We start from the raw sequence: 68,903 nt of genomic DNA, 5'->3' as shown, positions 1-68,903 counted from the left end.
ATTTAGTTGATCTTGAAGCTGCTCTTTGCCTTTGCACAGCCATTAAACTTGATCTGGGTATAATCAACCTGAACGTCCCCATTGATTTGAGCTTGGTACTCAATGACTGTGGAAAGCAGCTTCCCTCTGGCTTCCAATGCCCATAAACAACCACTCTCCATTATCGATCTTGTCCAATTTTTCGTTAGGAGTGTGTGTTGCAGGTTTCTAACCAGCTACCATTAACATTCCAGCTGAATAATTTCTTTGTTGTTTCTTTGTATTTGTTTTGCAATATTGTAACTAGAGAAGGCTAGCTCCTCACCTTCTCTAATTATTATCCTTTGTATTATTTGCTCCAATATGGGCATTTGAGATGCAGTTATAATAAAATGAGATGTTCCAAAGAAGAAGAATATATTACTTGTAGCGCATGCAACATGTATAGGAATGGGTGAACTTGTTGACGCCAACCATAATAACCATAATTCAGAAGCTCTCACTAGGAGCAAATACTTTTTTGGCGCCGTTTATCATATTGTCAAGTGGGAAACTTATATGCACGCGAGTTTGACAACTCAAATTTACACTCATATCGTATCCCCAAAGTAATATTTAAATTATAAATACGGTATTTTCTCCCTCAGAAAAGAGTCTTTTATTAAATATTGGAGATATAGTTCTCTTCAAATTAATTAAGATAACACATTGAAATTCATTTATTTCATATATGTGTTTGTGTGGAAAAGAAAATAAGAGAATTTTATGGTGACACTAATGAACTCTCAATACATAAATCATGAGAGAATTATGTAAATCATAAATGTCTAACATGTGAAAAATATTCTATTAAGTAAAAATTATTAAGTTGAAGAGAATCCTCTCAAGTTTTTTAATGGTTTTAAGTACTTGTAATGCTACACGTTCTATTTTTTACAATTTTATTTTACTTTTTTTTAATACAATGTTATTTTAATAAGAAAAACATGTGCCTAGGATTACAATAGTAAAAGGCACTTCCTTGTGCAATGATAATAATAATAAAAGTATATGTAAAAGACACCAAGAGGATTAGAATTAAAAATTACATCTAAGAAAACTAAATCGAATATGATTTGTTGTTTGTATTGAAGGATTTGATGTTGTTATTATGCACACAAAAAAGCTGATGTCTGTATTTTATACACTTTAAATGATAAATTATCATGAACATTTGTCATATAATTTGGGCGTAAAGTGATTATTACACAATTAAAAGTACAAATGTCATTTTTTTTAATCACTTTATATTTATTTCTATATTTTTAGGCCCAAAAACATATAACTCATATTTCAGGTCAGGCTTTATTCCATAAACAATCTTAGTTTTGTTTGACTTTGTATTCTGTTATATATATAAGTCGTAAAGTGCATAGTAACATTACTATTCATGAATAGTAATACATAAAAGTCGCAGAATGTATAGTAATATTTACTATTCATGAACAGTAATATATGTAAAGTCGCATGATGAATAGTAATTATATTATTTCTTCGTCGTTTTTTTTCTTCTATAAATAGAGACGGAAAACATTGATGAAAGACATCACAAAAACCAGAGAAGAAATTAGAGAGGAAAGAGGAGAAGAAATCAAGGAGGAAGAGGAGAAAGAAATCAAGGAGTGAGTTCTTGAGTTTTATTTTCTCTTTTACAGCAATTTGCTCACATATTCTTTCTAGAATTTTGTGAGATCAATTGTTGGTGATGTAAACCTAGTATGAGGAACTAATCCTCTTACTAGGGTGATGATGGATCCACTCTATTGTATCTAAATAAATTTGGTTTGATTATTAGTTTATCTATGCTATGTCAAGTGTTAATTAGCTATTCTTTATTGATAATTAAATCTTGATGCTTAGCTACCATCTAGGTTCGATTACCATGATGCAAATTGAGACAAATGCCCATGTCCAATTTGAGACAAGCTTCTTGCAATTAATACCGGAGTTACCTAGACATAAATGCCATATGCTAGGATCTTTGTGATCGCTACATAAGTTACCATAAATCCTAATGCATTCTTGATTGTCCTAGCCAATCCAAATGCCCATGGATGGTTGCAATTGAGAATAGACGTGGTAAGTCAGATGCCCATGACTATTACATAAATTAGGGGACTTGATCTTTGACATGCATGAATGAAATGATAATTGTCGGCTAAATAATTTAAATACAATAGAGTTGGTGAAATCGGATCCCTAGTGTTTGTTTATTTGTATTAATCCTTGTTTATTTTGTTTCCATTGAAAATTACAAGAGTTTGAATTGCAGATATTTAATATTCAGTCCCTGTGGGTACGACACTCGTATTTGCCACTTCTATACTACAATTGATTCGTGCACTTGCTAGTATAATTTGGGTTTATAATCGCTATACTTTTAGCGGGTACTAAACCCCACATCAAGTTTTTGGCGCCGTTGCCGGGGACTGATTTAATATATTGTTATCTAACTCTTGTATATATGTATATATGTATATATTAATATTAGTATACTACACCTCCTTAATGGAAGGTTTTTCATTTTTCATTTCATTTTATTTATTTATTTATTTTTATTTTTTTTGTGGATGGCTTTACCGCCCCATCTAACTATATATTATTGGCTGGTTCTACTGCTACCGCCTATATCTGTTTATAATAACTGTCACAAACATTTACTAACTTACTAACATTTATTCATTTATTCATTTATTTATTTATATAGTATTATTTATATTTGTGGTTGGCTTTACACTGCCCCACCTGTACATATATACTTATATGGTCGGCTAAGCCGCCTACTATAACTTTTTATTTCTGTTAATACTTATGGTTGGCCTTTATGCCCCATTTTACTGTCTTTTATATTAATTTTTTTTATTTTATTTTGTGTATATTAACTCTTTTAATTTTGTTGAAAAAAAAAAAAACTACAAGTTCACCTTGCATAAAAAGTAAAAATAAAAAAAAATTTTAAAAAAAAAAATTTCATTTTGGCCTTTCCACCATCATTCTCTAATGGTTGACTCGACAATCTGCCCAGTTGATATTCCTCATGGTGAAATTAAACGAATTTTGGAGAAGACTGTGAATATCAAAAGAACTGACTGGAGTATAAAATTGAATGATGCTCTTTGGGCATATCGCACTGCATACAAAACTCCAATTGGCATGTCTCCATATCGTTTGATTTTTAGCAAGGGTAGCCATCTTCTTATGGAGCTCGAGCATAAAGCATTCTGGGTAATAAAAAAGTTGAATTTTCATTACAATGCAGCTGGTGAGAACACTTTGTCTTGCCCAGACATTACTCTCCAAGATCCAGGTAATTGAGTGTTGGGAACACTCCGTCTTGCCCAGACGATAAATACAGCGCTTATGGGAGGCAACCCATATTTCTTTTTCATCTATTTTTTTTCTTTCTTTATTTTATTTTATTTTATTTTATTTTTTATATATTATCTGATTTAAAAAAAAAAAAAAAAACAAAAGAGAAAAAAAAAGTCATCCTCGAGTGTGATAATGAGCCGCAAAGCGTGACAGTAAAGTGAGTACTGATGTGACAAGCACCACGAATTTCTTTCTTTATTGTCTCGATCAGTTTTCATCTTCATCTCACTCATTTTCTGGCAAGAGTGTGTTTTCTCTTTAACAGAGATCAGAAGCCATGCCGAGGCGACCACGCACCATCGTATCACAATTGCAGTCCAGGCTTGCGTTGTTCAATACAGCTGAAATAATTCCGGAGTGTCAAATTGACAAAACGATACAACGAGAAGCCATCAACAGATGGGCGATGAACTACTTGAGGGAGCATTCTTTGTTGTTTCTCGTAGATCCAGATCCAGAAAATAACTTACTGGTGTATCCTCAGATCATTCGCTCTTTCTATCACACTCTCATCGAGTTACCACGAAGCGAGCGGACTAGGGATCAACTGGTTTATCAGGTTATCATTGCTGGTGTGAAAGTTCAATTCACAACAGCAGATCTGTGTTGCTGCTTAGGGTATCCACCAACAGATGATGAGCCCACTGGATCTCGACAACCAATCTATGCATCAAAGCAAAAAATGATTGATGATATGTGCGGTGGAAAGATGAATAAACACAATAACGCTGCACGCCGCGCCTACTTGCCATCAAAGATGTGGTTGTTGGATGATGCTATTAGGAAAAATCTTTGTCCTATAGGCCATGAGCAAGAACGACGGGGAAAATTCCTCTCTGTTTTATACTATATGTATAAAGGGTGTTGGTTTGATATTGGAAAGATCTATCTGGCCATGATCTGCAAAGCCAAATATGTTGTTGAGAATAAGCCAAAAAAGGTGGGGAAGTTATTTTTCCCACGGCTTATCACAAGGTTGCTTTTGTTCAAAAGCATTCGACCTCCTCGGCCTCAAGCATCTTTGGGTTATCAGGTCACCATGCTGGAAAAATGGACATGGCGTCAGAGCATCAGCCATTTGAAAACAACTTCTGCTAGACAGAAGCAGACCAAAGAAGCTCCCTCAACATCACCACCTGGAGATTCCTCATCAGGAGTTGCAGTGTCTCCACAATCAGATCACATAAGTGCAGCAATAGCCCGGCTAGAGATGGGGCTACAAACACTAGAGGATGGACAACACAGACTGGAGCACATGATGGCCGCACTCATGGATATGATACGAAAGTGAAAACATAGCCATCCAGCGGTCAGAATTGTTTTTGTGTCAGGTTGTATTTTTCTGAACCATAGCTTTGCATATGTACCTTTCAAATTTTCTTTTTTTTTTTTTTATTTTTTTTTATTTTTTTTTTATTTTTATTTTTATTTTCTATTTTATTTTTCTTTTCCCATTGAGGACAATGTCAGATTTTAAGAGGGGGAGGAATTGGTTTGATATTTAAAAAAAAAAAAAAAAAAAAAAAATGGTAGCTAGAGGAGGCAAGTGCTGTGCTACCTTAGGTGCAAGCTTGAAACACTTGTAGTTGATCTCTTAGAGGGATGCCAACTCAACCAGCTAAGTAATTAGTAGTTTGTCCAGGAAACAACCACCGATAAGGTATTTGGGAGTCCTAAGCATGGACTGGACGAAATGTCCATAATTGTAAAGCCCCAAAGTGGAGATACAAAGGACTGTTGACCTTGGCTTGGGTTTTATTGAGCCGACCAGAAACTCTTAGAGAATGACAACCTATTGTAAGGCCTTGTTAGCCTTTTGCCCTTGCTACGGGGTACATCTCTTTAGTTAGGTTGATAGTAACCTAGCATCCAGTCTCAAGGATCCTGGTGTTGAGACAAATTCCGTTTGTTTACGGTGCTTTGGGAATATTGAGTCTTAGAACCGTTTGTTTGTTAAATATCTATTCTGTTTAATGATTGCTAAAAAAAATAAATAAATAATTGTGATTTGGAAGTCATGTTCTTATCATATTTCTAAATTGGTCTGAATATCTCTGAAGTGTGGATAACAATTTGAGTTGAATACCCATAATCACTTGTGGATTTTTTTTTTCTGACTTTAGTTTTGTCTCACCTATTCTATTTAATAATTGGATCAATTGCACAGAATTACATATTTGTGAGGTATGATATTTAAGATTAATTATGAATACTGTGATTTTCTTGAGTTGAATTAGAATTCTTTGAATATTAATATCTTGGGATACATGTATATATTCATATTTATATTAAAAAGAAAAAAAAAAAAAAAAAAAAAAGAGAGTACATTATGAATAAATGGGAGTGTTTGTAAGTTTTTCTGCTGAGTAACCGGGCCTCTTGCCTCAGTAAGCAGTGAGTGTTCGCGTAAAAAGGTAGAAAAATCAAGACATCAACCCATGTGACAAGCGAAGTTTTGTAGCCTTTTTGACTCGAGTTATTAAACCCGTTGGGGTGTCTTTACACCTAATGCCCTGAGCCAACTGGATTGGGAGTCATTGGTTGAACGCTTGTTACAAGGGTCATTTAGAAAGCTTAATGAGACTGAGCATTGCACAAGTCACATAATATTATATATATATAAAAAAAAAATGAAAAGTCAATAAATAAAATCCCTTGATATTAATTATTCATTGAGTCTGATGATTCTTGTGATATTGCAATATTTGTGTTAAGATTAAATTAAAGCCACGTATTTATGTTAAATTCGCTACGCACTACACATCACGCTAAGATAGAATGGGTGGTATGAGATTTAGTCAGAATGATTGCTTCTAGTGATGGTGGTTGGTAGATTCTTGCATATATTCATACTTATGAGATAATTGGATTATTTACATATATGACATGAATTGTTTGAGCGCTTCAATTACTAGGGACTAGCAATAAGCTGGTTGGGGGTTGTGATAAATGTTCAAATATACACTTTAAATGATAAATTATCATGAACATTTGTCATATAATTTGGGCGTAAAGTGATTATTACACAATTAAAAGTACAAATGTCATTTTTTTTAATCACTTTATATTTATTTCTATATTTTTAGGCCCAAAAACATATAACTCATATTTCAGGTCAGGCTTTATTCCATAAACAATCTTAGTTTTGTTTGACTTTGTATTCTGTTATATATATAAGTCGTAAAGTGCATAGTAACATTACTATTCATGAATAGTAATACATAAAAGTCGCAGAATGTATAGTAATATTTACTATTCATGAACAGTAATATATGTAAAGTCGCATGATGAATAGTAATTATATTATTTCTTCGTCGTTTTTTTTCTTCTATAAATAGAGACGGAAAACATTGATGAAAGACATCACAAAAACCAGAGAAGAAATTAGAGAGGAAAGAGGAGAAGAAATCAAGGAGGAAGAGGAGAAAGAAATCAAGGAGTGAGTTCTTGAGTTTTATTTTCTCTTTTACAGCAATTTGCTCACATATTCTTTCTAGAATTTTGTGAGATCAATTGTTGGTGATGTAAACCTAGTATGAGGAACTAATCCTCTTACTAGGGTGATGATGGATCCACTCTATTGTATCTAAATAAATTTGGTTTGATTATTAGTTTATCTATGCTATGTCAAGTGTTAATTAGCTATTCTTTATTGATAATTAAATCTTGATGCTTAGCTACCATCTAGGTTCGATTACCATGATGCAAATTGAGACAAATGCCCATGTCCAATTTGAGACAAGCTTCTTGCAATTAATACCGGAGTTACCTAGACATAAATGCCATATGCTAGGATCTTTGTGATCGCTACATAAGTTACCATAAATCCTAATGCATTCTTGATTGTCCTAGCCAATCCAAATGCCCATGGATGATCGCTACATAAGTACTTGTAATGCTACACGTTCTATTTTTTACAATTTTATTTTACTTTTTTTTAATACAATGTTATTTTAATAAGAAAAACATGTGCCTAGGATTACAATAGTAAAAGGCACTTCCTTGTGCAATGATAATAATAATAAAAGTATATGTAAAAGACACCAAGAGGATTAGAATTAAAAATTACATCTAAGAAAACTAAATCGAATATGATTTGTTGTTTGTATTGAAGGATTTGATGTTGTTATTATGCACACAAAAAAGCTGATGTCTGTATTTTATAAGTTACGAAGGTTTGCACTTGAGAAAAATTATATGTATAATTGTATAAAGACGAGATTTATTTGTGAATGTAGATGTTGTACGAGTATCTAAAGAATCTAAATTATCAACCGACTCACCATATATATCTGAACCAAAAATGTGAACCAATTTTGTGAATTTTATTTTCAACTATAGATGCGGTGGGTCTCACAGCAAATGTGTAGACTCCACTTTTGTTGTGGTTTATTACAACAATTGTATTATGTGTTCACAAAATTAGCTTACACTTTTGGTTCATACTATGGAAATTCCGTCACCCTAATTTTCCGTCGCATATATAATGTCTGCCGCAACTTCCACCGCTAAAGTTCCATTGCAAAAATCTGTCACTAATTTTTGCGACGAGGGTTTTGGCAACTGATTTTTTTTTTCCGTTACAGAATTTAATTGCAACGGAATATTCCGGACTGCTTTATTATAGTGCATCCCCTAAATATATCAAGACTTTTTCATGAGCCCAGTGAATTGGGCTTCGGTTTGTAGTAGTTGGATTTGTCCAGAGAGTTGGGCTTCGGACATTAGTAGCTGGGCTCATGAAGAACAAACTCGTGCGAGCTTGATGTATCCTCGAAAACCAGATAACTCAAGGAGGATAATATTGTTAGAATATATAGGGGTGTGGATTTCTGATAATTTCACTTCAGTCTACTGGTGATCATGGTAGGGTTTTTCCAAGCATTAAGGGCCATATGGTGCACTCAGGCCCGGCCTGATATGGGTTTTGGGCCTCACTTTGTTGCCCAAGTCTAGCAATTGAGAATCTCATGCCCATCCAATGGGCTTGTTGACCAGCCTCAAACTTGCCAAACAAAAACTCATTCGCATTTTTAAATTTTAAGAATGGGCAATTATCAGTAAGGACAAAATTGAAAACATATGTTCCAATGAAGACAACCAAAATTTTTTTATTAATAAGGACAAAACTCATTGAATCAGCTATAATGCCCCCTCTTCATTTCAAAAAATCACATAATCCTAAAGCTAAAGCATAAGCATCGCGCCTCTTCTCCCACATTTTCTCTATACTCATGACATCATCCGTTTTAAGTAGGCATGACAACATTTAACCCCCGTTCCCGCTACGTTACAACCCACGGATCCACGTGGATCCCTGACCCGCACGGAAATATCTGTCTATGAATTTTTTTTAAAATATTTTTATCAATAATAAAACTTAAGACTAGTACTCATACCAACTAAGCTACTTAATGTTTTTGTGATTGAAAAAACACAATAATTCAATATATTGTGTTAAAAAAATCATTACTATTAAAATGAAATCTAAAAATAAAACTATCTTACGCATGTAGAGTGTGAACGATATTATTAATATATATAGGGGCGTGAAGTTCTGAAATGTAGCTTCCATGAACACTAAATTACTTATTTATTGGCTCTCAAAAATTCTCTATAGCTGTCTTAGACAGCTAGCCTGTTTTGAGGTTCTTTTTTTTTTTTTTCAATTTTCTGGCTTTCTTTGACTTTGATATAGATATAAATACAAGCCAACGTGTACATGTTATGCTTTAAATCCAATAAACTCACGTGTTTTTTTAACCATTGATTAAAAATACATATATAGGATCCACTTCACATCCAACATTCCACATTAAATGAGAATCACTTTTTGAGTGTCTTCAGTATTATTCTTTTATTGATATTGAACATACCCATTTTTTTCTTTTTTTCTTCAAAATTACTTGAATACTTTTAAGGGCGACAAAGGGAAAAATAAAATAAAACACAAAATGATGACACATTGCTAAGATACTTTTGAAATGGATGTTGCTAGGGTCTTTATCATTTTCTGGATCCAAATGGTTAATTCAGTCCAAGCCCTTTTTGGGTCCCTAAAGAATGCAGTCTGTGAGCCAATATGACACACAGCCCGAATCAATACTGCAAAGAGCTTTTTACAAAAGACAAAATAAGTTAGTTGTTACATATAAAAATACACACAACAATAACATTGGACGAGTTGGGAGCTTGAGCGAGGAAGGTCAATCAAACAACTGGCAAACGACCAAAATAAGCGACAATAGCAGTTACACAAGTATCTCTACGTGTAAAGGAGAGTGGTCGACGTGGGATGCATGGTTCAATAGAAACAGTGCAATATTAGGACTTGGAGGACAAGTGTCGGGCAGAAAGGAAACAGTTATTCTACATTGCTAAGCGGTTGAGAAAACGTGGGACACTTGGCAATGAATCAATGTATCCGATTGTAGATATCATTGTTAATAGTTTTGTAGATAACATGTATATAAGCCTAGATTTTAGATTTTACAAGGTCTGATCAATCAAAGACTCAAACAGAGCATGTAATTTCTGTTTCGTTGTTTTTAATCGAATTAGTCATTTTTTTCCATATTTTCCCCTCATGTGCTTGCACCCCTTGGAGGCTATTCTCTGTCTTGTGTTTACACCCGTTTTTGGGACTTTGTTCCAAGAGGTTTGTTCCTGCACACATCTCTAATCTTATTTGTTCGTAACAGTCGAATTCCATCGTAAACAGTTGTATTCCAATAAGGACAAGTCAATAAGACGTATAGAAATAAGGATAAATGTTGTAAACTTACAAAAAATCCTTGTATTATAAAATAACACACGCTCTCTTCTTCTTTCTTCTTCCTCCTTATTTTCTCTCTTCTCTTCTCTTTTCTTCTTCCTTCACGCCGACCAACGGAAGTGCGAACTCTAAAACTAAAATTACTGGTACAGTATTAGTGTGAATTCATGTGTGAACTCCAAGCACTGATCCTCTGCTAATACCTTACAAATTGTTTTTTATCGTCTTCACCTCCCTACCTCCCATAAGGATTGCCATCACTAAACCCCATTCCACGGTCCGGACGGGTGGGAGCTCGGTCCAGCCGGGTGATAAGCTCTAAATTCCAGTCTATGGGACTTGCGCAACCCATCTAAACCACATTAGGGGCTGCCTAGCTAGCTAAAGGGTGCTTCTCCCAACTCCAAAAACAGTAAAAATCCTCATTAATAGTCTCAACTAGAAACTAAAAACCAGATAACTAACTTAATCTTTTTTTTAAACCGAGAATTTCTCATCTCAACATGTCTACAAGACAGTTGGATTGTCTTTAAACTCGAACCGCCAACCTAACTCGCTTCCACGCACACTAAATTACTTATTTATTGACTCTCAAAAATTCTCTAGCTTTCTTTGACTTTGATATAGATATAAATACAAGCCAACGTGTACATGTTATGCTTTAAATCCAATAAACTCACGTGTTTTTTTACTTCTTAATAATGGTACTCAATCTCCATCTATAAAACCCAACCCAAAGTTGGTCATTTACATCATTCACATACACGGTAATCTCCATACAAGAATTGTGATCTTTGAGAAATGGCTTCAAAGGCTGTAGCCTCAACTTCTCTTTTCCTCTTCCTTAACCTAATTGTTTCCTTCACTTTTGTCAACTCCACTTTCCCACCAGCACCAGCACCAGCGCCAGCACCAGACCAGAGCAGCCCACCACCAGCAGTGGCCACATGCCCAAAAGATACCCTAAAGTTGGGTGTATGTGCTAATGTTTTGAAAGGGTTGCTTGGGATTGTGATTGGAAAACCACCAGTTGAACCATGTTGCAGCCTCATTGGAGATTTAGTTGATCTTGAAGCTGCTCTTTGCCTTTGCACAGCCATTAAAGTTGATCTGGGTATCAATTAATTAACACAAGAGATGTCTAGTTCAAGATACAGAACTATGAAAGCAGGAATTACGTACGTACTTATGATGAAATTAAGTTTGACAGTTGATCAGTTATTTAATTAATTAGTTATTCTTAGGTGAATCATGGAACAACACTGGCCAAGCCTCCACCAAGTCACCCGCGGCCTCCTACCACCGTCTCCTCTTCCGACTACCGTGAAACACTGGCCAAACCACCATCCTGCAAACAACAGCCACCAAACCCAAAGATCCAACCCAATAAACCCAGCCAACAAACATCACTTGACCCAGAACACTCCTCATCAAACACAGGGCCAAAACACCAACCCACATAACTCTAGTCTTTATTATCAACAGCATATCCTCAGCCATCATTATGACCCTAACCAAAACAAGTTCGTATCGCCGCCAAAATTCTACTTTGAGAATTTTCCCCAAGACTGGGATGCATATGCCTTGAAGAGAGCTTTTTCCTACCACGGAAGTGTGGAAGACGTTTACGTACCGGCTAAGTTAAATAGGAAGGGTATCAGATTTGGCTTTGTCACATTCAGCAGGATGGAGAACGCGGAGGTGATTCTGAATAGCTTGCGAGGAATGTGGATAGGTACTTACAAGATACGGGCAAACAGGGTAAAGTTTGATCTCAAACAGGGTCTTACCCTTCGCAATCCCCAACAGAAGTCTATGACCAAGGTTGGAATGAAGTTGAACCAAGAATATAGAGCAACGCAACAGGTCCAAGGGAGACGCTATGCTGATGTTGTTAAAGAGGATTATAGTCAAAAAAAGAAAGGAGAGGTAGAGAAGATGGCTACGAAGAAAAACATTGAGGATAAAGGAGAAACCAGTAGAAAAGCTGAAGATCCGAAAACCAGCGAAGGTGAAGTGTATGTGGAATATTTTGCAGTTCCCAAGGACAAAGAATGGTTGGAGAGATCTGCTGTAGGAACCCTATGGCATTGTGATTCCATTCAACAAATCAAAAAGAGGTGCACGACAAATAGCAAGATCAATTGTGAGATTATACCAATGGGAGGGAAAATGGTGCTTCTGACTTTTCGTACAAGTGAAGAAATGTCTACAGCAGTTGCAACCAAAACGGATTGGATTGAAGACTATTTTGAACAAATAAATCCTTGGCAGGCCAAAGATGTCTACAAAGAAAGATATGTCTGGCTTAGGTGCAAGGGTATACCATTGCATGCTTGGAACAATGGTCTTTTCATGATGATTGGGGATACCATTGGGAATGCTGTTTCTATAGACCATGCAACTGCTCGCAAACAACGTTTGGATGTGGCTAAAGTCCTCATTTCCACACCAAGCAAGGATCCTATATGCCTAACCATAAACCTCTCAGTTGATGGAGATATTTACCCTGTCAAAATTGTGGAAGAACCCTCCGACGGTCCTTGGTGCAGTCGTATTTATGATGGGAGCGATCAGAAGAAAGGTGGGGAATGTAAAGATTGGAAGGAGTGGTTGGCGGAGATAGAGAGTTTCAAAAACTCCAACTCTGGAAGGTTTGATAGTCTGAAGGATGCCGAAGATGAAGATATGGACATGCAACAACTCTCCATCGGAAGCTCTTCCGGCATCAATAGGCCAAGGGTTGAAAAGAATGGTGACCGGAAAATGCAAATAGGAAAAAGAAACAACCCATATGCAGCTAAAGAAATTTTTTGTCTACAGAGTTCGTCGGTTGAAAGCGACACCGGCAGGACTGGCCGGAATACAACCCCAACGGGCAAAAGGCAGAATTCAAATTCAAAATTTAAAGGTACAGCTGCTATGACTGAGGGTGATAGACCTGATAATCTGACACAGAGGCATCATTTTTTGAACAAGGATAAGGTGGCAAAGGTGGAAGCAGACAAAGGCACTGAGCTCTCTCTTCAAATTGTGTACGAAGGTGACTCGTTCAACCCTATACAGACTGTCAAGAACGGCGGGACTAGGGCCTATGGGCTGGGCTACATTTTGGAAGAAGTGGGTGAGACAATTTCCTTGAATGGGCCAGTGATTTGCACTAGACCCAAAGAAACGTCTAAAGGGGTGGTAGATGTAATAAGGCCCAATGAAAGTGACCATGGAAGTGGTAGACTTAAAGGGAAAAAAAGACGAAAACAAATAGGAAAGAAATCCAAAATTGCTCACACGGAGGATAGGAGTCCTCTCTCGACTGATCTTGGCGAGACTGATTGCCTGCTAAGGCCGGAGACGATTAGTTATTCAAAGGAGGTGGAAGAGTCTTTGGGTCGAAAAAAAGGCGCTAAAAGGAGACTGGTGAGAAAAAAATCTAGGTGCCCTCAATCCTCTCTAAAATATGGTCTAATGCTTGCTCAGCGTCAGAAACCAACGAAGAGGAAGATCAGGCATTTGAGTAACATCATTCATGAGGTCGAGAATGATAAAATTGCTGGAATTTCCATCTCTGATGAAGGAATAGCCAATAGAAATAGGATTATATGCACTCCAAATGAAATCAGAAGTGGAGATCACATAAGCAATGGCAGTATGAACTCAGGCAATGGAGAAAGCACTTCAAGGAAAGAAGCTAGGAAAACTTGGGAACTGGCAAAGGCAATTGGTTTGAGTGGCCGTGGCAGTGATGATGTGATTGAGGGGGACATTCAGCAGATGGTGGAATGTGAAGATAGAGAATGGGGTGAAACTCAACAGAAACCCTAGGCATCTATCTCGTTTCCTTGAGTTTAGGTCCTTTTTATCTCAATGACCAACTTTATTTCTTGGAATATTAGAGGAGTGGGTAGTTCTATCAAGAGGAGGGCAGTCCAACGCTGGATTAGAGAAAAGAATATTGATGTCATTTGTCTGCTTGAAACAAAGATCTCTGATGTGGATTCCAATTTGGTAAGATCAATATGGGGCTCTGATGGTTTTGATTGGAAAGCTTGTGATGCAGTAGGCCTCTCCGGTGGAATTATTTGTATTTGGAGCTCTAATTATTTTGAGATGCATAATGCAATTATTGGGGACAGGTATATCATCTTGGAAGGAATTATTCAAAGCTTGAAGCTCAGATGTGTAATAGCTTCCATTTATGGTCATAACTCTGAGCGTCTGAGGCTAAAGCAGTGGGATGAGATCTCCTCTATTAAGTCCACAAGCATGGTTCCATGGCTAGTTTGGGGTGACTTCAATGAAGTGCTTTGCCCTGGTGATCATTTGGGAGGAGAGCACACCACAAGGGGAATGAGTCTCTTTGGTGATTTTCTTAACTCTTGCAACCTGGTGGAGCTTCCTCTTCACGGTAGAAGATACACTTGGAGAAATAAAAGAAGCATGAGTCGTATAGACAGGGCTTTCTTAGACACTGGATGGTTATAGATTTTTCCTAACATTGTTTTGCAGGGACTCAGCAGAGGTCTATCAGACCACTGCCCTCTTCTTCTATCTCTTACTGATCTCAATTGGGGACCTCGGCCCTTCAAGTTTTTAAACTGCTGGTGGGATCACCCTGGGTTCTGGAAGTTCATTTGCTCTTCTTGGATTGGCTTCAGTTCTTCTTACTTGGGGGACTACAGCATCGTCACCAAACTGAAGTTGCTGAAAGAGAAACTGAAGGTATGGAATTCTGATATTTTTGGGAACATCAATGAGAAAATGAAGCATATTGAAGCAGACTTAGACAATTTAGAAAGACTAAAAGAGTTGCGTTCGTTGGACAGCAATGAGGAAAGTAACCTTAGAGATCTCATAGCTAGTCTTTGGTCTGTTAGCAGACAACAAGAATCTTTGTGGAGGCAAAAATCTAGAGTCAAATGGATAAAAGAAGGAGATAGAAACACCAGCTATTTCCATACAGTAGCCAGTGTGCGTGGTAGGAGTAATAAAATTTTTAGCTTAGTTGGCCCAGTTGGCAGAACAACGGCTCCCTCTGAAATTAGGTCTGTGGTTTTTGATCATTTTCAAGCCTTGTATTCAGTTAATAACTGGAAGAAAATTGATATGGACGGTCTTCGTTTTAAGAGAATCAGCTCTCCTTTAGCAAACTCCCTTGAATCTCCTTTTTCTTGCGAGGAGATCAAACAAGTTGTTTGGAGCTGTGACAGTAACAAAGCTCCAGGGCCAGATGGTTTTAACCTGGGTTTCTATAAAAAAATGTGGGACACAATTGCTGCAGATATCTTGAATATGATGGGTAGATTCTTCAGAACAGGACAGCTTCCTAAAGGTATCAATTCTTCATTCATTACTCTTATTCCTAAACTTTGTGCTGCTGAGAGATTGAAGGACTTCAGGCCTATTAGCTTGATTAGTAGCCTTTATAAGATTATCTCTAAGACTTTATCCAGCAAACTCAAGCAAACGCTGAATATTGTGATAAGTGATGTTCAATCTGGGTTTATAAAAGGGAGACAATCCATGGATTCTGTATTGATGGCCAATGAAGTTGTAGACCACTTGAAAAAAAGAAAAAGCAAGGTTTTATCCTTAAGATTGATTTCGAAAAAGCCTTTGACACAGTCCAATGGGGATTCTTAGAAGCAGTTCTTGTCAAGATGGGGTTCGGTTCCAAGTGGATTGGTTGGGTCATGGAATGTTTATCTACAGCAAAAGTTGCTCTTCTTATTAATGGCTCCCGTACAAGAGAGATCAATTTAGGTAGAGGTATCAGACAAGGTGATCCATTGTCGCCTTTCCTTTTTATAATTGCTGCTGAAGGATTGCACCAGATGATTGAAAATGCCAAAGAATTGGGGCTGATAGAAGGGATTCCTGTTAAGGAGGGTGGAGTCCAAATTTCACATCTGCAATATGCAGATGATACAATCATTTTTTGCCCCAATAACAAAAAGGTTTTGAAAAATCTGAAAAGGGTACTTCGGTGCTTTGAGCTTCTCTCTGGTCTGAAGGTAAACTTTTTTAAGTCATCCTTAGTTAGCATTGGCATTCCAGATGTTAATGTTAGGAGTATGGCCACTGCTTTAAAATGCCAGACAGAGTCACTTCCTATGAAGTACCTTGGTATGCCTCTTGGTGGGAACAAGAAGAGATCAAGCATGTGGGATCCAGTGGTCAAAAAGGTAGAATCAAGACTGTCCATGTGGAAAGCCAAGCATCTCTCCATAGGAGGAAGGCTAACTTTGATCAAGTCAGTGCTGTCCAGTTTGCCAATTTACTATATGTCCCTCTTCAAAATGCCTAAGGGAGTGGCTCAGAAAATAGAGAAACTTCAGAGAAATTTTCTTTGGGGGGACACAGAAAACCAGAGGAGGATACATAATATCAGCTGGGATATTGTAACAAAGTCTAAGAAAAAAGGTGGTGCTGGTGTGGGTTCTATTTTGGAGAAGAACAAAGCTCTTATGTTCAAATGGATATGGAGATTTAATACAGTGGCCGATAATGACAAGGTGGGTTGGAAAATTTTGCTACAAGAGAAATATAGTCTCCCTGAGTTCATCATGCATGCCTCCAACTCCCATAACATCTCTGCTAATTGGAAGAATATCCAAAAACTTTTGTCACCCTCAGATGGAGCCACTGAAAAAGCTATAAAGGAGGGCCTTGCTTACAGTATAGGCAATGGTCATTTGGTGAAATTTTGGGAGGACACTTGGGTCGGTTCTAGTCCCTTGAAAGATTGCTTCCAAAGGTTGTATATGGTTTCTAGCTTGCACAACTTTCCAGTTGAAAGTTTTGGAGTGTGGGATGGAGTTAGATGGAATTGGTCAATCCCATGGAGAAGGCAACTATTTCAATGGGAGAAGGAGCAGGAAAATGAACTCTTGAACAAAATTGGCAACATAGTGATTTGCCCTTATAAGAATGATAGAATAATTTGGAGGCATGCTAGCAATGGGATTTTCACAGTTAAGTCCCTCACCCAAGCAGCAGCTACTTATGAGTTCCCAGCTCTGGAAGATTCTCTTACCAAGGTTTGGAATGGTTGGGCTCCCCACAAAGTTGAGTTCTTCTTGTGGTTAGTTCTTGGTGGGAAGATAAATACCAGGGAGAAGCTTTCAAGGCTTGGGATTGTGGAAGTCAATCAGTGTCCTTTCTGCCAACTTGTTCCAGAGACCCTCAACCACTTGCTTTTACACTGCCATGGTCCCTCCTCTTTATGGTATCATGTTACAAGTTTGTGGGGTTTCAGCTGGTGCCCTCCAAGTTCAATCTCAAATCTCTGCAAAGAGTGGCCTTCTTTTGCTCATGGTCAACATCAAAAAAGGGTTTGGTACATGATATTTGCTGCTGTGATTTGGACAATATGGACCGAAAGAAACAAGGTGGTTTTTGATGATGCTGAAGTAGAGTGGAGTAATGTGTTGTACTAAGTATTCATCAGATATGGACTATGACTTAAAGCAATTAACATTTCAATTCCTTACAGTGGTCCAGAATTAATGGCAGCAAGTGATGGGGTGAAATTCAAGATTCTCCTTAATAAAGCTCCAAGGCCGGTGTCCATTTGGGTTGCTCCCCCTACTAGCTACTTGAAATGGAATACTGATGGTTCCTCTAGGCTGGATAAGGCAGGAATTGGTGGGGTCTTAAGAGATAGTACTGGGAATTTCTTGTGTATCTTCTCAGGCCCAGTAGGAAATCTTGATGCAACTTCAGCTGAGATGAAGGCCATTAGGAAAGCCCTTGAGATCTCAGTAGCTCATGGCTCAAGTAATGGGGTGAAACTCATTGTAGAATCTGATTCTCGCAATTCTGTCTCCTGGCTCAAGAAGGGTTCCTCCAATCCATGGTCTATGGATCAGGATTGTAATGCAATCACTAATCTCACTAAGGTCTTTGCTGTAGTGAATTTTGTCCATATTTGGAGAGAGGCAAATGGTGTGGCAGATTTCTTAGCCAAGAAAGGGGTTGATAGACAAGATTTGATGGTGTCATGGCTTGTCTAATGTCCTTGAATCTTTCCCTTCTGTTGTGTCTTTCTTTTCTCCAGTGCTTTTTTTGTTAAGGTTATTCGTGGTTGTAAAAGGATATGTGATGCTGCCCTAATTTCTATTCTTTCTAATAAATTCTGATTTATCAAAAAAAAAAAAAATTGATCTGGGTATAACCAACCTGAACGTCCCCATTGATTTGAGCTTGGTACTCAATGACTGTGGAAAGCAGCTTCCCTCTGGCTTCCAATGCCCATAAACAACCACTCTAGCTATTGGGTATGTGTGTTAAGTTTATCAACTAACAGGAGTGTTTGGTTGGTCTCTAACCAGCTACCATTAACATTCCTTAAATAATTTCTTTTGCATTATAACTAGAGAAGGCTCCTGATCACCTTCTTTAATTACATATTATCCTTTGTATTATGTGTCCCAATTATATGGGTATTTGAGATGCGCTTCTTATAATAAAATAAGATGTTACAGAGAAGAAGATTGAATATTACTTGTAATTTCAGGCATGCCACATGTATATGAATGGGTATACTTCTTGATGATATAACCATAATTCAAAAGCTCCCACCAAGAGCAATACTCTTGTGGTCATGCATTGAGTTTTGATCCAACTAACTATGTTTAGGTGAGATATTTCTAGACACACACGTCTGACGGTCTGAGTTTAAACACATATCGGGTGTTCAAAGAACAGAAAAAAAAATTGTATTTAAATGCATAGTGTCGTTCTCGTTCATCAAAAAAATTGTCCAAATTAATATTTAAATTGAAAATACGGTATTTTTCCGCCCCGAATGTCGAATAAAGTCTTCTTAGATATTATATAGTTTTGTTTCAAAGAAAGCACATTGAAATTCAATTATTTGTATAAGGCCATGCTCGTATATGAAGCCCATGACTTATACTCCTTCCTTCCCACTTTGTCTGTCATTATTTGAAAATCCAACTTTTTAAAGAGACATGATTTAATACAATTTAACTACACAAAATGACCTTATTATTTCAAACCTTGTCCTTATTTATGATGATACTTTTTTTCTTGAAACAAGAGTAATTAAAGTAACAAAAGTAAATTTAGAGTATAACAATAAAATTATTAATTAATGAAGAAAAATGACACTAATTTTAAGACAGACCGAAATAGAAAGAATAACAATCAAAATGAGACAGAGGAAGTATAAGTTACGAGCGTCAATTTTCATGCATAGCAGTGGAGCCGGTCCCCACTACAAACTACAAAAACAAAAATCGAAGTCTCTGACTCAGAAGGGGAAAAAAAAAAAAAAAAACACTACAACTGTGACTGCCATTCTTATTGCAGATCTGTGTGCATAAGCCTAGGGCCGTCAAATTTTGTTCGACCCGATTTTAGACTTATATTATATCGAATATTTACAGGACGAACTTTTCCTAGATTGAGCGTTTATAGGAAAAACTTTTCTTAGATCGAGCGTTTAAAGAACAAATTTATATGACATCGTTCTCGATTATTAAAAAAAAAATTTATGAAAATTTGATTACATTGTCATATTAGACTGGAGATTCTGGTTTGTGTTACGATAAAGAATAATTTTATTTTTATATTGAACATACCCACCCATTTGTTTTCTAGACAAGTGAAGATACTTTTCAAGGCAACAAACGGAAAAATAAAGCACAAAATCAACTCTGAATTCGTCCCCTCCAATGGTTGGTTCAGTCCAAGCTTTTTTTCTGGGTCCCTAAAGAATCCAGTCCGCAAGCGAATATGACACGCACAGACAGCCTGAATCAATACTGCAAATCACTTGCTAAGAATCCAATCCATTGAGTATATCAACATACGTGCAGTTCACAAGAAAATTAACTATCAACAACATCAAATAGCCATTATCAAAACCTCTGTTACACATTCTTCTCATTGCTATCATCATCGAGAGAACCACCAAAAATGGTAAGAAAACAAAATTTCAGAGTCCAGTCGCTCAAGAAATTGCTGAACCCTAAAACTAAAATTACTCATACAGTACTAGTGTGGATTCATGTGTGAACTCCAAGCACTGATCCTGCTAATACCTTACAAATTGTCTTTTATCGTCTTCACCTCCCTGTCTCCCATAAGGATTGCCATCACTAAACCCATTACGGGTTCCTTCAACTTTGCGCGTTTTCTTTCTAAATTTGGACGCACTACTGTCCAAGTGCAAATTGATCTTAGGAGGGCCAGAAAAGCAAAAGGAAGCAGCAACTGCCTGAAAAGACCAGACAACAACCAAAACAAATTAAGAACGAAGTCATTTGTTAAGAAAAAATTATGGCCCCATGATTTCACGTATTCATGAAACATTCACATATAAGAAATTCACAACTTTCTCCATCCATATTAACTGAAGTCATTGAATAATAATTCATTTGATCGTGTCTCTTTAACTTACTTTTCTTCATCCAACTGTCAACTCATTACCTAATTACTTAATTTCGTAAAAAAGAAATTGCAGCTTAAACTTATGCCACTACGAGCTCAGGAGGAAAAACAGATCAGAACATAAAATATCTTCTTGGCAAATAAAAGTTGAACAATATTCTACCAGACTTTCTTACAATGACTCTCCTACTTGTTTTGTTTAGTGTGCTGCTCAACATGGCAGAATTCCACGCCGTTTTTTATCTTCGTCTCCAAAATATCCCCATTGTTATTTGTTAGAAAGGGATAGTACTTGCTATTAATATTGGTAATAACCATAATGACTATATACATAATATTTTCCTTATTAATTTACCAAAGAGGTATTCGAGCATTTAGGAAAGAATTCAGAACAAAACAGTAAAGCATACTGAGAAAGAATAAAGAAACGATGGAATAATAATTTGGCTTTTACATTGTCAAAGAAAATGTTGGTACCTGTAAATCAAGGTGATGAACATTAAAGATATCTTTCATGCTATGAGAATTATACGATAATATGTATGACCGATACGCATCTTTAGCCGACTTGTTCAAATAGTAGTTGTTAGCCACCAGCTTCTCCTACATCAATCCCAAAAGTAGTACATACTTAATATATCAGCAACTAGCTATCCAGACGAACCATCTACCCCAGTGAATGGAAGAACTTACCAGATGAGACTGCACATTTGCCAGCTTCTTTTGATCAAATTCGTACTCTTTCACAGGAACTTTTGCTGCCTGAGACAGAATTATGTAAATTGACAAATCGACTTCAAGGATTTTCATTTCTCATTCAGTGAAAATCCTCAAAATTTCATGTTGCTAAAACATACTACGAATCAAAATTAAAAAATGACTTTTGAGAAAGCCTCACTACAGTAATTATCTGGTTTTCATGTCACTACAGTAATTATCTGCTATCACGTCACTATAGAAAATATTTACTGCAATTTAGGAAGAATGTCCACGACATTAAACAAAACTTTCCAAAATCATCTTGGTTCCAGTTTTCTCTTTCACTGAATTCAAGGTACCTTTAGATAACGGAGAAATTGCAACTCTTCTGGAATCAAGAAGAGGAGGGCATTTCCCTTCCCACCTTCTCCACGGGCTGTTCTACCAACTCTATGAATATATTCCTGAAATATGATTGAAGGAGACATAAATCACCACCAACAAATAAGAATGGCAGGTGAAATCAGGCTAGAAGACATTTAATGAATATTAAAACCACACACCTTGGGTTCATCCGGAGGGTCATACTGCACAATCCAATCCTGTAATCAAAAGGTCAAGGAAGCCAATAAGTTAGCACAGTTCCATACATACTTTAATTCTGGAAAAATTCCAGGAAGGAAGCACAAATGCATGTCATGACAAAAAAAAAATATTGCTTCAAATATTTGACAACATTTGGCCTTTATGTAAGAGCAAAAGCCATGTCATGAAGGTATGGTCACTCTACTGTCTCTTTGGTGTCACAATCGTACTGGCAAAGTAAGGCTACTAATATCTACCTTCCTGACACCCCAGTGTGGGGAGCCGTTTACAATAAGGTCGGCTTTTCCCTTTTAACATTTTTCTTTTGGCCTTTTAAGTTTATTTTTTTTACAAAGTCTAATCCTTGATCACATTTCCACTCCTAACCAACTGATGATCAACCCTAATACACGACCATTGAGATTGGTAACCGCCATTCAGCATTCATTTTAAGTTTCCATATTAGTCAATGTGCATCTTGAGCTTAGGACGTTAACCCTGTCCATTTATACCAGTTTGACTTTGACACACATCTCCAACATTCCAATAAAATTAAGAAAACTAAAACTGGTTGAAGAAAACAATGACACACAACTAGTACTTGATAATATAAACAATGGCATGCCAAAACTACAAAAGATGAAGAAAGTGGGGAAAGAGCAACAAAATCATAACTGCATTGGCAATTCCTAAAAACTTAGCAAAACGAAAAAGTTTGATGAGATAGTACGCCTACCACAGCGGGAATGTCAAGTCCACGAGCAGCAACATCAGTACAAAGCAAGATACCCTTCTCTGCTTTGCAGAAGTCAAAAAAGGTAGAGGTACGTTTCTGCTGCTTTTGCTTTCCATGAATATCAAAGCAATCCACATGAATATATCTCAAAAGTTCTGAATGATATTTGACTGAGTTGCATGAAGAAAAGAAGACCATCACTTTTTTTGATGTATATCTCTTCAAGAATGAATATAGAAGAATAAATCTCTTCGCACTAGGCACAACACAATAGCCTTGTTGCAGACCTTCATTAGTGACCTACAACATATTGTTAGTTAGTTTGAAAGCTATGTCATGCACAAGGACCTATACAAGTGTGTATATGTGTGCGCGCGTGCATTTTTATCAACTAGATACCTACCTTAGTTCTCCCATCATCCACATCAATATAGATTGGAGTTGTTTGAAATGATATACGGGCAAGGTCTTCAACCTGTAAGTTTAATAAAAAAACAAGAAGAATAAAAACCTGATCAGCTCAAGATAAAAACAGAGAGAAAAAAATACAGGGATCAAACCAAAATCAATAGAAGAAGACAGAGAGAGAGAAAAATCGATTCTTATAAACTTTGAGCACTAACCTTCTTAGTTTGGGTTGCCGAAAATAAAGCAGTTTGCCTCTTCTGCAAACCAATTAGTAACTTAAATCAGCCAAAAAGCTTGGATGCAAATTTACTCATCTGAGATTAGAACTGGGAATTAAAAAATTCAAGAAATAGCTAAACTGTATCAACGAGTTTGAGTGACTAAACTTACATTGCCTCCAATTAAATAAATCATGGAAACAAAGACAACAGACTAGGTTCAAATTTTCACTCAGAAATCGACATTACATTGTAAGCAGCAAGGAGCAATCTTCTAACCAAATATAAGGAGCTACAATTTCTTTGCAGATGATGGAACCAGCTATTCAGCTGGCAAAACATACTCCCATTATTGCTTTTAGACCTGGGTTACACCTATCAAATCACCTACATGTAGGCGTCACATAATTGCAATATGGACGACTCGTGTTTCTCTTGGCAATATGGACAATATGCTTGCTCCAATTGGGGCGCTATAACGATTTCACTGATTTGGATGTTAAAGCTATTGATATTTTACTAATGAAAATAAAACTTTTGAAACACAGGCTACCAAACAATTTTCTGTTTCTTAATCTCGAAAATTCTATTGGAAGCACATAACATTTGCCAAACGTGTTTTGCATTTTCTCGTCCTTCAAAATTAGTTTTACTTGTGTTTTTAAAAAATTATTCTAAAAAATGCAAAATTGATAACATCTCCGAACAAGCATGCAGGATTTCAAAACATCGTTGAAAAAATGGGAACAAATTAGTTAATGAAATTATATGAATAAGTCACATGTAACTTCACCATCGAACTAATATTTCCCTTTAAAGACATCCCTTGCGACTACTATTCCCAATAATTAAAAAATAATAATAATAATAACATTTTGCTTATTCTTAATAATTACCTAAGGAATGTCTGAAACAATAAATCTACTTTAGCTGCTATAAATAGAGTTTCAGAAAAGATTCAAGCAAACTTGACAACATTAACGTTCCATAAATGTCAGCTACTCAGCTTCCCATGATTCTACCATAGGTCACCTCTCAACACCACCACCTAAAAACTTACCTTTGGTAAAATCTTGATAATTTGCTTCATTTCTTCCTCAAAATTTGTCTCCAATATCCTGTCAGCTTCATCGATCACGAGACACTACAAGAAATTTCAGCAATCAGAACTTACAGCTTGTGGAAAACAACAGTGGATGTAAAGGGTACAGAACAAACAGAAATGGGTCAAACAACTACTGCAACTAGATAAGACAAAAAAAGGGGCATTGAAGCAAAAATCCAAATGGACGTGGATATCTTCAAGGCTTACAAAAATCAAAAGTTGAAGAGTGGACACATAATGAAAACCCAATTTCAGCAGAACTAAATTTTAAGCTAAGCATATTTATTTTCACCTACATTTAGTTTTCACAAGATCAAAAGTGAAGAACAATCCAAATTCTTCTCTTCTTCAGAAAGGGGATGGGGCTGGGGATGGGCATTGAACTTGGGAAACAAAGGACAGTGCATGGGAACTAAACAAATTTTAAAATTGAATAAAAGTTACCTTCAAGTTCTTATACACAAATCCCTTCGTATTCTGAAGATGGTCCAGAAGCCGACCAGGGGTTGCTACTAATACATTCACACCTTTCACAATACGTTCTGCTTCACCTCTCCGGCCTGCACCACCAATAACCATGCCAAGGGTCTGCGAATGATACTTCAGAAGATCCTTTGCAACCGCATGAGTCTGAATTATATCCATTTCGAAATTTAACAACAACAAATGGGTGACAAATGGAAGAGTTAAACAATTTAAAGGAAAGTTTGACAAATATATTTAAATGAAAATACTATAAATGATGAAATTTTGGTAATTTACGAGAAGCAGTAATATGAGACAATTATTTTTATTGTCATTGCCACCTTGACCTTTACCTTTTCTAAAGTACTTAAAATGTAAAGAAAGTGCGAGCTGAGGATCCTATCACTTTAATTTAGGCGAACTATCAATTCAATGCTCAAGTATCTAAGGTATTCTTCCATAACCCCTTAAAACACAAGCCAAAGAGAATTCAGCAAAAAAAGTAAAAGATTATATAGGAGAAAATGAGCACAAGACTCGTCACCTGTATGGCAAGTTCCCTTGTTGGGCAAATGACTATAACACCTGTTCCGTTGCGAGGAGTGAAACTGATATTATATAACAACTCTATGGCTGGTACTAGAAACGCAAGGGTTTTTCCAGAACCAGTCCTTGCAGCTCCAAGAACATCTTTGCCAATCATAAGCGGAGGAATTGCTTTGGCTTGAATCTGTACCAGGCAGTGACAAGTTTTGAATACACCATTAACATGAAGAGACATGACCACGAATACACAACGGAAAAATCATGTTTTTGGTCGCTATAAAATCATAAGACTTTGACAAAATCTTTTGAACGGGGAAAGATTAACAAAGTGTTTCTAATGATTTAAAAAGAAGCCAATTAAACATTAACACAGCAAATAGAAAAGTCATCAAGTGTCGAAAAATCACTAAATTCATTCTAACTCTTGTCTATGACATCCACCATAATCAAGAAGTTTAGTTATAATTTGTACTTTTCCAAAGAACAGGTAGATCAAGGTTCTAACTTCAAATGCTACATAATGCAGGAATTAACTTCAGAGAAGAGACCAAAATTCAAGGAAACTAAGAAACATGAAGGGTGTATTTTGTGGCTAATTAAAGTGGGGAACAGCCAACTGTAACTCCTATCTTCATATTTGCCAATTGCCACCACTGGAGGAGAAGGGATAGGTTATAAACATGTATTGTCACTCCATACCGATATTCTTAAATCAATAATAGATATGGTGCGAGAGCTAACCCTAAATTCAATTAGAACTTAAATGATAACGAAGCAAATTACTCAAAAAAGGTTCCACACCATGAGTTCATCTATATAGTAGAAACAATTTGTTATCTTAACAAACCTTACTCCCCATATGCAAAGTTTGTGACTACAGAGAAAAATGCACACCACATAATAGACACCACTCAAAACTTGAATGCACTAGAATAACAACGAAAAATATATGCAGTGTAGAAACATGAACAGCGTCTTCAAAGTCGGCACATTTAGACACATATATGTAGAGTAAACGAGTACCTGAGTCATGAACGGGAAACCCATCTCCTGGATAGCGTTGAAAGTGTGCTTGGACAATCCCAACGATTCGAATGACTCGGTACTCATAATCCCAGAACCACTCTTCACCGTCAACTTCTTCTTCTCGTCCCCTTTTTCTTCTTCCCCCTCCCCTTCCACTTCCTCTTCCTCCTCCTCATCATCTTCCTCAACCTCTATCCCCTCAACCTTCTCCTTCCTCATCTTCTTGTTCTTCTTTTTCTTCTTCTCTTTCCGTTCCTCAACATGTCCCTCACTATTGCTCTTCTCCTCATCTTCTCCTTCTGCCTGTTCAACAATTTCAGCATTTTGCAGCTCCGGTTCTGGATTTTCTACAATCGACTTCTTCCCTCTATTTCGCTTTCTCTTCCCCTTACTCTTCGAGCTCGCGTCTTCTGATGCCATGGCCGCCAAGTTGCCCGTTCGACGAGATTTGCTTTGAGAGCAAGGGTGTGTTCGTTAAACCCTAATAAAACAGTCGGCGAATCATACGTAAGCTAAAACCCGTTTGACTTTTGAGTTTTGAGCGATCAAATAAGAGTCTTCTAATTACATTAGGGCTTAGGCCCACAAACTTAAAAGTCCGGCCCGTGATAATCCGGGCCTGATTATGGATCAATAGGTTCGGAAAAAAACCTGGCTCGCCCAAGCTTTCTTTTTTGCCCATATATTGGGCCTGGACATAATTCTAGGCCCAAACCTTTTCGGGGCCCGACCTATTTGCTTAACAAAAGTATAGCCGAAGGCAAAGGAACAAAAAATAAGAAAAGAAAAAGAAGGCCACATAATCATAACATCTTCCACCACAAAAGCCTGCATAAATTCTCATGATTTGGTTCTTTTTTTAAAAAAAAAATTTCCATTACTTAGAACTATAAGAACTTAATTATGGCCAATTCATATAATTATATCTCGCTCGTCCTAAAGTAGTGAATATCTCTGAACGAAATGGTATAAACTCGAAAGATTTTAAGTTCGATTCCTATTGGTAACAACATCCTTATCGCCACACATTATTTCTTTGGCTTCATTTACCATGTCGTCAGATAGAAAATTTATGTGCATGCGGGACTAAAGACTCTAATTTAAACCCATATTAAATGTTCAAATAACAAATTTCTACGGTGTTTAAAAAAAAAACCCCTAATGTAACCCTCTTTTGGAACAAAAAGAAAATCACTCATTCTTATATTAAAAACAAAAAAACAAATCACTCATGTCATGGTTAACATGCACCATGGGGTGTGCCGCCATTTCAAATTTGACCTCAAAAGCAATTAAAAAAAAAGACAAAAAGAGAGGCAAAATTTTATATTTGTTACACTGAAAGCTAATGTTTGTCATCATTAGTCCCTCATGAAGATCCAACCACTAAATTATGAAAAGAATTAGCCAGCATGGCAAAATCCTCACCGCCCATTTCTCTGATCAATCATTAACAATTTGATCATACGTTATGTGGGCCATAATATTCCAAACAGTAGAATCTGGTGGTAGCAAAAACGGGGGTTGCATAGAATACGGTGCTCTCGAGATACACCATAAAAATGCACATTTAGCTTTTGCTTATTTCGAGAAAAAAAAAAGAATAAATCTTTTAATCTTTAATTAAATAATTAATGTAATTATTAAAAAGAAGGGATTTCTTTCTCCCGTGCAGCATGAGATTTCCGGGTGGACCCTATAAGCCAACCGTTTGTGGCCCTCCTGACAGTATTTTGACCGTTACAAACAATCATTTTTTAAAATTCCCATTTCGAAAATTGATTCTGTTAACTCATTACTGACCGTCAGATCAAATCCATATCAACGGCTATGATTCCCCCCAAATCGACTCCCCAAATCGTCTAAATCCGATCTTCCCTCTCTTTCCAATTCTTTAGCTTACCTGCAGTTCGACCGATCTTTAGTGCTCATTCTCGATCCAAAATCTCTACTTTCCAGGAAAATATTCATCTTTCTTGCGTTCTGAGCTGTTTCTCCCATCTGGGCATGTTTGGTTGCTGAAAAAATTTTAGAATGCCAGTGTCAACTAGGTCTCAAGCTATCAATCCTTTACAAAATGGTCCAAGTGAAGACCATGGGAGTCTTCACTTGAGAAATCCACACCATGGCTTGAAAGAGAAGATGAAAGCTTTGTCTTCACTGTATGAGCAGCAAAAGAAAGCCTCTTTAGGTCTCAAGAATCCGTCTCCGAAGCCTGAAGACAAGAGGTTCTTAACACATCCAAGCGTGGATCTACTCAGTTCTTGCAAAAGAGAGGAAAAAGATTTAAAAGAGTCGAAATCATATGCCATGAAAGAGAACAACATGCCCACAAATCCTTCAATGGCTAATTCAACAGTAACAAGAACCTTTGTGTTGCCTCAGCCTCCTATTGATGATGCGAAAGAGAACATGGTGGTGGGTTCAGATCGGATCCTCGGGTTTCCATCTAGCACAAGAAGGGCAGGTGTTACAGTGGCAAGAAAGCTAGTAATGGGAGGTTTGGGGACACAAACGGAACCAAGAGGGATCAATCAAAATGGGTCTAAGATTGTGCAAGATACAGAGAGATTAGAGGCTGTTATGAACAAAAATGGGACCAGGGAGAGCCGGATTCTTGTGTTTGTGAGGCTTAGGCCAATGGCCAAGAAGGAGAAAGACGCAGGTTCGCGATGTTGTGTCAGGATTGTGAACAGGAAAGACGTTTATTTGACAGAATTTGCCAATGAGAATGACTATCTTAGGCTAAAGAGGCTCCGTGGGCGGCACTTCACATTTGATGCTTCCTTTCCAGATTCAACTCCTCAACATGAAGTTTATTCCGTAACGTAAGTGTCTGAACTTAAGCCTTAGCTTGCTATTTGGTTGAGTTCCTGTAATTGAATGATTTTCTTAATTTGTCATTCCATCGTTAATTTTTTTGCTGATAGTGTATCTTAGGCTTTGTGCTTGCGAAAATAAATCAATGTTATGTGATTGGGTACCTCTAGACTTGTTGAAAACAATTTTCTTGTGTCTCTTCTTATTTCATTGCAGTGCATCTGCAAATCTTAAAGTTCAGTCCTTGAAGTAAAGGACCATAATATAAATGATCCAATTATAATGATATAATCTGGTAACTGAGAAGTTTCTTTCTTTGGATAGTGAAAAAGGTTCAGTGAATTTATCTCCTTTTCCTTCCATTGTATCGCCAAGCACAACCAAACAGGAAAAGAGACTCACCAGGAACAATGGTAGAGGAACAAATTTTTTAATTAGTTCTATTTAAATCTTAATACAATAGGAAAAAGAGAAAGAGAGAGAAGATTGAGCAAGTCATAACATACTAATTAATTTTCAATTCAAACGTGTTAGCATATTATTAGCCTCAAGCTAAGAGGAAGTTTCTACTTCAGTAATAAAACATCTGGTGCATGTATTAATTCCTTTTCCATCTTTTGAATTTCTAGACAGCGAAACAGGAAACAATAGTTACGTTGAATAGACAATAGCAAATGTTGCTTGAACTATACAAGTTACATATTGGTTTCATTGAAGATTTATGATCCCATATGATCTGCCTTTTTTCGGTATTTTTATGTTCAGGTGCTTCTTGGCTAACATTTGTCAAGAACGAAAAATACTGATTCTATGCAATTCGGCTTTACTTTTAATGAGTTTCCAATACAAAAATGTGTACTTAGTTTTGTTATTTAACAGAAGGCAGTGACTCAATATGAGAAGAACTAACAGAAAACTTATACCTCTTCATCTAAATTTAGGACCGCGGAGCTTGTTGAATCAGTTCTGCAGGGGAGGAATGGGTCGGTGTTCTGCTATGGCGCCACAGGAGCTGGAAAAACTTATACAATGTTGGGTACCGTCGAGAACCCAGGTGTCATGGTTTTGGCAATCAAGGATCTCTTCACCAAAATTAGGCAGAGGAGTGGTGATGGAAACCATGTAGTTCATCTCTCCTATCTTGAGGTTTATAACGAAACTGTCAGAGATTTGCTCTCTCCTGGAAGGCCCCTAGTCCTCAGAGAAGATAAACAGGTTTTTTTTTTTTGTCTAAACTGTGCTTTTTCTTTCTTTTTTTTTTCTTTGAAAGTCATTGTAAAGTGGAATTTGGTTTTGTTCTCTTTGCAATATGCTATGTTTTATCTGGCTTCTTGAAGATGAATCCCAAATATACTATCCTTTGCCAGTCATGAATCATGGCAGCCCCTTGGATTCTTAGATCCTCTATTGATTGAAATTTCTAATTCCATACAAAATGATTTGCCATTTTATATTAGATTTTAATGTTGGAGTTGGAATATCTTGACTGATTAGTAAACCACTCTATGGTTGTTGATATGTATGATAGGGGATCGTGGCAGCAGGTCTTACACAATATAGAGCTTATTCAACAGATGAAGTAAATTTCCTTTTTCTCTATTCGCTACTTTGAACATTAGACAGTTGATAGAATGAAAAGGGAAATTATATTTTTCTTCTGTTGATGGCAGGTAATGGCGATGCTTCAAAGAGGAAACCAAAACCGAACCACTGAACCAACTCGTGTGAACGAGACATCTTCACGTTCTCATGCTATTCTGCAGGTAATTATAGGGATACATAGCTTTTAAAATGTGTGCTGTTCTTTTCTTTCCCTAAAAGTCCTAGCCGTTGTTTTTTCTTCCATGTTCTTGAGAATACTCCTGCGAGCTCCATAAGGTGGTGAACTGGTGGTCTATAGGATATATAGCTTTTAAGCTTTGTTGCTTTTAAGTTTCTTCTCCATTCTTGATATTGTTCAATTAGGTGGTGGTTGAATACCGAGTCAAGGACGCATCCATGAACATCGTCAATAGAGTGGGAAAGCTTTCGCTAATTGATCTGGCGGGGTCAGAAAGAGCGCTGGCCACTGATCAGAGAACTCTTAGGTCACTTGAGGGAGCAAACATAAACCGTTCACTTCTTGCATTAAGTAGCTGCATCAATGCTCTTGTTGAAGGGAAGAAACATATACCCTACAGAAACTCAAAGCTTACTCAACTTCTCAAGGACTCGTTAGGGGGAGCTTGCAACACTGTTATGATTGCTAATATCAGTCCAAGTAATGCCTCATTTGGGGAAACTCAAAACACCTTGCACTGGGCTGATCGTGCCAAGGAGATCCGAACCAAGGTTAAGTCTCTTGACTTCTCATTACCACAAATTCTAATATACTTCTGCCATACATCTTTATGCTTTCGAATGTTTAATTATGAAATACAACGATCCTAAGGAACATTTCCAACTTCTCCCGTACACAAATGTAGGCAAGTGAGGCAAGTGAAGCAAATGAGGAGATACAGAGACTACCTGAATTTGAAACTGATCAGGCCAAACTCTTGCTGGAATTGCAAAAAGAGAATCGTGAATTGCGTTCATTATTGGCACGCCAACAACAAAAGCTGCTGACTGTCCAAGCACAATGCTTGGCTGCAAAGTCCTCTCCAACCCCTTCTTCAGTCACGTCTCTCTTAACTCCTCCGTCCACTGCCCAACCGAATGAAAAACAAAGAGCTAGACCGTCTTTCTTAACTGGTAATTGTTTCACACCAGAATCCAGGAAAAAGGGAGCAGAGGAAGTAGTCAGAGAACTTAGGCAGAATGTGAAGGCATTGGAGGGAGAAATTGAGAGAATGAAAAAAGATCACGCGTTGCAGCTAAAGAAAAAGGATGAAATTATTCGTGAGCATTCACGAAAGAGCAACAAACCATCAGTAGGAGGAGGATTGGAAGGGACAAAAAGGATAGTAACAAGGGCTAGCTTGCGCCCGAAGGGAGTAGATACTGGAGAACTGAAGAGCCCTAGTTACCGGTTTCAATCACCAGCCCCAACAGCAAAGAAACGAAGCTTTTGGGACATAACAACTGCCAATAGCCCATCAGTTAGTACTTTAAAGGGAAGAAAAACCAGAAGTCATGTTAATCCAGAACCTGCTGCAGCCCCCTCCATGCTTCTTCAGGTATGGTGATTTTATTTACTCTTTGCTCCAGAGCAAAGACGAGGCTTGTGGACGTAGTCCCTCATAAAAGAGATGCCTGAAGAGCTCCTCGTGACTCCCTTCTCTCTTCGCTCTTGGGAACTCCTAGGCCTCTCTTTGTCTCTTTTACTATATGTTTATATATGAGCTTGTTGTTTTCTTCTGCAACTGATGCAGCTTGCATATCCATGTTTCCGGTTTATGGTCATGTTCGGACTGCGTGTTGCAAATCACATCATTCAGCCAGGTTTTGCTCGTCAAAGGTGAAAGAGGAGGTTCAGGGAAAAAGGCAAGGAGACAACCATTATGTTATCTACCCATATTTCTTCCTGAGAGATTGCTTCTGCTCAAATTCGAAGAAAAGATCGTTACTTGGTAGGTATTTGTTTCTTCATTACTCGCATGGGATGCAGAAACCATGCCCCCACAAGAGAGATTGTGTTGCTTATCATATTACGTTGTCCTTTTAAGCTTGGACTGTATTTTTCCCAAGACTTGCTAAATCCAAGCTTTTTTAGGGTGTTTGGCTAGCATTCGTGTAAAGAAAGTATCTATTTGTACTAATCTTCTTGTGTCATTCAAGTTTCAATTATAGTGTGTAATTCATTTATAAACTTGAATTAACATTAAATTTGAAGTCTATCGGGGAGGGGAAATTCGAACCCTTGTCACCAAAGTGATACACACCATCCTTATCATTTCAATTAGTGACTCATTGTAAATCTATGGTAGTCTTACTGTTTATCGGGTACTCCATAAATCCCAGTCGAGCTGGTTAAGGTAGATATTCGATTTAGTAGTATCCAAGTTCAAATCTCTAACCCCGCTTACTTTATTATAAAAAGTGATTGATTCAAATTATGTGTTCATGATTAGAGTTAATCACTCAAGTATGAAATTCCAAACAACTATTCTAAATATAAAATATGCATTTTTACATGACCCTCCCTCTTATATCTTCTACTAAACTAACAGATGCATCAACTGGTAATTGAGTTCTATGCTTGTTGGTCCCATTAGTGTTTTTAAAAGCAACTCAAGCATAATGGAAAGAGGAATTAATAGTAGTACTATCATGGGACATGTACAAATACATTATTACTTATTAAGATAACTAATCCAACTTTACATTACAGCTAATGATGACACCAACCACCGGAAGCAATACCTATATTTTTATAGCTGATGGTTTTGGCCCAATTTACCCTGTCTTCGGGTGAAAAACTTCAGTACGTGCGGGTTTTACAATTTGAGTTTAGGTCCATATCGGATGTCCAAATGATAAGCTTCTATGATGTCATTCACTGTTACAAGAAAAAAAAATAATGACACCAAGATTGCTTTGTTTTGGCAACATGAACAATGAATCACTTTTCAATATCACTTGTGATGATGTGCTCCCTAATTAAAGCAGCAATAGTGTCTACTTTTGGTCTGGCCCTTGGTTTCCTAATCGCAAAAATCAGTAATTAGTATGTTAATAAGATTACAACAGTATCAAACAAATCCACCAAATTATGGTGCCTAATCATAACCTGTGGTCTACATGCATGCCCTAAAAGAAGTAGTTCTATTAATTGTATTTCAGTTAAGAATTGAAAATTTCTTTTAGGTTCTTTTCAATGATTGCATTATTTCCAAAATTAGTTGTTTGGACTCCATTTGGTTCAGCAAGAACAGATGCACCAGTTGAAGGAAAAATGGTAGGTTAGATCATAGATGGGTATTAAATGTCACAAATAGCTAAAAAAGAGTGTTAGATGACCATCAACCATGGAGCAATAGCTCAATTGATTATATCTCAGGGTTTATGACGGATGCATGCTGCTAAGGTCGGGAGTTCAAACCAACTGAGAGTTTTCCCTCGGGGTTTCTAGTCTCGTGGGCTTTCAGTCCACTTCTGTAGAGCCTCATTTTCACCCGTACATTATTCGGCTCAATCTCACTTGTCCCCAACGTGGCGCGAACAATTCTAACCGCCCACGCAACCAACGACTCACTAGATTTCCTTCGATTTTTTTTTTGTAAGCAACAGAGAATATATATATAAAAACCAAACGGAAGCTTACAGTAGGGCGTCAATATGAATGGCCTGAGAACAAAATATAGAAAGATAAGTATGCGAAAAAACTTTATACACAGTTGAGGAGCTTGATACTTAAAGCCACCAAATGAAATCTACCACTCTGTTAATTCATTCCTTTGCCAGCAAGTCTGCCATTTCATTCCCTTCTTGCAAAGTGTGTTGCAGAGATATGTGTTCAAACTTTAGTTTTGATAGGGTTGATTGCATTGGCGATTTGAGCTAGCTTCCATGGAGGGTCACATTGATGCCTAGCCCATTATACTGCATTCTTATAATCAGATTTCATAATAAATTATTTCCCAGATAACATATCGCTGGAAACCGATATCTCCATAGCTTTACCAATTGCCCTCAGCTCCGCTTCATTGGAATCACAAACCTCACCACTACATGAGAACAAGCAAATGATATGTCCATATGAGTCCCTCAGAACACCTCCAATCCCAGCTCTTCCTGGTTTGCCCAGTGATGAACCATTCACATTCCACTTCAACAAATCATTAGGGGAGGAAACCACCGTATAAACTCTCAGGAGAATCGATGACTGCATCAAAGATGCACTCGCTAGTCTGTTACATTTGAGAATGCCTAATCGACTAGTTGTCAATAGCCCTAGACCATGTATCAAAGAATCATCCTGACCTTACTTACACTAAATTATTGACGGTGATTCTCAAATATTACAGACGTAATACAATACGCGATAAAATGCAATAGTAACAAAGATAGAGGATAACGAGTTACCTATTCTTAACGGTCAAAGCGGAATTACACCTCAATTAGGAATCTTTTTTCCTTTCTTGCGGCCCAATGGTTTTCACAAATGCATAAAGCAAATTAATGGTGCGTTACTTTTTAAAGAATGAATGATGAGTAGATTATCAAAAAACAGCCCCCTCGAGTTTTGTGCCTAAACCCTAATCTTAACATCTCCCTAGCTGTAACCCACAAGCCACAAACTTTCCTCTTTTTATTTCTTTTCTCTTTCAAAGTGTATACATAAAAAGCCTTGAAATTAGGGAAGTATGTAAGTGAGTGACCAAAATACCCATATAGATAATGTTTTTGTATGTTATTGTTGGGGGTAGATATGTCATTCCAGCATAATATGATATTAGGAGGTTCAAATTTATTTAAAGAAGAAAAATGGCAAATGTGAAAAAGCAGTCAAAGAATTGGGAAAGGCCCAATTCAGCTGTCACATGTATAAATATATGTATATGTACATGTATATATTGGCTTTTGATGACCTCTATGATTAGGGTTTCAATAAATATTTCTTGGGATCACTCCACACAGGTTTATGCACCAAAAACAATAATTGGAACATCTCATACTTTTAGACCAAAGGTCTTGGGGAGAACATATTTATCAAAGCATCCTAGCTAAATAGGAAATTGAAGCACCAAAAACAATATTAGGAACATCTCACACTTTGAGACCAAATGTCTTTGTGTAGAACATTTGTCCAAGCCATCCTAGCTAAACAGGAAAAAAGGGTACTAGGAGAGAAAGAAAAAGCATTAATATATATATAGAGAGAGCTTTTCAGGTGCGGGATCTCACACTTTAACCATCTAACACCATTCACGTGCGGACCCCATAACGTGTGGGGGTCATACTTACACATAATGAATGGTATTAAATGGATCCCTCATTTTAAATAATGTGAGGGATAGAATTTTCATATATATATATATATATATACACATATATTATATCAATGGATAGTGATGAACTCTCAATTTCTCAAAAAATAGAGATGGAAAAAAGCCACAAATCAAGACAAATGGGAACATGGAGATGACTATGTATTATAAATGACGGAATTCTCGAATTTCACTGAGTTTATAATTCACATATAATAGTGGAGAATACGACAAAAGTGTCCTACCATTGTACGAGAATTGTACATTCCGGAAATTGAAAATTGCAAAACCCTAAGATCCATTGATATTATGTCATCCCTTACTCCACTACTCTTAACACAATTGAATGAGATCCATATTTTATTAGGGGAATAACATCATATACCATATTAACATATAGATGGAATTAATGACTATTTTTTTAAAGGTTTTTAACATTATCTAACCATCATTTCATTATCTACAGAGTGACACTTGATAATCACTGTGATTTTCTCGTTATTAACTTGATACAAGGTAAGAGAATGTATGATTAAGGATCAAAGAGATATCAATGGAGATTAAAAAAAAAAAACCCAAAATTCAATGACCATGATGATTGCATTTGCCTCCATTAACATAGGATATGAAGAAAAAAAAAGAACTACACATGTACACCTTGATGACCCCACCTCCCATTCATATTACCTGTAATGTATTTCTTTCCCCCCTCCACCTACTACTACCAAAATACACTGAAAGCCCCACCTCCCATTTTCTCAACAGGAGAGTGAAGAAAGAAAAAAGAAAGAAAAACATAAAGTAATTGGAGATAGAGAGCTAGCCCTCCAAGCTCCATTACCATGGTTCAAGATCTAAACTTACTAGCCATAACCCATTAAACAGAAAGAAAAAGGGTACTGAGACTTTTCCCATGGTTGCAGTCAGACTCTAAGCAAGTAGATACTAAGTTCAGGAGTTCCATTGCTATCAGGATTCATCATGTAAAAAGCTTCAGAATCTCTAGACCCAACAATTCTTTCAAACTTAGCTCTCATGTACATGACCTCACCATCAGCTGCTTCTTCATCCCCTGCAGCAGCAGGCAAAACACCTGCTCCCATTGAAATTGGCTCTACAGCTTTCAAAATCTTCAACTCCTTTGCTCCACATTCCCTCCTTGTACCAAACCCACATTTCTTGCCATTGCAGTAAGTCCTCCACACTGGCTCTTCAAGCAATCTCACTGCCTTGCTCTTTTCTTCTTCCTTCTCTTTATCACACTCCAATGCAATCCTCACTAACCCTGATGCCATTTCCCTAACCAAACCACTGATTGGTGTTGCTAGCTCAATAAGAAACGCTGGTGGTGAATTGGGTTCCTTCTGAAAGGCAAAGTGAACATGGCCACGGCGGTTCCCAAAGAGGGTACCGACGACTCTAGGTCCAAGCGGTAGCTGTGACCGGTTCCTACCAAGAGCAGCAAGAGCCAGCCGGAGCCGAGAAACGGCCAGAGCAGGCAGTTTCTTCTTTGGAGTTTGAGTTGAGAAGTTGCTCTTGGGATTCTCCTTTTTCTCTTCCTCATTGGTTTTTGAAAAGGACTTGAAGGTTGGAACCTCATCATCAGAGCCAACCTTTTTGGTCCAGTGAAAGTGTCTCTTAGAGGAAGAGGAGTTTAGAGAGGATCTAGCCATGACAAGCTTTGGAAGCAAAATCACTAGGAAGAAGGCAACTCCTTATAGATGGTGAAAGGTTGAGAGGGGAGCGAGAGACTCTGGCTCTTCCACTTTATTTTAAGTGTAGGGCTTCAATTTCAATACTTGTTTCTAGTCCTTTGTTATTGGTAGTGCAAGAGAATCCTGACAAAAGAAACATTGGGTGACCCACAAACTGATTTAGCAAGATGAGAGAGAGGTAAAAAAGAAAGGAATCTAAGGGGACAACAAGTTTGTAATTTCACTTTCTTGTGGGACAGGGAGGGGAGAGATTTTGCTTGACTGACACTTTTGACCTGAATACAAAAACAGTATGAGAGAATGGACAACCAAACAAGCCACTATTCACACCAAGACATGCTCAGGGCACATTGTTCAGTATCCGTCTTCAAGTAACATGTCTTGTAGTGTAACCGTGCTCCATATACAGGAACCAGTGACAGCGTAGTTGATTATCTTTCCGAACTTATAACACATGACACCTGAAATCGAGAGTTCAAACCAACCAGCGACAATATTACCAACCAGCGACAATATTTCTTTATGACCCCTACCCACACGAGTTTCAACCCAATTTTAACTGTTACAGTGTGATGCAAACTGGTTTGGCAATCTAAGTACAGGCTAGCTGGATGGTTCCTTGGGTTTAAAAAAAAGTGCTCAATGTACAGGGCAGTGTTGGTGGATCAAAACAAGGTTTTAAATTATCATCCCCTGTACTTGGGTCAAGTGAGTACTAAACTTACACCTACCTGCGAACTGACAACTTATTGTCTGTGGGACCGCACCATCCATTTGTTAGGGACATTGACACATCACTAGAACAGTGGTCCCGCCCGCTCAGAGGTGGTCCCACAACATAAAATGATGACATCATACAATTATAAACCTGGATAGGTGACATACCACAGCAGAAGAGTGAGTCTCTTTAGTAGCAGTGTAGCACAAACCCTAATAACAATTTTGTACAGAAAGAAACAGAGATCAGATGGAATGCAAATGACAATAACCTTAACCACATATATATAGATTCTAAAGCGAAAGGAGTATGAGAAACTGTCACTAATTACATTAAGGTATAAATATGAGTCATATATAGAGTACAAAAGGAAAGAGCATATCCACAAAGGCCAGTGCACTTGCCAATGACTTTCTGTACATGATACAAAAGATTAGAAGCATTTGTGTAGGAGTCAAGGATGCTTGCCTATGGTTCAAGCCTTCAAGGAAGGCTAAAAGGTCCTAAAGTTAGCTCTCTAAACTTGGGTCAGTTTCCGGTTGCTTAGGAGCGGTGGTCCCACCATTCATTCGAGCACGTGCCTCAGCAAACATCCTCTGCTGCTCAGCCGCTGCTTCTTCCTCCGTCATTTCGGCTCCATTGCTCCACTTGCCACCTCCCCTTAGAGAATCCTGCTGGAATGCATTCCCAAACAGACTATCAGGATTAACAGTGCAGACGCAAGGGTTTCTCAGTTTATGGTTCGTAGTTGCATGGAAGGTCCATGATTTTCCATTCTCATTCCTAATTCAACCCCCCCAGAAAAACAGTCAAAATGTAAAACAAAGATAAAGGGAGAAAAATGCTTCATTAAATATTTCAATTAATCTGTTAATGCTGAAGACTGAATCACTCAGACCAAGGATCAAAAAGTCCATCAATCCAATGCAACTAATCTCAAAAATTGCCCTTAAATCTAAGTTTGATGGAAGGAAAAAGAAATGCTGCTCAATTACCATTGTCTCAAGCTTGTGTTGCTCATATGCAGCATAAACTTCCTCAATGTACTCACCAAACCCGAGAACCTGACAGATCAGAGAAAGAAAGAAACATATTTATATAATGTACAGAAACAGTGAACCATGAATTAGTAATTCTCTCAGCTACAAAGACTAATAAACGCATAAGTTGGCTTTTAAAAAAAGGGTAAGAGTTGGCTTCCCCTTATTTGCAACAAACATCTCAAACAACCACAAACTCATAATATCTCAAATGAGAAAAAGCAGTAGAACACTTGGCCCCATGCTACGTAAGTAACCATTGTATACTGGCTTAGATTCCCATATATGCACCTGCTAAAGCCTTTAAAATCCTATACCAGCACCTATCTAATGGGATAAATTAACCAATAATCTCATCTCCGTCCAAGAAGTAGATGTATTTCATGTGTCTGAATTTCTGAAAAGTAAGCTGTCGTTTTGGGGAAGTGAGGTTTCGAACCACTCTGCTCTGAGAGAGAGGGGGGGGGGGGGGGCTTGCCACTTGCCTGCAGTCTTAATCCCCTGATGAGTCTGAATTTACATCCCTATAGAAAATTCATTACCAATTCAACTAAATACCATTCAGATCACTGCTATGAAAAGTTATGCATGAACCTGTGATTCTTCCTACAACTCAGAGGAAAGGTATGGACAACAATCTGACAATACCAGGGAGAAAAAGAAGAAGAAGCACGTACAACAGCAACAATGACTAACATAATTAAGCATAGCAAATTTCACATCGGAGGACGCTCACAAGTCGAGACATACGCCCTGATGAGCTTTAACATGTAAGAAGGGTTGATGGCCAAACCTCTAAGGCCTTGAGCACATGCTCAGGTGCGATTGTCCGTCTGTCCTCTCTGCCACAAACTTCGTTGGACTCCGATGACACGAGATTTATGAACTCTGTCAGGGCCATTTATAAAAGTACAATTTCACTGATTATCAATAAGCATAAATTGCAGAACACAGGTAAGAATTACATCTTCATAAACCGTCAGGGACCGCATTCTTTTCAAAGGAAAAAAGTCAGTGCTTGCAAATGATTGTCTTCATTGATGCAGTAAACCATAACAACAATTTATCACTTTTTTCTCATTTGCAAACACTTGGATTTACATATGGCTAGAAAAGACAATCACTTCCTCCTTGGAAGCTAATATGTTACAGGAATATAACAAAGAAACAAGAAGTTCTTGCATAACAAAATAAAAGACGAAGCCTTTCCCCATACTATTCTGCATTGTTACACTGAAAAATTAAAAAATAAAAACCAGAAACGTCCTCCTAAATTAAATTTTTTTCACTGATCGCAAACAAAATATCTAATTGTATGCTAACTCAAAGAAAAGCAATAAAGAATATAATCACTTAGAGGGAAAATTTGAGCAGCCCATCAGAAACTATCTTAAAAAGGCCAGGAACAAGGAATCCAAAGGGGGTAAAAATTATTAAGCTGGTTATAGAACGAAGACTTGGCTTAAATAAGATCTATAGAATTTCATGATTATCTTACCTACACAGCACTCTATCAAAAGGTCTTGAGCATCTCTTGCAACACGAACATCTGGAGGTAACATCTCTTTAATAATTTTGGTCATAGTCGCTGCAACATACAATTTACAAACTCATCAGGTAAGTAAAAATGTAGGTAAACAACTCCCATGCACAGGCGAACATAAGACCCAATAGTAGGGTGCAACCTAGAGGTTACATGTTCAATTCCTGTAAACAAACACTCCACAAACTCATTAGAGCCAAAAAAAAAAACAACAGAAAAAGAAGCAACCGACGTGAAGGGTTACGCAATCAGAAAGATAGAAACACTAAAAATCAATTCCATAGAATCAATGAAAATTTTCAAACCCATAGGGAGACAAACCTCTCCTGTTCCAATATTATAATTTACAGAAAGGATAAGAAACCTCCACCACAAGCTGAAGCTGTCACCCACCGAACTTCTCTAGTATCTTTTTTTGGAAAGATGAAAATTCTATCAAACTACCGAAGGGGAAGTAAGTAAGTGACCCATGGAATTACAAGGATTCTGGGGTAATTGCCCCAAGCAGATTGAAACACTTGAAGGAAAAATAAATATTTAATGCAAAGGGGTTTTCTTGGAGTCAAAAGTTCCATGATTTCTCTCTTTCTAGATGAACCACATGATGAATGGGCAGCATTACCCAGAGAACTTTTGTCTTCACACTATACCCACCACATAATCTCTCATTGGACACTAATCCAAAAATCAAGCAACCAATTTATTTCCATGAATTGAAGAGTACAGATGAACCAGCTAAGATAAGCCGGCTGAAAAGCATCTACGATAATTAAAGTGCAAGGTTTAAAAAAAAAGATAAGGATATGGGAGGCTAGAAAAAACATGAGTTAAAGCAATAAGAATGGATGAAGGCAAAAGGAAAAGTAGAAATGTAAATCAAAAATAGATAATTCGCTTAGTGTACTATACGAGTATAAGTAGCTTTGACCTTCTATAGGATCATAAATGGTGGGCAAAAGGACATGAAATCCAAGCACCTCCCCAATTTCTACCCAGCAAAACAAACACCACACACACATAACAAGCAGCACCATCAAAATATTAGATTTTTAGAAAAAAAGACGAGGGACCGGAAAAAAACACGAGTGAAAGCAATAAGAAACGCGATTTTAATGGTTTTGAAAATTGATATCCCTTTCATGACTGTATGTGGAAATGGTTTATGGGTGCATAGTATGAGTTACCAAGGGATTAGAGGGAAAATAGAGGAAGTGACAGCAAGAGAAATCTGTAAAGATAAGGAACTGACACAAAAAGAACTCTGGATGAGAAATCGATGGTGTCAGAGAGTGGGAAACACAGAAAGAGAGTACAATCAATGGGAGAACAGATAGGAAAAATTGAGGAAAAAGATGAATGATAACGAGAGAGAGGGTTGGGAGTGGGGGAGGGGAAAGGGGGGGGCCAGATAAAGATAAGGAAGAAAAATAACCATAAAGATTAGTTGGCTGGCTTAATTGGTCTTCCCCATCCAAATTTATGTTCACCAAATATCTATGGATATTGTTGCAAATTGGAAAGTCTGGACTAAGTTATTACATGAACACCTCAAACTACAAAAAGGACAAATAAAAAAGTGATAACCAATAGTATCTGAAAATGTGTCCCCCGCTCCTACTTAGATTGAAGGTTACAGAAACTCTTCCACATAACAGCGAGTAAAACTACAGTTAAAATAGAACATAGCATAGTTTTGATCACTTTCTGAACCATAGAATTACTTACAAGTAATCCATTATAGAAACTATATGCTTCAAGGCTAATAGAGGTAATTCATGATATCCCATTAAGTTAAAAAGGTATCAAATTTCTTTTTAACAGGCACAAAACCACCAAAAAATCAACAACTACATGTTTTGATTCCTTTTTCGCTTCGAATTAATATAGTTTTGTTCGTATTGCAATAAGAATGGAATCCTAATAGACGTAATTCAATTCCTGTTGTCATATTACAAAATAGCCCTGTTGGTTTTAAGGTGAAATCTAATCAAATTCTTAACAAAATTCCATAGGAAAATTCACGAAACCTGCACGACGACGGTAAACCAGTGTGGTTTTGGGTTTAAGAGACGGGGGGAGAGGGCATGGTTGGGATGGGTCAGAGCCACAGAGGTGAGTCATAAACTCTAAGGTCTTCAAGTCTCACTTTGTACACCTTGGATTTAATTCATGTTTCATCCCTTATTAGGTAAATATCATTTCATTTAATTCTACGACATATGAGTATTAAATACATTAGTGACAGAGAACATAAAGTGCACTTTTATTTTCAGTTTCCACAATCCAGCCATGAGCAAGTTCAAAATATCATGAAAGAGGACTCAAACCCTAAAACCAAAAATCTTAATTTTCAGTAATAAATTTCTTATTCATTTATCAGGCATGTTGTTGTCTCCTCATAGCCTTACATCCTTTCCATACCGTATACAGCGGACTTAAACCTTTACCTAAGGGCATCATGGTGTGTCGAATGACCCAACCACAAAACCATTTTTTAGATATAAAGCTGGAGAGAAGAGCACCGCTAGTTAAGTGCTTAAGTGGTCAAGTTCTACCCACTGTGCTTGAGGGCAAGGGCTCAAATCCTCAATCCCCATTGAAAAATTCACACACACTTGCACACACACATACCTATGAAGGAATAAATGCAAGGGAGAGACATATCAAGAATCCAATTAGATCTGTCAGATTCCTTACTGGCATATTCGAAGCACGAGTGGTATTTTAGGATTCTAGCGTGGCCACAATAATATCAACAAATATGAAAGATCATAACTTTAGTCATAATTATCATAATTAGAAAGAGTTAGCCGTAAGATGCAAGGACGGCGAAGAAATGTGAGTCAGTTGGTGTAGTAGATGAGGAGATTAAAAGAGAGGATAAGATTTCTGTTGAGAGGAAAATTCATACAGGCACATGTGATTAGAATACATATTTTAATAGGTATTCTTGTTTTGAAAACATGGAACCCCTCAAAGGCAAAGCCACATTGGACATTCAAGCGATGAAGCAATCACCCACACACTACTAGTATCAATTAAATCCATGGTGCACTAGGCGTTCTGTTTGTATAGTGGGACTCAAAGTTCCCTTCATTCTCCATTGGGCTAGGGCATGTTTACTGAGTCGGTGTGACAAACAATTACTATTCCCCATCCTATATGCATCGAAATAAAAAGCAAACCGAGAAAGCTTTATCCCTCCCCTTTTTCCTCAAAAATAAAAACTAAAACTTCAACTGCGTAGCAGTAAAATGGAGACCAAACATACTTAATAAATGCAATCTCAAATTAACCTAACATCAAAAGAAAATAAAAAAAACTGACCTTTGGGAAGTGAAGCGTCCTCTTTCGACTTGCCAACAATATCCATGGGCTCCATCTTCAACCTTCTATCAGGCAGACAGAGAACAAAAACTCTTATCACATACGCGGAATCACATAGGTAGAAAGGATCACCAAATTATACAATCTCAGTCATCCGCAAGCAGATTTCCGTTGCTTCTTTCAAAATTTTATCAGAAAATTTCTATCTTCTGTCAAAATTTAATCCGAGCAACAAACATAAAACAAGAGACATACTTGAATTCAAAATTCAAATAATTAAGAGAGCGCACAGCTGTTAACAAAGCAGGAAGTACAGAAACAAGAACCAGTGACCAAAGCCCCACCGCACCCACACACAATCCAGAGACGAGAGAGCCCGCAAATAAGCCAATCAAACACAACCAGCAAACACAAAATCCATCACAAAAACAACCAACTCACAATCATGCACGAACAATTTTAAGTGTAAAAACAGAAAATACCTGATAGGGTACGAAACAGGTAGAGAAAATCCGAATCCGGCGCTGGCTGGGAGATCGCGGGTGAGCTAAAGGGGAGATCCGAAGAAACGAGAGAGAATAAGATTACGGGCTAGGGAACGTTGCCGATGAATTTATAGCAGGGGTGGAGGTGAAGAAGATATTAAGAGACGTCAGTGTTTATGGTAGGACGAAAACGAATCAAGAGAGTGAATGAGGTGCAAAATAAAAAATAAATTTGCGTAATATATATCTGAATATTACTTCTTCTTTTTTTCTTCTTATTTTCAGAAATAAATAAATAAATATCCAGATATTAGTTTCTTTTATTTTTTTACATTTAAAAATCAGACTCATCAATAATCAATTTTTTATGACACTTAAAACTCACACACATACAACACACTCACATAATGATTCGAATCCTCCAAAACTCTTGTTTTTGTGACAAAATATTATAGCTTAGGTTATGGATTTAAATTGAATATATATACTTACACTTCAAGGTTTTATTAAACGGTAGTGTTAGGTATCCCAATTATATATATCCCAATTTGATGTGGCAATGTTGACTCAACATGTGACACAACAAATATATCATTGATTATTTTCTTAGACAAAAATACTCGTATTTCTTTAAGACTATCAATCCAATTATTTTCTCACAAAGTTTTTTTATTTTTTTTTCTTAAACGAACTTCCAAAACGTTTTATCTCTCGTGCACCATACTCCAATTAATAGTTGCAAAAAAACTTGTCTTGACCTTGGATTTGATTCAATTTAGATTTAGATTTGACATCGCCTTAATTTGAGTCGAATTTGATGTCGTTTTGATTTTAAAGTGGATTTGATCCCTCTTTGAAGGCGTTAACTTGAACTTGATGTAATTGAGGCATTTGGCTTGATTTAATGTCGTGAAGACATTGATTTGATTTAGTGCCTTGGATGTCTTGATTTTATCATCATAGGCATTGACTTGATTTAATGTCTTGAATGTGTTGCTTGATTTGATGTTGTGAAGGCATCCATTTATTTTAGTGCCTTGGAGGTCTTTATTTGGTCATCATTGGTGTTGACTTGAACTTGATGCGCAAACATTGGATTTGATTTCGTACATTGGAGGCTTTTATTTGATCCACATACTTTTGATTTGACAAGACCATAAACTTGATTTGAGATTTCCAAACACTTCTTGTTTATTTGACTTGGAGAGTGTGGAAACTTGACTTAGCCAAATGGAAGAAATTTGCTCAAGTAGAGTTTATTCTTTTTGCACTGTTTTGGTGCTCCTACTTGACAGCAACTCCTATTTGCCATCGGCTCTTATTCGGCAGCAACTCTTCATGTGTGGCTCCAAAAACGTGAGAGAAAATATTTGTACTTCTTCTCTCAATGACTAAAGCAAGTTTTTCGAGAACTCCCTCTTTTTTTCTTTTGGTTGGTGTAGAGAATGAAACAAGATATTCCATTTATAGTGAGATGCTTGATAACATTAATATATAAGAAAAAATAGAGATAAGTTTTATCTTTTATATTGATCCTATTTTTTTTGAGATATTAAACTTATTTATTTTAGTTTTTTCTCTTGATTTTATCTCAACCTAAACCATTTCAATTTTTGATTGAGTTTAATTTAGAGCCCACATCCTCAATCTCAGAGCACTTCCAATGGTGCACTTTTGTTAGCCCGGAGAACTTTTGATGGCCCAACTAGTTCAAATTTCAAAGTGCACCACAATGATGTACTTTTGTTGGTCCAAATTTGCTTGCATAAACAAGGGAAATGACAAAGCTCATGCCCCATGTTTGCTCTACATGTGAGTCCCGTCACTAATACACTCACATTTTTACACAAAAATCAATATCGAGCTCCATCTCTATTACATAAAAATAAACTAACCAAATTTATACCATTGACACCAATCACATCAACAAAATACATTCTCAATATGACCATATTATCAAAACACAAATTCTCGTACACTACCCCAACAAAAAATTAAGGATTTTGGGAAATTTTTTTCACAAACGGTCAAAAAATATGAATCACGTCAGAAGTGATTGTCCAATCAAATTCAAGCATTGACATAGCTCTGCGCGGTGCAGGTGATAATATCTTCCCCTCTCTCTCCCTCTCGATTCTGCTACGGCCTTTACAAAAAAGGAGAGCCTCCGTTGCTGGAAGCAATCGAAGCTTTTATACCTCACCCCTAGAAACGCTAAAATGGATTCAGACGAAGAGGATTTTGTTTTCGTGGGTACACCGATAGAGCGCGAGGAAGGGAACACCAGCCGCAAGAAGAAAGCCCTCGCCGAGGTCTCGGGTCAACTGCGAACCCTACCTTCCTGGAAGCAAGAGGTATATCTTTACCCTAAACGAGACATCCACTCTGTTTCATTACCCTAATTGTTGATTTTGTTCTTTTTTCCCTTCTTTCTGTTATGAGGCTATTAGCAGCTTTTACTCTGGTGGTTTGATTAGTAGACAACGGTAAGATAAGGGGTGATTGAATTTTGGACTTTTTTGTTATGCAAAACTGAATCCTCATATTGCTGTTGGAGATTACTTGCAATTTTCTAGTAGAGCCGCCATCTAAAATGAAATTATGCATATTCTATTTTTAATGGCAAATGATCCCAATATATAGGGTTGCTTACCGACTGCAGACTGCATTATTGGCAAACACTGGAACTTTCGGTGATATGCCTTCAATAATGCTATATTGTCTTACCCCGATTCAATATTTTTTTTTTCCCTTTTTGTGGATGGGAATTTGCATTCCTTCAGGTTAGAGATGAAGAAGGACGAAGAAGGTTTCATGGAGCATTTACAGGAGGATATTCTGCTGGTTATTACAATACAGTTGGTTCAAAAGAGGGTATATATCTTTAACTACACTAAAATAAAACTATTTCCTATGTTTTCAAATTTTAACACAGCTTATAGACTGACTCCTTGACACAAATTTACAGGATGGACTCCTCAGTCATTTACATCGTCTCGGAAAAACAGAGCTGAAGTCAAACAGCAAAGCATTCTTAATTTTCTGGATGAGGATGAAAGAGCTGTATGTGATCCCACCATTTTAACGTATTTTTTCTGCCAAGTTTCAATTGTAAATGATTCGGCACTAACCAAATTTGGGCAATATATTGAACTACTTTGATAGAGGCATAGAGCTTGTTATTAGTTGAAAATTTTTGAACTTCTTTGGATTTTGGGATAATCACTCTAAGGTGTTGAAAAATATTACTAATAAAGGTCCTCGCTGTTAAAAAAGTGATTGTTTCCACCCTTTTGCTAAAATATCCAAAAGGCGAAAAAAGTTATGTTTCATGGTCTCATCATATATCTCGTTGTATGATACGGAAAAAGCTATATTCTTAATGATTACCTCAAATATTAAAGCATCAACTTTAATTATTTCTCTTGCCTTCTGCATATTAGGACTTGGAAGGTCAGTTGGGTACATCTTCTCAGTTTGATACATTCGGGTTTACAACTGCTGAATATGCTCGCAAACAAGCTGAGAAGGAACAACAGAGCAGGTTTCTTTTACTAGTTTGCCGGTGAAATGTTTAGTATTCCGGAATTTTTTTAAAGATTATGGTTATGTTATTGTAAAAACATCCAATATTACACACATACCGCATTTATATTTACATATTCATTTCCTGAGCTTGTTTGTGTTTTTATTTTTTTTTGTTGCAGGCCATCAGCTATTCCAGGACCCGTTCCTGCTGAAATAGTTATTCCAGTTACAGAGTCCGTTGGTGTGTTTCAGTTAATTTATAATATCATATTTGCGAACTGGGGTAAATTTTAGAACTCTAACTTCCACCTGCGGTTATTAGGTGAGAAATTGCTGCTGAAGATGGGATGGCGCCGTGGTAGATCAATTAAGGATTCACATGCAAATTCACTCTATGGTATGTCCTTATACTTCTGTATTTCATTTGGCTTCGTACTGCTTGTATTTGATCATTTGATGTTACTTGATTGCGTTAATTGGCAACTTGAATTTACATGGAAATGATCTCCGGCTTTAATTAGAGCCAAACAACTTTCATGAGGAGGTTTTTGACAATGCTTCTTATTGTTAATACATATAAGTTTGTATTGTGATTGGGTCAGTACCTTAGGAAGGTTTTGCAACTTATGGGGATGAGTTGGACAGTGGCTGGTCCAGTTGAGGAACTTAAGGCAGCAAGGGAGCAAACTAGTTTTGCCATCCCGCTTCATCAAAGGAAAATTGGAAAGAAAGGAAAGATGGGGCTTTTCTAGGCTTCTAAAGTCATTTTGATGTTTGAACAATAAATGGCTATCTTTCTTTATTTTTGATGCAGTATAGCAATAGCATGCAATGTAGATGGAAATACTATTTTTGATGGAATAGATCTCATTCCTTGTAAATGATTATATTTGGGTCGCTTCCCTTGGTGACCTGCAAAAGCAGGGATTCTCTGGGTCCCTTTTCCACCTTCCTTGAGATTGTCGAATCTTAATTTTTATTCTAAGTTATTGAGTTAACACTATATAGATAACCAGCACCCCCCCCCCAAAAAAAAAAACACACACAGCGGACACAGTGAATAGCATGCCATATACTTAAGAGTCTTTTGCTAATCTAGAAACAACTTAATATGGCTCCTCTGCTTTGAATTATTTGATTTTCTTGAAGCTACTATGGCTTTGCTATTCTAATAATTCTATTACAGATGTTCGCAGAGAAGCCAGAAAAGCTTTTCTAGCATTGTCTTCTGATGATGCAAAAGCACATCTTGCAGAGTCTGAACTGGCTGAGGATGATTTAGAAAGTTTCATGAAGCATACTGTTAAGGACGATGTGCCCGCTTCTCAAAGCACACCAGTAAGGAGTTTTTTCTTGATGATTCTATTTGTAGTTTCGTTATGCAGAAATATGCCCTTAACGTCATGACTGAAACTCTTAATAAAATTGTCTACACTCTACATTTTCAGAAATTATGACAAACCGTAACATAGATAGAGAGAGAGATTCGAATAGATGCTTTTAATTTTTTTTTTAGAAAAAAAATTGAATGGAAAAAACCTTATGCCCACCTGAGACATTAATGGTCATCAATCTTATCAAAAGAGGAGATGGGGAATTGGTAGCCAGTATCCTTGGCCTGTAAAGGAGAGAGTTAAAGTTCCCATGTTTCATAGAATTTGAGGAAATATTAGAAATTGATATTCCTTAGACAAGAAAATAAAAACTATATTATTTCTCAAGATTGAAAAGTCCTGTTGGGGATTCTTGCATCAGGTGCCAATCTTGTAAGATTCGTCTTCATAAGATGTGATTGCATCATTTTATCCAGTCGTTGACATGGCACAATGCTTCCGGTTAACATACATTGCGACTGGTTATAACTAAAATAATTTTTGAGTCAACTCCAAGGGAGTTGGTTGGGTGGTAAAGTTGACATGATTAACTCTTGGCAAAGGCAAGAGGTCCTAGGTTCAAGTCCCACTTCTAGCAAATTTCTTTGGAGCTATCCCATGGGCTGAAGGCCCTATAAATCTATAATTGCTTGCTGTATGTGGGACGTGGGACTCACGTGCTCAGGGTTTACCATGTAGGGTGGGGTCCAATGTGGCCATCTTGGATGGATTCCTAAAAAAAGTTTTTTGCCTTTTAGGATTATTCTTATTTAGAATGTCTTTTGAAGATGCTTGTTGTCTCAACTGAGCATTTTCCCTGACTTACTACTTGGGGGACGCAAGTGGCCGAAGATAGGATCATAGGAATGTTCGAGCACGGGAAATTTAGTATAATTTATTTTCTGGTTATATACTGATAAGAGTGATACTTCTGAAGTTTTCTTTTTAAATACATTGATAATTTTGTACAATTCATTTTCTTCCTACAGCTTTTTGTGCTCAATCCAAAGCAGGATTTGCACGGTTTAGGATATGATCCATTTAATCATGCTCCTGAGTTCAGGGGTATGTATATCTTTGAAGTGAACCTCATTTTATTAACTCTGTGGTCACTGCAAATGCAATGATAACTTTGCAGTTTCCTACTTTCCTTTCTTTCAGAAAAGAAAAGATCACGTGTATCTAGTAACTGTGAACCTGGGAATAAAAAAGCCCTGTCAATAAAGGAGAGTCTCTTTGGTTTAAAGTGTAAGATCTATAATCTAGCTAGTCCCCATTTTTCGTGCTTGTTTGTTGCATTATATTTTTCTTTTGGCACTTATTCATGAGTTTACTTTATTTTTCTAGTTTTATTGAACTTATTAGCTATGATTTATCAGCAGGAAAGGCTGCTTCTGGTTTTGGTATTGGAGCCCTTGAAGAGTATGATGCCGAGGACGAGGATATCTATGCCGCTGGTTAGTATTTTTGCACTTTACCTTCATTTAATATTTAATAGAATCATGATTCTGGTTGTAATTCTCATATTATACTAAAGTCTAACTTGTGCTGGTAATAAAAGGGGGCACAAGTGCTCTCTGGCCAGCCCTAGAGTTGGATCATGCAAAGAATCACCAACTCAAAATATGATGGATTATGTCAGTTGTTGAGTTGCTTTCTTATTTGGGAAAAAATTGTTGCCTGACTGAAACAGCTTTCTATTACTATGATTCCTCCTTCAATTGTCATGTGTTTTTTTTGGTATTTATCTTCATGTAGTTTTTATATAAAACCTGTAGCTTTGTTGCATGATTATGCTTTTAGAAAACAAGAGCTCAATTTGGTTTTCCAGAACTGGCTATCATCTCCGGTTGATCTCAATCATCATTAAAAGTTACTACTTCTCTGCTGTTCACTCATTAATTAGATTCTAAAGTGGCATATTTGCATATTTGCAAATCAGTATTATCTGCGTCCTATGATGCATACTTGTATCATTCATTTTTCAATCAAGGGTTTGTGTTGCATATATATATATTTTAATTATATAAACGACTAATTTAAAGGATTTTGTTTTCATGCTAATTATTATGGTGACTTTCAGAGGACCTGAGTGATGCTTATGTTCAAGAACCTGAAGAACCCTCAAGATCAAGTACAGATGATAAGCAGAAATTAGTTTGGAAGGAGCCAGGTGTTCTTCCTGGATTTAGAGTTGCTTCAAATTCTGATTACCAGCAGGAGAGGTAATTGGAAGATTCACATGTATGACATCTTCAATGCTGTGCATCAGTTGCATATTACTTCAAATTACCGATGTAATAGACCTTTTTGGGTGAATTGATTCGAGCCAGATAGACAATGTACTTGATCTTTATCAAACCAACTGCAATTTATTTCTTTTTCTAGAATTATTAAAATATGGGTAATTTTGAGAAATAAATGCCTCCATGTGTTGGTGTAAATGAGAGGGGTGAAAATGATACATCTGCATCACTATTCAGGTTTATGTGGTGTGTGAGATTGGGCATTCTAAAAAATATGGTCTACATGGGTGTACAAGTGCATTTGTATTATGTACTAACTTGTAAAGTCATGTACTTTTACTTTCCTTTTATTGTTTTCTGTCTGCATCTAATTATTATTTGTTGTTGGTAAACTATTCTCCAGGTTTAACCCTCCAGTAATACCAAAGGATTTTGTGCCTCGCCATGTATTTCTTGGTCCTCTTGTGACTGATGACAAGTATGCTGTTCCCCCTCCCCTGGAGGTTAACCCTCCTGAGGATAATAGTCTGAAGGTCCTCATAGATGGAGTTGCAACTTTAGTAGCTCGTTGTGGTAAATTGTTTGAGGATATATGCAAAGAGAAGAATCAGTCGAACCCGTTATTTAGTTTTTTGAGTGGTGGCAATGGACATGACTATTATGCGATGAAATTGTGGGAGGAGCAACAGAAACGTAGTAATCAGTCAAAGCTGGCATTGGATGGGAAATCGACTCCCAGCGTGCAAAAGATGACTGCAGAGAGCCGTGGCAAAATTTTGGGGGAGAGGCCTTTGGAGAGAAGCTCAAGGGAATCTAGCGCCTCAGTTGCTCCTGCGGATACTGTGAATCTCCAATTCAATCTTTCAAATACATTTACTGAAGCTGCTTCATTTGTAAGTTGCTTATTTCTTTCATTGTCCTCTCTTTTGTTTACTAAATCTTTGTAACGAATTTCCTTTTGCTCTATATTCTAAGGTATGCTTCTTGTGGTTTTACCTTCTACAGAAATGTAAAGTTGATGCATTTCTCATTTTTCGCTTGTTATTTTATTTTCTATCACACAGGGTGAGTTGCTTGAAATCGCAAAGCCTTTCAAAGATGATCCCGCAAAGCAAGAAAGATTTGAACTATTTCTCAAAGAGAAGTACAAAGGAGGTCTTCGCACCATTGATTCTGGTGGCATTAATAACATGTCAGAAGCAGTTCGTGCTCGTGAGAGATTGGACTTTGAGGCTGCAGCTGAGGCAATACAAAAAGCAAAATTGGGGAAGGAAAGCAATCTATCTTCAGTGCAGCTGATGGAGTTTTCCGCTGCTGGAGGGATGCAGTTCACTTCTGGTGGATTGGAGGTATATTTTAGGTGTGATAACTCTAGTGTTTTATGTGTAAATGGTACATATGTAGACATGAACTCTTAAGCTAGTTTTTTAAACAGAAAATTAAAGATGCTGAAGCTGAGGATTTAATGGCAAAGAAAATGTACCCAAAAAGGGAAGAGTTTCAATGGCGCCCTTCACCTATTCTGTGCAAGCGCTTTGATCTCATTGATCCTTATATGGGCAAGGTATGATTACATGTTTTGCTTTCCTTGTTGACTGCTGGTCAGAAATGTTTCGACTTTATTACATTTTACCTAGAACTTGTTTATTAGTGAATAATCATTACAGAGTTTTTTATAATTGAAATTCTTTCTGAATGAAGTTTTGTATTATTGAATCCTTTGTGTGTCTGGCATTTAAAATAGTTCACTTGTTATCTACTAAAAAGGTTCATGATTCATCAAATCCCTCACTTATGGACACACAGAAAGGGTAAGGAGAAAAAAAAATTGGGAAAAAGAGTAATAAGGTGTATTTCTAAATATATTGTATTGTTTTCTATTTCAGAGTGAGGAGAGACTAATGAAGGATGTAGCTAATAGAATTTTAAACTGATGTCTAAATTGGAAACTTGTTCCATTGAAGAATATCCTTGGAGTTGCATGGTAAATCCTATGAATATATTATTTGCCCTGCAATGATGAATGGTCAGGAATGTTGGCCTATAAAAAGATGACATGCCTAAACAATGAAGGGTGGGGGTAGCGCTGACTGAAGATATGAATTCCGAAAATTGTTTTAGATGATTTGAGCATGCCCACATAGAAATAGTGGTTGCAATTGAGAAAGTTGATGTAGGAGATAGTACAAAGAGAAGACGGAGACCAAAAAAAGACACGGATGGAAATAGTAAGAAAGGATATAGGCTCGATAGGATTAGTGGAGAGTGTAGCTTTAGATATTAAGGAATGGTGAAAGAGAATCCATGAACTTGGCTGATTTCTCTTGTCGATTCTAGTAGTCGGCCCAAACTATTTGGGACAAAGGCTTCAATGATATTGATGATGTTTATCCTTTTTTGTTCCAGTCAATTTTCCTGTTTTTATCACTTAGTACTACGTTCACGACTGAAGCTGCCACACTGTGTTTACTTCTCCAAACAGTAAAGTTAAAACAAATTTGTTGCCATTTGCAGCCACCACCAGCTCCGCGGATGAGGAGCAAGATGGATTCCTTAATATTCACATCAGATTCTCTGAAAGCCAAAAATGTGGAAGAAACCATTGCAAATAGAGACCAATTTCCTCTGGCTATATATGAAGCTCAAGAACAAAGTAAAGAAGTTACTGACCAGGGAATTGAATTGGAGCCGGTAGAAGCCGAAAATGTTGAGAGGCCAGTTGACCTTTACAAGGTACTTCTTTTGATATAGGATTATATTTGTTAATTTTAATAATTGTAAGCTGGTTCTTCCCAGAGTTAATGGACTTATGGCAGTCATTTGTAGCATCATTGCATTGCTCCCTCTCTCTCTCTGTCTCACTAGCCCAACAGTTGATACAACGCAAATTTCCCATTCTTTTTCTCTTCTTCCCCCTTGCCCACCTTTTTTTTATTTTCGTTTTAATTTTTCATGTAACTACAAAACCATGCCTTGAATATCTCAGCGACAACAAAATGCTTTTCGGTTGCCATTATTGATCATTAGAAATTGTGCATACAACTGAATTCTTTTTCTTTTGAGTCCCTTTCTTTGTCCTTGATGGTTCTTTCTTGATGTCTTTTCATCACGGCACAGACCCATCCCATCCAATTAACTTCTTTTTCTTTCTTTCTTTTTTCTGCTTTTACTATTCTTACATCCTCTGGAACTTTTCATTTTCTGATTTATATGGTTCCTTCAGTTAGTCCATTCCAAGAACCCTGTTTCATATAACCTATGCCATGGAACATATTTCGAATCTCTCAAGTACTTGATATTCTATTCGCCATCTTATTTCTTCATATTTATCAAACAACATTTGAAATCCGTATACTTTGAGTCCTTCCTATAATCCTTAACCCTAACCCTTTATGGTTGAGTTGAATGCAGTGCAGATGATAGATCAAGTCAACAGAGAGAATAGAAATATTTACTCTTGGGCTGCTTTTGCAGTTCTGTTACAAAGTTTTATGTTTTTGCTTGTCTAAATATCTCAAGTACTTGATATTCTACTTGCCATCTTATTTCTTCATATTTATCAAACAACATTTGAAATCCGTATACTTTGAGTTCTTCCTATAATCCTTAACCCTAACCCTTTATGGTTGAGTTGAATGCAGTGCAGATGACAGATCAAGTCAACATAGATAATAGAAATATTTACTCTTGGGCTGCTTTTGCAGTTCTGTTACAAAGTTTTATGTTTTTGCTTATCTAAATAACTTGTTATTTCTATTTTTCTTGATAGTATCACACTAGGGTAACTTTGCTAAGTTTGTACATAGTAAAGCACCAACTTTTAATTGTTAATTCCCACTTCCAAGTTCCCATTCAAAAAACTGTTAGTTCCAACTTGAATAAAAGAAAAAGAAAAAAAAGAATGAGGTCATTACCTGCCGTCATATTAGTTTGCTGTTTGAATCAAAAGTGATTGAGAATATACAATTCCGTTTGTGAGAGCCTTTTAAGTTTTTCTATCTAATTTATCAATTTGAATTGTGGATGCACACTGTCCTTATAACAGATTCCTTGCACTCTGTCCGTCTGTGGGTAATGATCATCATTTATTTGCAGGCCATATTCTCTGATGATTCTGATGACGAAGTGGAAACCTCCATTGTCAACAAGGCCGATCCAGAGAAGAAGATTGAAGCAGCTAGTAACACTTTAAGCCGTTTGATAGCTGGCGACTTTTTGGAATCATTGGGCAAAGAACTTGGCCTAGAGGTTCCCCCAGATCCACCTTACTCAGCAAATAAAGACACTACTCCTGGTCCTCATAGAGAACTTAACAACGGCAATGGAGGAAGTGCTAATACAGTGCCTTCTAAACTTATGTCATCTTCCGATCGCAGTGCTCCTGGCAGAACTCCTGGAAATAAACAGGAGTTGCACGACCTGAAGGTATCTGAAGAACTTGAAACCCAAAGAAGTAAGCACATTGATGATAATTTGCCAATAAGTAATAGAAAATATGTGAAGAATAATTTGTCTGAGAAAAGATCTGGTGAAGTTGATATGGAGATGGCGGTAAGAGAGGATAGGAGACGTAAGTCACCCTCTTCTCACCATCAAGATCTTGTTAGCTGCTCTTCCTCAGAAGATGACCGGAGCAGAAAACACTCAAGGAGGCGACAACATAGAAGCAGGGATACTTATACTGATTCTTCATCCAGTGATCATCGTAGTCAATACCAGTCTAGCTCAAAAAGGAGAGAGAAAGGATCCTCCCGAGAGAAGAGTAGGAGCAGCAGAAAACACTCAAAACATCGTAGAGATGGAAGCAGGGACTCTCCTAGTAGATCTTCTCATCGTGACACGGGGAAAGGACATGCAGAAGGAAAGAGACAGAAACGGAGGAGAAGAGATTGAAACTGATTTCTTTCCCTGCAATTAAAACTGTGTCTAAAGATCTTAGGATGACATCATATTAGAATTACTGTTAAGTTGGTAGTCGTAGCATATTTGGTGCTATTTTGAGTGTTGATGATGCAAAGTTAGCTTATGGGACTTCTTGATTATAGCCGAGCATGCTGTGGGCATTTATCTATCTTCAGGTATGTGACAGGAGTGTATAACTTGAGCAGTTCTCCTTGGACAACACTGCTGAAGTTAAATGAATAACAGGATTACAGGAAGGAAGAATGCATGAGAAGAGGTGTTCCTTTTTCTTTCTTTCCAATTGTTTTTATTCCTTTAGTAATCGCTACAAAATTTTGATGGGCAAAAAGATACTTTTCGTCTCTTAACTATGGAATGAGTTTTATTTTTTTCCCTAAGTTTTTTTTTTCTCCTCATTTGCGTCCCTCAATTATTGAAAAGTGTCATTTTCTTCTTTTTAAGTGAGATTGAGATTGGGAAAAACCTGATCTGACGAACAATATGATGTCATGTAGGATTTTTCAATGGCCGGATTTATTCGAGGGATAAACATGGTATTGTCCCATAGTTAGGGGATGAAAAAGAGAAAAAAAATAGCTAAGGGACGAAAATGAAACCTGATCAATAATTGAGGGATGAAAAATACTATTTTGTCAAATTGAAGAGTAATATTTTATCTATTTGGCGAGATTAAAGTTAAGACTTAAGAAAGATTCTATGAAGCAACTCTAGTGTATGGCATGAGAAACAGGATCTCTTGGTAAACAAGTCGAGCCAAGTTGGGCTTCTCCAAGCCCAAGAAGAAGCTAAAGCTTGGCTTATTGACTAATGCTATATGTATTCTCTTTCTCATAGATAAGGGGAACAACTTTTCTTTTTGACATCTGATATGAGTCTAAATTCATATCGTTAGGTCTGTGCGAAAGGAAGTTTCCCACTAGACGACATAATAAGTTGGACTAAAACCACCCAACACATGGCCACAAGGGTGTTCTTTGGTTAGTACTAAATAATGTTGCATTTCTAATGTTTTACATATGAAGGAAGCCTTGGAATGCAAATATTATTGGGGATGTCTTTGACTAATTGAAGTTTTTGAGATGGGTATTGAAGTATTTAACAGATTGAATAGTAAAAAAAACAAAAAGAATGATTGCAATATATTGTGAAATATAAAAGAGATTAATAGCTTAGACTGATTAAGAATGTGATATCACTTATTAGATGCTAATTTTCAAGTTTTGTTAATTTCTTTGGTTTCTTATTCTTCTCATAAATAAAATAATTCAGATTTATAGAAAAAAAAGAAAGCTAATTTACTGACAGTTTTTTGAAAGCAAAGCATAGCTTCCCTTCCCTTCCACTCCACCAAACTATCATGTGTGAGTCACGTGACTGACGCAAATGTCATATTGTTTGTTGTGTTCCCATGCCAACTACTTTAATTTAGGCATTGAAAGAGTTGAATATGCATGGTCCTCCACCACAACATGGACCATGCAATGACCATACATTTTGTTCTTGGAAGTTATGGTCTTTGTAGAATATGTTCATTTAAGAGGACTTTTAATTTCTTTTTCCACACTAAATTTAGGTGATGGGTTATGAGTCGGATGAAGATTGCGAATTCGAGGGCGAATTATGTCGTATTTGGATTGGGATAGACAGTAAGGAGTTTTGACCTATGTGCGCTAAAAAAGTCGTCCTAGTCTTCAGGTGTTTTTTTTTTTTTTTTTTTTCATTATAAGGAGGATCTTTTAATAATCAAATATCTTTTTTATTGAGAGTAGTTTTTATTCTTTCTTTTTAAATATTTATTTTCCATTGGGGGATTTAGAGTCTATTTAAGGTTTCTCTACTTAAAAGATTGTAACCTCTTGTGAGAAACAAGATTCGTGATTGAATAAAAAAAAAAAAAGTCGTCTTTAAATTTCAATTATTTTGGTATGTTTTTAGAATCAACAAAGTGTCGAAATCTTAAATTTGACATTCGCGAGTCGAACGACAAATTTAAGTAGATAGTTTCTTTTATCAAGTTGCCATGCATCAAGTTATACACTTGTTCCTACTTATTCATCAGCCTTTAATAATCACTATAGTAAATAATATGACCTTGTATTTGTTTGGAAGTGAAACTCGTGCTTGGAATTTAATAATTTATAATGTAAAGAAAGGTTTAATGTAATTTGTGTTTCGAGTTTTGAATGAATATCTCGTTATTTTTTTGTAACACGGACGTTTATAACTATTATCTTTAAGATGTTTGTTAAATAAACCTTCGAGTCCATGCATTAGATCTTAAATTACATGTATTAGGCAAACACGTTGTAATTTCATGTGGTTTAGATAATAATTTGTTGCATGTAAATTGTGTTGTAATTCAATTAAAAAACACTAATTTTTTATTTGAAGTATCTCAAAAGAAATATGTTTATAGTTGGAGTCGAACTTTGGACACATATATTTCTAATCCATCTCTCTCATTGGTAAAAAAAAAAAGACTTTGGCACACCAATGTAATTTTACAATGAAAACGCATGTTTTCTTCTATTTTTATGACGCCAATTATCATTTTTATGACGTCAAAATATTGAAATAAAAACAATAAACAATAATTATTACTGGCTTGGAAAATGGAAATAACAAAAAGAGGAAGAAGAAGAAGCAAAACAAGAAAGAAATTCTTCCATAAACAAAAATGGCAGATAGCAATTAATGGAAGGGTTTGTGGGACGTTTCGTACACACAGCCTCATCTCCATTCTCCAGCACAAATGGGTGGTTACTTGCTATTTATTACTCTCTGTCTCTCTCCCAACTATCCTTTTACTTTCTCCCTGGACTACAATTTCTCTGCAGGTTCACTTCTTTGGTTGATAAAGATGAACCTTGACTCCCAAAATCCCCAATGTCTGGTTCGTTGCTTAAATTCATTCTCTTTCACAGCTTTACTTTCATATTCGACTCAAGACTCTGCCTTTGGTAGCTCACATCCTTGTAGGGCATATTTATGGTATGTATACCCTTTTAGCAGACTTGTTAAATTGTTTATTGATTCACTTCTCGCAGTGGATTAAAGCCTTAAAGGTGTGAACTTTTCCACTTATTTAAGTATTGGGATTTCTGGTATTTGTTATTCACCTTTGTGAGGGGAAGAAAAGGGTTGAAAAGACTGTTTTTATGCGTCAATTTGTTGTCACTGAAGGAGACTGGGTTGGTAGTCGAAACCACAGAAGCACGTTTATTTATTTTTGGCTTTCCAGCTACAAGTCAAAGGAAGGCATAGCATTCTCGTCCACATCTTGTAGGCTAAAAAGATTAAAAGAAAGTAGAAATTGGAACAATTGAATTAGCTTTGCTTACATGGTCCTGTTTCATGTGATCTTCCTATGTTGAAGTGGGTATTTACTCTTTTTTGGCTCTAGATTTCAGGACTTTCTCCTCTGGGTTTCTTTTCTTCTTTCTTTTCAAAGCTTTGAGCCTTACATTGAAGTTGATGGGATTTGTTGACCAGTGACCAAGCTTTCTTATTACTTTTTCCACTCTTTTCTCCAGTTTAATCTGTTCCTGTTGGCCTAATGTTTTTTGTTGGGTATTTATTTCTGGAGGGCGTAGGTTTCTGGGATGATTTTTGGGAGTACGATTGGAGCATCGAATATCTACCCAGAAGCAGCTAATTGGTGGCATTGAGTGCCTGTGTATGTATTCTTAGAGTCTGGAGATTGGAATTTGTAGTCACACAGAATGGTTGGTGGCAGAAGAAAGAAGCAACATTTGAACAGAATACATGCCTTCTCATGTGGGAAAGCATCATTCAAAAGTGATCATTCACTGATTGGGGGGCCTGGCTTCTCGAGGGTAGTCTACTGCAACGATCCTGAAGGGTTCGATGCTAGTCTCCTCAACTATGGAGATAATTATGTTACAACTACTAAGTATACACTTGCAACCTTTTTCCCAAAATCTTTGTTTGAGCAGTTCAGGAGGGTTGCCAATATATATTTCCTCATCTGTGCAATCTTGTCTTTCACGCCTCTTTCTCCTTACTCAGCTTTGAGCGATGTTCTTCCTTTGGTTGTCGTGATCGGAGTTACAATGGGGAAAGAGGCTCATGAAGATTGGAGGCGAAAAAAGCAGGTGCACTTTGTTGAATAATGCAAGTTCAATGCAACTTTCTGGCCCTTTATATTTATCTGTTGCTTACTTTACATCTTATTAAAGTGCTTTTCATTTAAAATGCTAGATTCATTTGGCATCCAGTCCTGGAAATCGGTTAATTATAAATTACTTTAATGGACATTATGCTATTAGGATGCTTTAGGTAGCATATTCCAAAGAAGATTGATACAAATTTTCACTGTTTTCAAGTTTTTGGTTGCTCGGTTGTTGTGGTGCAGCATGGTTGGACGGTACTTCTGTAAAGAAGAGTTCACTTACACATTCTAAACTTGCAAATATTTTTTCTCCGATTTAGTATGTAATTGAAGCTTATCAATTATAAATAGCTGAATAGGTATCACTCTTGGTTTGATTGACATTCTCAGCACAATATAGCCTTGGAGATGCAGAATCTAATGTTAAATTTATGCAACTTGTTTCCTCAATTTTACTGGAAGATTTGATTTCTTTCTTTAGGAACTGCAACTGGTTTTCGATTTTCTAACTTTCTTCTATTCAAGTTTCGCCGCTGATCTTCAATTAATAATATTGTCTTGGCACATGTTATCAGGATATTGAAGTAAACAATAGAAAGGTTCTAGTGCATTATGTTGATGGTATTTTTGAGCATTCTAAATGGATGACTTTGAAAGTTGGGGACATAGTAAAGGTGGAAAAAGATGAATTTTTTCCTGCTGATATGATATTACTTTCATCAAGTTATGAGGATGGAATTTGTTATGTCGAGACAACAAACCTTGATGGAGAGACCAATTTGAAACTAAAACAAGCTCTGGAAGCAGCTTCAAACCTGCATGAAGACTCCAGTTTCCTGAATTTCAGGTCTATTATTAGATGCGAAGATCCAAATGCAAACTTATACTCTTTTGTGGGCAATATGGAACTTGGGGAACAACAATTCCCTCTTACACCTCAGCAGCTTCTGCTTAGGGACTCAAAACTGCGAAATACGGATTGCATTTATGGGGTTGTAATCTTTACAGGTCATGATACTAAAGTTATTCAAAATTCAACTGCACCTCCTTCCAAGAGAAGCAAAATTGAGAGGAGGATGGATAAGATTGTCTACTTCTTGTTTCTCATGCTGGTCTTCATGTCTTTTATTGGGTCAATTTTCTTTGGGATTGCAACTGGGGATGATATAAAGAATGGAAGGATGACAAGATGGTATCTCAGACCTGATAAAACTACAATATATTATGGCCCAAAAAGACCAGTACTTGCAGCAGCTCTGCATTTTCTGACTGCTGTAATGTTGTATGGATACTTAATTCCCATATCCTTGTATGTATCAATAGAGATTGTAAAATTCCTTCAGAGTGTTTTCATCAACCAAGATATATTAATGTACTATGATGAAGCTGACAAGCCAGCACTGGCCCGTACCTCAAATTTGAATGAAGAACTTGGCCAAGTTGATATTATTCTTTCCGATAAAACAGGAACTTTGACTTGCAACTCCATGGAATATGTGAAGTGTTCTATAGCTGGGACCTCCTATGGTCGTGGTGTAACTGAGGTTGAGAGAGCTTTGGCCAGGCGAAAAGGGTTGCCTTTGGCTCAAGAGATGTCAGAGATCGAGGCGCACCCTGAGGATTTTTCTATGGAAAAGCCATCCGTAAAAGGATTCAATTTTATTGATGAAAGGATTGTGAATGGTCGTTGGGTCAATGAACCTCGTGCAGATGTAATTCAGAAATTTTTAAGATTACTGGCCATTTGCCACACTGCAATACCAGAAATTGATGACGAAACTAGGAAGATTTCATATGAGGCCGAATCACCAGATGAGGCAGCTTTTGTGATTGCAGCAAGAGAACTTGGGTTTGAATTTTATGAGAGGACTCAAACAAGCATTTCACTGCATGAGTTGGATCTGCAATCTGGTGTGAAAGTTAAAAGGTCAGTCCATTGCATTTCGATATCCTCTAATGTTTTAAAAGTTCAGATTTGTTTTGTTGATAATCTATTTGCTGCTATCCCTTAGCATTTAGTAGCAAGGTGATATTTTAAGTATGTTCTCTTCAAAGATTCATTATCGCGAATTTTCTTTCTCCATTTTTGCAGAGTTTATGAACTCTTAAATATCATCGAGTTTAGTAGCTCAAGGAAACGGATGTCTGTGATTGTAAAAGACGAGGATGGAAAGCTGCTACTACTTTGTAAAGGTGCTGACAGGTTAGTAATTGCACATGAGCTTAAGGCTTACAAGATTATTTTGAGTATGAGTTTGATTATCCTTTTGTAACTGATTTCATCCGGGAGTGGTGAACTCCATACTACCAGGCTGGACTTTTGTTAAGAGGCTGGTCCTTCTAAGGTCCCTAATTAGGCAGTGGAAAAGTAGCCAAAACTTGAATGTATGGATTAATTTTCTTTCTCTCTCATCTTTTTTTTTTTGTGCCTTTATGCACTTCTTTTATCAATTTGTAATACTGATCCATCTCTTCCAAGGATTGCCTTCCCCATCATCATAAAGGAAAGGACAGCATATGCTGGGTACCTATAACAGTGCTCATCGTTGTTGCTGAAATTATTCAAGAAGCATGATATTTGGCTAGTTGCTTTTCTATTCCTGATAAAGACATGCTTCGGTTATTACATTATTTTTTTTTTATCTTTTATCCCAACAAGAGCAGTGTCATGTTTGAAAGACTTGGAGAAAATGGAAGACAATTTGAAGAGCAAACCAAGGAGCACATAGACGAGTATGCTGAAGCTGGACTAAGGACGTTGGTACTTGCATACCGTGAGCTTGATGAGCAAGAGTACAGTGACTTCAATGAGAAATTCGCCAAGGCAAAGAACTCAGTGAGTGTAGAGCATGAGGAGATGATTGAGAGAGTGGCGGAAGAAGTTGAGAAGGACTTGATTCTTCTGGGTGCTACAGCTGTTGAGGATAAGCTTCAAAACGGGGTAAGTCTTAAACATGTAAATTAGCATCACAACAAAATCAATTTTTTTGTGGATGCAAAAGTTGTTTGGAGAAATATTATCTCAACCTCATAACTAATTTTTGAACGTCATGGATCAAATGTGCTCACGATATACGTTTCTTGCACACTCACACTTATTTTATTAAGATCAAATGATTAGTTGATTTTTCTAGAGTCTGTTTCTCATTGGAATAACCCCGATAAATAGTTACACAAAGTCATATAACTCCTTGGGAGTGTGGGAATTGAGCAATCGCAATTGGTAGCATCCTACCCACACTGTTGGATAACAACCACTTACAGACAAGTCAAGTAACCCTCATGGACCGAAGGTACACACATGGGCACTTTGCGCAGATACAACAGATATGACTTGAAATCCAACAAGTTTGATGCTAGATAACAAAACATGTCCATTAGTTTTTAGGCCAAATATATCACCCCTAACACTTGTTTAAGCAATATGATTCCTTTTTTCCCCTTCCCAGTTGCTCATTAGTTTTGTCATTTTTGGTGTTTGGTTATAGGATTAAATATTTGAGTATTTTTTCCTGCTATTTTTGACAGGTTCCTGAATGTATTGACAAGCTTGCACAAGCTGGAATCAAGTTATGGGTTTTGACTGGCGATAAGATGGAAACAGCAATCAACATTGGGTAAAATTCATAGACATAAATCTTCATCAATAGATGCTGACAACCACTGTAACAACGTTTCTGATCTTTTGTTTAAATGTGGCAGCTATGCCTGTAGTTTGCTTAGACAAGGAATGAAACAGATGGTAATAAACTTGGAGACACCAGAAATTAAAGCACTCGAGAATGCTGAAGACAAGTCTTCTGTTACTGCGGTAATTTCTATTTGTCATCTATCTGTGATACACTGCAAAACGCCATACTATGATGCACCATTTTCTCACAAGCTGGCCAAAAAGGTTATATTTAACCATTTAAGTAGAACTTTTACTCTTCTTTCACAAGGGGGCCAAACTCATTCTTCATTTCAGAACCCCGACAAGATTGGATACATGAGCAAACTTACACTCGAAGAGGACACAACATATAGTTCAATGGCTTAGCATTTGCAATCTTAGTCACATTAATTGCAGAAGATGTGCTCACAACATAACTTGATGAAATTTTGACAACTCTTTAGGCATCTAAGGCAAGCATTCTCCATCAGTTAAGTAACGGAAAAGAATTGTTGGCAGCGTCAACTGAAAGCTCTGAGGCATTAGCTTTGATCATTGATGGAACATCACTAACTTATGCCCTAGAAGTTGATCTCAGGGACCTCTTTCTTGAGCTTGCTATTGGCTGTGCATCTGTTATTTGCTGCCGTTCATCTCCTAAACAGAAGGCACTTGTAAGTTACATTAGTTTTTTATATCAGTTTTTAGTTTGTCAGGTGTTAATCAAGATTTTAATGAAATTCGACTTTAGAAACAGAAGAGCATATGTGATTGTTCCTCCCCACTACAGTGACCCCTTCCCCCACATCCCAGTTCCTTCTCCACCAGCGCTGTGAATGGTGATAGAGTCATTTATTCACGCACCAAAAAAGATACTCTTCCATTGATTTTAATGTACTCACTGAAAAAGGGCGTGCTTAATCTTCCCTTGGATGCAAAGATTATATGGAGAATCTGGTCCGAAAGCTGTCACTAAAATTGGAAAGAACTCTGCAGGTTACGAGACTGGTCAAAACTAAAACAGGCAACACAACATTAGCAATTGGTGATGGAGCAAACGATGTTGGTATGCTTCAAGAAGCAGATATTGGAGTTGGTATCAGTGGTTTCGAAGGAATGCAGGTAAATTGATTATCTAATCAATCATTTTCATTGTATATGACCCCCATATGATAATCTTTTGAGATTCTGAAGTTGAAAGTTCATTGTGCTGACAACTGCTAGCCAATATTTCAGGCAGTCATGTCGAGTGATTTTGCAATAGCACAGTTTCATTTCTTGGAGCGGTTACTTCTTGTTCATGGACACTGGTGTTACAGAAGGATCTCATCAATGGTACCATTTAGTTTTAGCACCATCGATTCATAAGTTTTTCATACTTAATGGAAAAAGGATGATAAAAGTTTTTAGTTCTTTAAGATTTCAAAGATGTCTTCTTTTTGAATAAAGGCCAAATCATCATTATCATCATCAAATCCTTTACCCCAAAATGTTGAGATCCTCTGCATGATTTCATATGACAATTGAATGCCTGTATGGCAGATATGCTATTTTTTCTACAAGAACATCGCCTTCGGCTTCACTCTCTTCTTTTATGAGGCATATGCATCATTCTCTGGCCAGACCGTTTACAATGATTGGTTTCTATCGCTTTACAATGTCTTCTTCACTTCACTTCCTGTAATTGCCCTGGGAGTCTTTGACCAGGATGTCTCTGCTCGGTTTTGCCTCAAGGTAGATCCCTTATCTAATCTTTTCACTTTATGAAACTTTAACATGCATGTTATAATAATAACTTACGCTTTTTTCTGAGTGAACCAGTTGTAATTATTTTTTTTACATATATATAATGTTTCAGTTTCCTCTATTATACCAAGAAGGTGTGCAAAATGTCCTGTTTAGTTGGACTCGTATTCTAGGCTGGGCATTCAATGGATTATTGACTGCTGTCATCATCTTCTTCTTCAACATTCGTATCATGGAGCACGAAGCCTTCCGCAAGGATGGAGAAGTTGTCGGCTTGGAGATCCTCGGGGCCACCATGTACACTTGCGTTGTTTGGGTGGTGAACTGCCAAATGGCACTATCGATCAATTACTTCACCTATATTCAGCATATCTTCATCTGGGGTGGGATTATGTTCTGGTATGTATTCCTACTGGCGTACGGAGCCATTGACCCTGACATTTCAACGACTGCCTATCAAGTTTTCATTGAAGCCTGTGCACCTGCCCCATCTTATTGGCTTCTGACGCTGTTTGCGCTAGTCAGCTCCCTCATTCCATATTTCACTTTCTCTACTATCCAAATGAGGTTTTTCCCCTTGTATCATCAGATGATACAGTGGGCAAGAAGCAGTGGCCTATCAGAGGATCCCGAGTACTGTCAACTGGTGCGCCAGAGATCGTTAACACACACAACTGTAGGTTACACAGCTCGTTTTGAAGTTCAATCCAAAAGCGCAAGCGAGAGAAGCTTGAGGAGCGTTGATACATAGCACTTTCATAAAATTTTCTCCATATTAACATGGTTGCAGGAGATTGTCTTCGACTGTGTTCCCGTTGAGGAACAATCAGTCCAGTCCTTCCCGGTTTTCATGTGAGAATTTATTTAAGCAAGCGCGGAAACTATACAGATGATGTTTTGGTAGCTTGGAGGTCATAAGAATGTCTGTAATTGATACTTGATAATGTAGTGCATGAAATGCATAAACTATAAGAAAATATATGAACTTCAACTTTTAAACTGTTGTTTGCCATTACAGATGCAAGTTCATAACAGCCTCTTTGATCATCTTTCTTAGCTCTCTATATGTCAATGGCTGACCCATCTTGGCCATAAACCCTGCCAGCTCCGCTGTGCTAATGTACCGATTCCCGTCTCAATCGAAATACCTCCAGGAGTTGTTCTTGATTGACCAGTATGTCTTCATTTGAATGTCAGGCAATGTGACACTAACCAATTCATCAAATTCTACTGTTCCATTGCCATTGGAGTCCATGTTTGTTAACAAGGCATGAATTTGGTCTCCTGATGGCTTGAGTCCTAATGATCTCAACAGTGCTGGAAGCTCAAGAGTTGTCAGGCTCCCATCGAAATCCATATCTAATCGCGCAAAAATGTCTCCTAATTGGTTGAGTTGATCAACTTCTAATGTCGCCGCACTCATTCTTGGCATCTCTAATTGATTAACAAGATATTTGTGCAAAATCCAGATGGGAAAAACAAGAAATCAAGATTGTTGTTGATAGATACATTGATAATGAAGGGAATGTGGATGATAATGCCATTTGTCTGTTTGTGTAACTAGAAGCAAATACAACCCAATAAATATATAAACAAATCTAGTACATATATTCTGTCAATGTAGAGATAATTAAGTGTACGAAAAAACCCTTTCTCTTGAGCCATCAATCCCATTCATGGTCACAAGGGTATTGTTCCTAGTGGAAATCGAGACATTAAGAAAAATTTGTAGTGTAACCATAGATTTTGACTCACTATTTTGATTAAATTGTTTGTTTCATCAATTCAAAACTGCTTTTGCCTTGTAATGGATTTGATAACATATGCATCATTTTTTTTATAAGCACATATGCATAATTAATTGTTCTATTAATGTCTCTTCCTTTTTATAGTTTCTTCACATTTCTTAATGTGATTCAAAAATCATATTCCTATTATTTTGTTATAAATTAAATGAAAGAAATAATAAATCATATTTTACAAAAAAAAAACTTTATAACAAAAAAGTGTCCATGAAAAAAAGCAACATAAACCCTAAACCTTTACGTTATGATTATGTTACGTTATGATTATGAAATATCTAAAAAGTTGGCCGTTGGGATTTTATGCTTTTATCCTACAACATACACATATATACAATAACGTTTAAAAAAATGGAATTTAAAATTTTCCAATTAACTTATTCCTGCGCGGGTAGGGTTTCGAGAAAGCCGTGATTCATCCTCTAAGAGAGAGTAGATGCGAAGGTTCGGATCGAAGATCTTCGCGAGACGGCCCATGATTTTGACTCTGAACAACGGTCATTTTTTTTTTCCTAAAGGGTTCCCTAATTGGGTCTCATACTCGTAATTAATATCATTTCTTTCCAATGGAGA

At 37.0% G+C, this 68,903-nt stretch overlaps 8 protein-coding genes and 1 pseudogene across 16 annotated transcripts in view; 5 read left to right on the top strand and 4 right to left on the bottom strand.

Moving 5' to 3' along the window:
- LOC119986970 (leucine-rich repeat extensin-like protein 3) overlaps positions 1–296 on the top strand; it is an 804-nt gene extending 508 nt beyond the window's left edge. The window contains exons 1-2 of the mRNA XM_038831655.1: positions 1–95; positions 204–296. The exon at positions 1–95 is cut by the window's left edge and continues 508 nt beyond it. Coding sequence (XP_038687583.1) covers positions 1–95; positions 204–296 — 188 coding nt within the window. The remainder of the gene's footprint in view (positions 96–203) is intronic.
- Positions 297–10,931: 10,635 nt separating this feature from the next.
- LOC119986715 (14 kDa proline-rich protein DC2.15-like) lies at positions 10,932–18,652 on the top strand. 2 transcript variants are annotated; one of them, XM_038831386.1, is made up of 2 exons: positions 10,932–11,275; positions 18,329–18,652. In XM_038831386.1, the coding sequence occupies exons 1-2, from the start codon at positions 10,967–10,969 to the stop codon at positions 18,419–18,421; spliced, it is 402 nt and encodes a 133-aa protein (XP_038687314.1). In that variant the 5' UTR covers positions 10,932–10,966; the 3' UTR covers positions 18,422–18,652. The 2 variants fall into 2 exon arrangements, with proteins under 2 accessions (XP_038687314.1, XP_038687315.1); XM_038831387.1 differs by having other exon boundaries at positions 10,932–11,279; positions 18,333–18,652.
- Positions 18,653–19,954: 1,302 nt separating this feature from the next.
- Positions 19,955–26,870, bottom strand: LOC119987529 (DEAD-box ATP-dependent RNA helicase 51). Its single transcript, XM_038832460.1, has 12 exons — positions 26,367–26,870; positions 25,342–25,527; positions 24,777–24,962; positions 24,288–24,371; positions 23,225–23,266; positions 23,005–23,076; positions 22,602–22,901; positions 21,844–21,882; positions 21,640–21,744; positions 21,275–21,343; positions 21,059–21,184; positions 19,955–20,408 (listed from the first exon to the last, which is right to left on the bottom strand). The coding sequence occupies exons 1-12, from the start codon at positions 26,787–26,789 to the stop codon at positions 20,226–20,228; spliced, it is 1,815 nt and encodes a 604-aa protein (XP_038688388.1). The 5' UTR covers positions 26,790–26,870; the 3' UTR covers positions 19,955–20,225.
- Positions 26,871–28,252: 1,382 nt separating this feature from the next.
- On the top strand, positions 28,253–33,007 carry LOC119986607 (kinesin-like protein KIN-8A). 2 transcript variants are annotated; one of them, XM_038831241.1, is made up of 7 exons: positions 28,253–29,197; positions 30,131–30,404; positions 30,718–30,768; positions 30,860–30,952; positions 31,155–31,520; positions 31,655–32,347; positions 32,543–33,007. In XM_038831241.1, exons 1-7 carry the CDS (start codon positions 28,404–28,406, stop codon positions 32,630–32,632), a joined length of 2,361 nt encoding a protein of 786 aa, XP_038687169.1. In that variant the 5' UTR covers positions 28,253–28,403; the 3' UTR covers positions 32,633–33,007. The 2 variants fall into 2 exon arrangements, with proteins under 2 accessions (XP_038687169.1, XP_038687170.1); XM_038831242.1 differs by having other exon boundaries at positions 28,256–29,197; positions 32,609–33,007.
- A 3,674-nt stretch (positions 33,008–36,681) lies between these two features.
- Positions 36,682–38,185, bottom strand: LOC119987325 (protein MIZU-KUSSEI 1-like). Its single transcript, XM_038832201.1, has one exon. The coding sequence runs from the start codon at positions 37,771–37,773 to the stop codon at positions 37,024–37,026; it is 750 nt and encodes a 249-aa protein (XP_038688129.1). The 5' UTR covers positions 37,774–38,185; the 3' UTR covers positions 36,682–37,023.
- A 600-nt stretch (positions 38,186–38,785) lies between these two features.
- LOC119987326 (protein Dr1 homolog) lies at positions 38,786–45,136 on the bottom strand. 5 transcript variants are annotated; one of them, XM_038832205.1, is made up of 7 exons: positions 44,926–45,136; positions 44,699–44,735; positions 44,444–44,508; positions 41,072–41,161; positions 40,367–40,461; positions 39,529–39,597; positions 38,795–39,207 (listed from the first exon to the last, which is right to left on the bottom strand). In XM_038832205.1, the coding sequence occupies exons 3-7, from the start codon at positions 44,496–44,498 to the stop codon at positions 39,043–39,045; spliced, it is 474 nt and encodes a 157-aa protein (XP_038688133.1). In that variant the 5' UTR covers positions 44,499–44,508; positions 44,699–44,735; positions 44,926–45,136; the 3' UTR covers positions 38,795–39,042. The 5 variants fall into 5 exon arrangements, with proteins under 5 accessions (XP_038688135.1, XP_038688133.1, XP_038688134.1 ...); XM_038832206.1 differs by having other exon boundaries at positions 44,444–44,505; XM_038832207.1 differs by lacking the exon at positions 44,699–44,735 and having other exon boundaries at positions 38,786–39,204.
- Positions 45,137–47,022: 1,886 nt separating this feature from the next.
- Positions 47,023–57,291, top strand: LOC119987174 (G patch domain-containing protein TGH). The gene is made up of 16 exons (XM_038831981.1): positions 47,023–47,282; positions 47,712–47,802; positions 47,897–47,991; positions 48,372–48,472; positions 48,636–48,697; positions 48,779–48,853; positions 49,643–49,794; positions 50,819–50,894; positions 50,991–51,077; positions 51,209–51,286; positions 51,913–52,054; positions 52,479–52,968; positions 53,140–53,424; positions 53,511–53,639; positions 54,590–54,808; positions 56,171–57,291. Exons 1-16 carry the CDS (start codon positions 47,148–47,150, stop codon positions 56,966–56,968), a joined length of 3,015 nt encoding a protein of 1,004 aa, XP_038687909.1. The 5' UTR covers positions 47,023–47,147; the 3' UTR covers positions 56,969–57,291.
- A 2,345-nt stretch (positions 57,292–59,636) lies between these two features.
- On the top strand, positions 59,637–67,527 carry LOC119987190 (putative phospholipid-transporting ATPase 9). Of its 3 annotated transcripts, none has more exons than XM_038832000.1 (12): positions 59,637–59,891; positions 60,585–61,113; positions 61,706–63,057; positions 63,223–63,333; positions 63,795–64,071; positions 64,659–64,747; positions 64,833–64,941; positions 65,247–65,456; positions 65,779–65,904; positions 66,019–66,117; positions 66,325–66,516; positions 66,641–67,527. In XM_038832000.1, exons 2-12 carry the CDS (start codon positions 60,721–60,723, stop codon positions 67,277–67,279), a joined length of 3,597 nt encoding a protein of 1,198 aa, XP_038687928.1. In that variant the 5' UTR covers positions 59,637–59,891; positions 60,585–60,720; the 3' UTR covers positions 67,280–67,527. The 3 variants fall into 3 exon arrangements, with proteins under 3 accessions (XP_038687928.1, XP_038687927.1, XP_038687929.1); XM_038831999.1 differs by having other exon boundaries at positions 59,637–59,989; XM_038832001.1 differs by lacking the exon at positions 59,637–59,891 and adding an exon at positions 60,128–60,373.
- A 13-nt stretch (positions 67,528–67,540) lies between these two features.
- Positions 67,541–67,960, bottom strand: LOC119986969 (annotated as a pseudogene).
- Positions 67,961–68,903: the final 943 nt, after the last annotated feature.

The sequence above is a fragment of the Tripterygium wilfordii genome, chromosome 20 (assembly GCF_013401445.1).
Source record: "Tripterygium wilfordii isolate XIE 37 chromosome 20, ASM1340144v1, whole genome shotgun sequence".
Classification (NCBI taxonomy): Eukaryota; Viridiplantae; Streptophyta; class Magnoliopsida; order Celastrales; family Celastraceae; genus Tripterygium; species Tripterygium wilfordii.
The sequence above is the reverse complement of the archived record's forward strand: the minus strand, read 5'-3'. Positions and strand labels throughout refer to the sequence as shown.

What these genes read in the sequence shown, in the direction of transcription:
- LOC119986715 (XM_038831386.1), top strand. Translation starts at nt 10,967, where the DNA reads ATGGCTTCAAAGGCTGTAGCCTCAACTTCTCTTTTCCTCTTCCTTAAC. An exon ending in GCACAGCCATTAAAGTTGAT is followed by an intron (nt 11,276 to 18,328) that starts CTGGGTATCAAT and finishes AAAAAAATTGAT; the next exon opens with CTGGGTATAACCAACCTGAA.
- LOC119987529 (XM_038832460.1), bottom strand. Translation starts at nt 26,789, where the DNA reads ATGGCATCAGAAGACGCGAGCTCGAAGAGTAAGGGGAAGAGAAAGCGA. An exon ending in CGGCAACCCAAACTAAGAAG is followed by an intron (nt 23,077 to 23,224) that starts GTTAGTGCTCAA and finishes TTAAACTTACAG; the next exon opens with GTTGAAGACCTTGCCCGTAT. An exon ending in GACTTGACATTCCCGCTGTG is followed by an intron (nt 21,883 to 22,601) that starts GTAGGCGTACTA and finishes TTTTGATTACAG; the next exon opens with GATTGGATTGTGCAGTATGA.
- LOC119987174 (XM_038831981.1), top strand. Translation starts at nt 47,148, where the DNA reads ATGGATTCAGACGAAGAGGATTTTGTTTTCGTGGGTACACCGATAGAG. An exon ending in TCCAGTTACAGAGTCCGTTG is followed by an intron (nt 48,698 to 48,778) that starts GTGTGTTTCAGT and finishes TGCGGTTATTAG; the next exon opens with GTGAGAAATTGCTGCTGAAG. An exon ending in ACATGCAAATTCACTCTATG is followed by an intron (nt 48,854 to 49,642) that starts GTATGTCCTTAT and finishes ATTCTATTACAG; the next exon opens with ATGTTCGCAGAGAAGCCAGA.
- LOC119987190 (XM_038832000.1), top strand. Translation starts at nt 60,721, where the DNA reads ATGGTTGGTGGCAGAAGAAAGAAGCAACATTTGAACAGAATACATGCC. An exon ending in AGGATAAGCTTCAAAACGGG is followed by an intron (nt 64,072 to 64,658) that starts GTAAGTCTTAAA and finishes TATTTTTGACAG; the next exon opens with GTTCCTGAATGTATTGACAA. An exon ending in GTGGTTTCGAAGGAATGCAG is followed by an intron (nt 65,905 to 66,018) that starts GTAAATTGATTA and finishes CCAATATTTCAG; the next exon opens with GCAGTCATGTCGAGTGATTT.
- LOC119986607 (XM_038831241.1), top strand. Translation starts at nt 28,404, where the DNA reads ATGCCAGTGTCAACTAGGTCTCAAGCTATCAATCCTTTACAAAATGGT. An exon ending in CATGAAGTTTATTCCGTAAC is followed by an intron (nt 29,198 to 30,130) that starts GTAAGTGTCTGA and finishes ATCTAAATTTAG; the next exon opens with GACCGCGGAGCTTGTTGAAT. An exon ending in CCAAGGAGATCCGAACCAAG is followed by an intron (nt 31,521 to 31,654) that starts GTTAAGTCTCTT and finishes ACACAAATGTAG; the next exon opens with GCAAGTGAGGCAAGTGAAGC.
- LOC119987325 (XM_038832201.1), bottom strand. Translation starts at nt 37,773, where the DNA reads ATGGCTAGATCCTCTCTAAACTCCTCTTCCTCTAAGAGACACTTTCAC.
- LOC119987326 (XM_038832205.1), bottom strand. Translation starts at nt 44,498, where the DNA reads ATGGAGCCCATGGATATTGTTGGCAAGTCGAAAGAGGACGCTTCACTT. An exon ending in GGACGCTTCACTTCCCAAAG is followed by an intron (nt 41,162 to 44,443) that starts GTCAGTTTTTTT and finishes TGTATGTTGCAG; the next exon opens with CGACTATGACCAAAATTATT. An exon ending in AACACAAGCTTGAGACAATG is followed by an intron (nt 39,208 to 39,528) that starts GTAATTGAGCAG and finishes AATGCATTCCAG; the next exon opens with CAGGATTCTCTAAGGGGAGG.